Here is a 72,089-nt window from a genome sequence, read left to right as displayed (position 1 = left end):
AAACAGAGTAGAATTACCTGCATTGTGAAAAATCAAAGAATGCCAGGGAAAAAAAAGAAAACACAGATGAGATAAAGAGATCAACATTAACCCTCTTCTGGGAAGGCTTGCTAGGATATTAATAACCTGCTTGAGCTTTTGATTTTCGTGACTGCCTCCGAAATGAACAATCTGTTCGCTGTGGGATGAGGATTTGCCAAATCAAGTTCCCCAATTCACCCTGGATAAGCAGCTCCACGAGCCTCCAAGGCTTTCTGCTGCTAGGTTGCGCTTTGCTGGGGGAGGGTCCTGATGGACACTGTTGTTGCTTGAGCTGTTTGCAAGTTTTGGATAAGAAAGGGGGTGCCAAGGAAGTGAGACCTATCATGACGGCTGGGCCTCTGGGAGGCACCGTGAGGCTTCTAGACAGATGTCAACTGTGTCTTCATGGCATTTATTTCTCAGGGCTGGTTCTCAAAGATAGTTTTCAATATTTGACATGGGAAGGAGATAGCTAGAAAATGCAGCATGCCAGCCAGCCATCTTTGTTAGACTAGCGGGCAGCTGTGATCTCTTCAAGGTGACCTTCAGATGCAGCTTTATGGAAACGTAGAGAAATTCCAGGGTGCCTGGCAGCACCCGTTCCTGTGTATGCACAGCATGTCGCGGGCAATTACTGAGCGTGGGGAAAGGGATTGCATTATTAATATATGAATTATTAATTATTATAATTGCATTTGTCATTTATTGAGCACAAGCCATGCACTAGAAGCTTAGCAGACCTTAAGAGTCCCTGCCCAGTGGGGGGTGACTGAGGTAATTACATTTGAAATAGCTGCGATCTTGGGCTCACAGTAGAACTGGTAGCATCGCCTCCGTTCAGGGTGTAACTCTTGTTCTTTTGCTCTCCCTAGATCCATATATTCTCATTTGGTTTTTCTAATTTGTTTATGTAAAGATGGGGGACGCGGCTATTTGTCAAGATGAAAGATGCTGCATCAGGTTATTTTAATTAGTATTTATTACATCTTCCTACCTGCGATAAGAAACCAAGTGAGAAAATGCTCCTGTAACAAAACACAGGCAATTCTTTTTTTTTCTGACCAGCCTTCTCTTGGATGAGGGCTGATGGTCAGAAGGCGAGTCCACACAAAGGTGAAGGGACCAATTTTGCCGCCTTGGGAAACCTCTTCTGGGCTCACCTGAGCCACAAGCATTGTATTTGCATGGTACAGGCAGCTCATCTTAATAGTTTATTGTTAACATTTAATACGTAGAGTTTTAGACTTCAGGCTGAAAGCCATTTAAGAAATTATCTTGTCAAAACTTCTTATTTTGCAGATTTGAAAATTGGGATGCTAGATGTCATGCAGTGTGCCTGAGGTTATACATTTAAGGCAAAACTGGAACCACAGTGGAGGCTGGTCAGTCCCAAGTTGGGGATCCCACTGCTTGCCCGTCCCTTGTTTTGCTTTCTTTGGAGAAGCACCTAGTATAGAATCAGACTCATGAATCTGGGAAGAGAAAAGCCAAGTTCAAGTCATGAGGCTTGTTGTAAGAGTTTCCTAAGCAGAACTTCATTGGGGCTTCCCTGGTGGCTCAGATGGTAAAGAATTCGCCTGCAATGCAGGAGACCTGGGTTCAATCCCTGGGTCAGGAAAATCCCCTGAAGAAGAGAATGACAACCCATTCAAGTATTCGTGCCTGGAGAATCCCATGGACAGAGAAGCCTGGTGGGCTACAGCCTACAGGGTTGCAAAGAATTGGACAAGACTGAGTGAGTCATGTACGGATGTGAGAGTTGGACTATAAAGAAAGCAGAGTGCTGAAGAATTGATGCTTTTGAACTATGGTGTTGGAGAAGACTCTTGAGAGTCCCTTGGACTGCAAGGAGATCCAACCCGTCCATCCTAAAGGAGATCAGTCCTGGGTGTTCATTGGAAGGACTGATGTTGAAGCTGAAACTCCAGTACTTTGGCCACCTGATGCAAAGAGCTGACTCATTGGAAAAGACCCTGATGCTGGGAAAGATTGCAGGCAGGAAGAGAAGGGGATGACAGAGGATGAGGTGGTTGGATGGCATCACCAACTCAATGGATATTGGTTTGGGTGAACTCTGGGAGTTGGTGATGGACAGGGAGGCCTGGCGTGCTGCGATTCACGGGCTCGCAAAGAGTCGGACATGACTAGTGACCGAACTGGAAATGGAGTGAATAACACTAGGGATTCTTATTGCTAGATCTTTATCAGTGATTTTTTTTTTTGCTTTCACTGTGTTCACCAAGCAAATCTCCAATGCATTTATTGCATATACTGATCCTCCACCAGGGGGCACCTGGTGCCATTGCCTTTCTGGGGTACCTTAGCTCCATATCCAAGAGTGGGTCCAGGGAAGAGCTTGTGAAGGTTTGAAAGTCTGTGCCTCACCCAAGTGAAATCTATCCAGACAGAAGAGCAGGTTTCACACCCATTGTGTCAGGAAGATGGTCAGAGACTCTGGTTGGCAGGTTCAACAGTGTGACTCCCTCTAGACTGCAACTTTGGCAGTGTTCCGAAAGGCTCAGGGAAGCACATGGAATCCTGCCATATTTTAGTCTGAATTTGTGCAAATCACTTTGAGGCCCCCAAATACAGCCTCGCAGGATGTATTTGTCTTTTCATCCAGATGCAGCTGGGGACGGATGTCTGTGTGTTTCACCTCCTTCCTAGGCTGTCTGTAGACTGGCATGGAAGAAGGACAGCAAAATGATAATCTTCACCTGAGGGATGTTCTTTTTCTGCAAATTAGAGCAATGTAGACACTACGTGTTCCTATTAGTCTTGTTCAGCACTCTGCTGGGAATGGTGGACAGCCTCCTGGGTGAACATTAACTTATTTCCTCTTCCTAAAGGAATGTAGTGGGCTATTTTCATAAAACATATGCAGCCTTCAGTAGGTGAGTTATTTATTTTCAATGAAAATTATGACATGGGAATATAACCTATAGCAGGGCTTTACTGTTCATTTCTGGGAACACTCTGCATATGTCTCTAGACTCTTCATCTTCCAGGCAAAGAATAGTCAAGAAATCTCTACATCAAACTGCTCATGTAACCTGGAAATGTTGGTATTGGTAGTGCAGATCCAGCTTCAAGCCTGCAGTTTCTTTACACATGAGTGCTACTTTCTTACCAATTAGACTTTACAATCTTAGTTTGCCTGAACACCAGGCTCATGTCTGCCATGTTGAATGTCTGTTTCTTTATGCAACTGTGACTTATCACCAATGTCAGCTAAGACTCTCTGTTCACAGTTGTATAAATGACCATGTTCCCATCTATTTCTGTAAGTGCTTTGGCATTCAGACGGCATATATGTTTTATTGAATTTTCCCATATTATGGCTTTTTCCACCAGGGATTAAGAGGCTAATTCAGAGTCATGTGATTACAGGAAGATGTGTGAGGAAGGCAAGAGGGATATGATTCTATCAGGTCCGCTGGGCCCAGACCAAGAATCCATATGTTTCCATTTTCCTAATAGGCAGAGAAAATAAAAAACAAAGAGGCCTAGAGACCTGCACCTGCATAAGCAGCCCAGCAGAAGTAATCTATAAACACATGAAAAGCAGCTCTTGAACAATTCCATCTACATTTTATTGAAAGAAACCTTTGGAAAGGAGAGAGGAAAGGTACAATTTACAAGAACCGTGGTATAAATCCTGCCACGGTGCCAACTGCTAAAAGCATTGGAGCCTGGGAAGGAGGGAGAGATCCATTCATTCATTGCCCCTAGAAAATAGGCATTCAGACCAGCCACACACCTCATGCGTCCCGAGGGATTTACACATCTGACTGACTGATCGCGCGAATCACCTTGGATTGATTGCTTCTGTATAGAATGTTCCTTTATAGCGTGTATGCCTTCTCATTGCAGAGTTAGCTCAATTCCATTCTGCCGGAGCCTCTTTGGGACACTTTGCATGAGAGATGCGGGAGAAGGGAATATTTTGTTTGTTGGTTTCTCTAGTACATTTCAAGACTGATTTACTCTTAAGCTGGGTGCAGAGGGAAAGTCCGTCATCCCCAGCTCAAGTGAATCCCAAATCAGTGGCCTCCTCCCCGTTTCTTCAAAGGACCCTGCATTTTCCTCTTTCCAGTATTGTTGCATCCATACTAAGTCATTTCAGTCGTGTCTGAGTCTTTGAGATCCTATGGACTATAGCCCACCAGGCTCCTCTGTCCATGGGATCCTCCAAACAAGAATACCGGAGTGGGTTGCCTCCAGGGGATCTTCCTGACCCAGGGATCGAACCCCTGTCTCCTGTGGCTCCCGCATTGCAGGGGGATTTTTTACCGCTGAGCCACGGAGGAAGCCCCGTGGTATTGTTATCACCATTTAAACAAATCTCTCCTTGGGCACATACGTATCTTTTTTTTCTTTCCTCGCCTCTTCCTGCTTTTTTTATTTCCATGGGAAAATAATTTCGTTCTTTGGATCTATCATTCAGCAGTGGCTGGTCTTTATGATGTGTTCAGGGCAGCTGAGTTGTATGTTTTTCTCTCTGTATCTCCTTTGCTTGGCTCTTCCTGAAACATCGGGTTTCTCTCCGAGGGTTGTCCATCTGTCTCTGCCTCTTAAGGGTTTTGATAACCCTTGCAGTCATTTTGCTTCTTGTCGTCCTCACTCCCGGTGAACGTGTTCAGGCCAACGAAGACCCCTCTGGAAAACCTTTCAGATCTTCTGAACCGGCCACGAGGGGCTGAAGATTTGAGAGAGACAAGAGTCTGAGATTGCTCCAGTGTCTGGCTGGCAGGAACCCATGGCCTCCCGGCGCCAGCTCGCTCGCCGGGATGTGTTGGTGCCGGCGCCGAGCACCAGGGGGCGCTGCCGGCTCGCGCACGGAAGGGAGGGCGCCCCGCGGCTCCGGGAGGCGGCCGCGGCACCCGGCTCCAGGTCAGGCCCCCAGTCTCAACCCGCCAACTGCGCAGCCAGCCCCACTCTCCGTGTCTGCGATACCCAGGGGCCGCCACTCCTGGGGCTCAGACTCTTAACCCGCATGGACCTGTCAGGGACCCTCTGGGATCGTGGAGGACATGGGCCGGAGCAGGCGGGAAGCGTTTTGATAAACGTGGGTCCGGCCGCCACACTTGCAGAACGAACGCCTCGAGCTCAGCTCGTTCACTGGCCCATTCGTGTGGACTGCTTCCTCCTTCTGCCGTGACTTATTCTGACCATAAGATGTAGTTACAGTTTTCATGACTAAATAAGTGAACTAATGAACCTAAGATCTGCTCTGTGGGAGGCAGCCCTGAGGAGTGAAACCTGAGCTGGACTGACACTGAAGACTAGGGTTGGAGGCTTGTCTCTAAATGAAGAGCCTTGGGTAGATTGCTTACCTCCTTGACTCTCTGATCCTCAGTTTTTTTCTCTATGAAATGGGAACAATGATGCTGCAGTGAGAACAAGTCAGGACTCAAAGAACTTGAACCCCCTTCCCTTCCTTCACTGTTTTCATGGCACCATTCTCCTGATTTTCCCCCAGCCCCACCCCCAGGCTTTTAAAAAGCCTTGTGTGTGGATCTCGCCTTTTCTATAGTTTCTATATTGGTGTCTCCTAGGTTCAGTTCCACAGCCTTGAATCTTTTGCTGTGCTTGTTTAAATAATCCTGTGTGCTTTCTTGGGGCAACATGGCCCAACAGGTTTCGTCCCCCCCTCCCCCCCCCCCGAGGTTTCCTGACCCCCAGATCGACAGCCAGTCCTTGTCCAGGGCTCCAGAGTGGAGCTCAGCGCCCACAGTTTCCACGCAGACCAGCCCAGGGTGTTGTGCAGGCCCCTAACTGACTTCATGGGGCTTCTCTCGTGGCTCAGTCCATAAAGAATCTGCCTACAGTGCAGGCAGAGTTGAGACCCAGGTTCAATCCCTGGGTTGGGAGATCCCCTGGAGAATGGAATGGCAACCTACTCCACTATTCTTGCCTGGAGAATCCCATGGACAGAGGAGCCTGGCGGGTTACAGCCCCTGGGGTCACACTGAGTTGGACACGACTGAGCGACTAACATTTCCCTTTTTCACCTGACTCGATGGCCACTTCCATCTCTGACTCTTCTCCCTGCTCCTGAATTTCCAGCCTGACAAATGACCCCAATTTCTGCCAAGCTTCTAAGGCAGACTTGGGAATCAGCACTCACCATGGTCAAAGGGTCACTGAGAGCATTGCTTTTCCTAACCATCCCTCCACCTGCGTCCCTTCTCCATCACTCAACGGTCACCCAGCATGTGGCTTCTCATCCCTCCCACCTGCTTCCCGCCTCCAGCCTCTTCCTGCCCAGCCACATCTCCTCCCTCTCCTCTGTGGCAGAAAGACCTTCCCCAAATGTGCGTGTGGGTGTGTCATCCCTCGGCTTCAAATCCTGCCGTGATTTTCCCAACAAAAGCTAGGCTCTTTGCTTGGGGCACAAGCCCTGTGACCCCAAACCCCTATGGGTATTGTGTCTCCACCCCTGGTCCTCACCCCCACTCCCTGATTCCCAGGGTGGAGACACTGATGCTCACAGCCACCCCCTCAATGCTCTGTGCTCACTTCCCTCACTGTCCAGAATCACGGCCAGGACTGGGGCTCAGGGTCACCACCACGAAGCTTCCTCAGCCGACCCCCTCCCAGTCTGGGCTTGGAAGGGGTCTGTCAGGTAGGTGTTCATCACAGCATATTCTAAATTTCCCTGCTCAGCATGGAGTTCCATGGGGCAGGGGCACCCATGTGTTTCATTCCTGTGACCCAGAGCAGTGCCCGGCACACACTGGGTGCTCAGAGGGCATCAGGACAAATGGCTGATGGGGAGGGACACTGCCAATGTGAAACGCAGCACAGGCGGAAGCATGTTGTTGTTACGTGGAGCACCTGACGTGGGGGAGAGAAAGATGAATTAGACACAGAACTGGCCTTCGTGAACACGCATTTTGAAAACTGTCACAGAGTGCAGTGAACCGTTGGCGCGGCTCTTATGCAGGTTCTCAGATCCTTTTGAAGAGCCGTGTCATGTTGCTCGCATCCTCATTTACCTCTGCTCAAGTCGTTTTCATGCTGGGAAGCCGCCAAGGGGCCATCTGTTTCTCAGGGATCAGCCTGGGTCTCCAAGGACGTGAGGGCCTCGCTGACCTGAAACAGCCCGATTGCCAGTGCAGTGGGCAGGGCCTTCATCGAGAGAAGAGAGAACAGAAGGGGGAAGAGGGTTCTTAACTCCCAGGAGACTCTGAACCTGGGGATGGAGGAGATGTGGAGAAGACCTGCCTGCAGGGGCCTTTTCTATTCACTCTGGACTCAGGAGGAAAGAGGTGCTGGGAGTCTCGGTTGGGGGGTGGGGCGTGCTACAAGGTGGCTACAGGCCCACTGCCCTCTGGGATCTCAGCTATATGGGGGCTGGGTTGTTCTCACTAAAGGGATGTGATGCAAGGTCATCTTGCAAAAGGGTTGGTGGTTGAATTACCTCCACCCGAAGCCCAGGGACTCGGCATTTGTAGACAACTTCCTGGGACCTCCTGCCCACCACCTGCTGATTGTAGGGAACCTCCTCTCGCCTCACTCCCTGGGTGCTTAACATCTCCATCACATCCCATTAGAACTGTTTGGAGTTGATTTTCTGGCAATGTCTCCCAAGTGACACAGTATCATCTATAGTTCAAGACTTTTCTTTATGCTCAGGTTCTTTTAATCACAGTCAAGGGTCCCCTAGTTCACCAGGATCAATATCCTGACGGGATGCAATCCATCAGCGTGGGCAGCCTGCCAAGGGGAGGGCTCTAAGCGTCGTGGGGGCCAGGGTGGGCATGGCTGGACTTGCCAGTGGCCTGTGTAGCCTCCCCCGGCCTTGGTCAGCATGGCCCATTAGGCTAGAGGGAAGCTAAGGGTGGTTGCAATAATGATGTCTGGTTCCCAGGGCCCACAGTAGCTCAACTTTCTCTGTGCTCCTGCTGGGTGTGAGGTGCTTCTCCTCTGAGTGCTGTGTGCTTGAAGGGCTCTGCGCTCCTGGGTCATCTGGTATCCCCCCCACCAGTCAGCGAATCCCCCAGAGTGTCCGTTTCCATCTCTCTCCAGCAGTTATACGAAGCTTATGCACCAGAGTTTCATCTGCTTTCCTTGAGGGAATAATTCCACACGCATACACGGTTGATGGTTTCAGAAAGTCTGCAGCATCGTATGATAGATGCTATGTAGGGCAGAGAGCATTCCCTGGTTGGGTATTTTGCTTTTCAAAAAAAAAAGAACACTTTTTTACTCTCTTTTTAAAAATTAAATAAATTGAATAGCCCCGAGAAATTGCTGACTCATTCCTAAACTGGCCTTTCCAGTCTCTTGCCTTGATGTTCCTCTAAACTCTGGGTCTTCTGCAGTTTCAGGTCTCTTTCTAAAAGTGCTTTCCTCTTTTTCATGCCTCATTATGATCTAGCAAAAATCTAGCAAAAAAAAAAAAAAACTTTTGGGAGTGTTCCTTTTAACTTTACCCCAGTCGATCTAACTTGAAATTAGACTGACCTAGGTTAGAATCAGAGAACTCTTCTTTTTACTGGATGTGTGATCTTGAGACACTCATTAACTTCCCTGAGAGTCAAGTTCTTCACACTGTAAATGAAGGGGGCAAAGTGGAGTTGAGATTATTTCACTGGGTGGTTGTGAGTTTGAATGTGACATTGCACATCATATGCTTAGCAGAAAGCTCAGCACATTGCGAAGACACGTCTTCTTAATATCTACATGATATATGAATAAAAACAGTCACAGTGGACAGGCCCCTAGAGGCGTCTACTGACCATTCTGGCATTGGGTGGACATTATTTAAGGGGAGAGAGATTCTAAAGGAGAAGTTGGGAGCCCCAACTCTGCCCCTTACTTTCCTCCCGGTCTGGAAAGTTACATCACATCCTCAGACTATTTCCTCACCTAGAAAACGGCGGTTCATACGGATTCAATGAGGTAGTGCCCACAGGAGCAGGTGATTCTGTGCTTGGCGCTTCCAAGGCTCTTCATTTCAACCACTAAAGGAGAGCTGTGACCCCAAGTGCTCATTCCTTCTCTTTACTCTCTTCATGTCCTCTTTTTCTTCTGGAATGAGGGTGACTGACAGCAGCATGTAGGCCTTACCACAGTCCTGGGAGGTGAGGGAGGTGAGGAAAGCGCCCTTGGCGCATATGCAATAACTTCCTGGGGTCATCTCCACCACATCCTGTGATCCCGAGACACCCCAACTGCTGGATTTCGGCAGATGAGTCTTAAGAGCTGTAAAACACTTTGAGAGTAGGTAGGGGAAGAGAAGGTCTGAAGAAGATGCTTTAGAAGGGCCCAACTTTTTCTGCAGAAGATGGTTGGCTTAGGTAAACTGGTTGCACACCAGGGTCCTGGTGAAATGTGGCCTGCTTGACTTGAACTCCCTGGAGAAATAGGCTCTCTTGGGTGGAAGTCAGGTAAAAGATTCTCTCTTCTGTGTTCATGCTCTGGACTGCCACCGCCTCTCCAGCTTGGCTGAGGAAAGACCAGACTTCTTCCCAGAGAAGAAACAAACAACTGACCATGTTGAATGCATCAGCCTTTCCGCAGGAGTTTCCATTTGAACATTTGAAAGCAGCCTCAAGTTAGAGGAATGACTTCCTGATGAGTGAACTGTAGACAGAGAAGGAGGTATTATTTCAGCCAGGTAAATGATCCTAACACCACACCAGCAATTCTAAAGGTCATTTTTGTAGACATACAATACATTTCACTATTCCAGCTTCAACTAAATTCTTGGTAATGGTAAGTATCAGTATTTCATGAATCCAGGACAGACATTTTGGAGAAAGTAAAAAAGAAAGTAAAAAAGTTAAAAAAAAAAGCAAAAAGAGATAACTTAGAAAAAGACATGAATTTGGGCTGGAAACGCATGGACTCACTCTGCAGGGAGATTCAGTGAAAAATCCCAATCCATGACTTCAGACAGGTGAGCCCTTTCCCACAGAGCTAAGGAGCACAGATCAAGGTGCGGGGGGATTATGCTCATCTTTCCCCACTTCCTCCCACATTATTTATTTGTTCTTAAAATCAAGGCAAAATTGACCCATACCATTGTATTAGTTTCAGTGTACAACATAATAATCGATACTTGTATATATTGTGAAATGATCGTCACCATCAGTCTAGTTAACATCTGTCACCAATACACAGTTGCGAAAAATATTTTTTTTTTTTCTTGTGATGAGGTCATCTGAGATCGACTCTCTTGGCACCTTTTTTCTATTTACTATTTTTTTAATTGGAGTATAAACTTGGTGACCTTGAACTATGTAATACAGTGTGGACTGACTGTGGTGTGCTGTATGTGACGTTCTCCTGACTGTTTTCTAACTGGAAACTTGGACCTCTTGACGTTTTCCCTCTCCCTCTCCCTCTACGTTTACCCCTACCTCTCTTTTGAGGATCCTTTTTCTTTCATTGCAGTAGCACTGTTTATAATATCATATAAGCTGCATGTGTGCACCATTACATTTCAGCTTCTGTACACCCAACCTCACGCTCACCACCAAAAGTTTAGTTTCTATTGGTCACCATTCAGTTGATCCCTTTCCTCATTTTTCCCTCCCCCTCCCCCCCACACCCCTTCCCCTCTGGTAACCACGACTCTGATCTCTGCATCTATGAATTGTGTTTTGTTTTGATCATTCATTAATTTGATTTATTTATTTACCAATATTATGCATATGAGAAAAATCATATGGTAATTGTCTCTCTCTGTCTGACTTATTTCACTTAGTGTAAAATGCACACCAGATCCACCATGTTGTTGCAAGGAGCAAGATTTCATCTTTTTTTATGACTAATAATACCCTGTTGTATGTATAACCTATATCTTCTATGAGCACTTAGATTATTTCCATATTTTGGCTGTTGTTAATAGTGCTGAAATGAACACAAAGGGATGTATATCTTTTTGAATTAGCATTTTCATATTCTTCAGGTCACTAGGCAGAAGGGGAATTGCTGGGTCATATGGTAGTCCTAGCCTTAATTTTTTGAGGAGCCTCCACACTGTTTTCCACAGTAGTTTCACCAACTCTTTTGGAGGAAATTTTCAATACAATAATGAGCAGTAGTGATATAAAAGTATTCAAAAGATCTCACTATTTGTAAATGCAAGGCAAATAGATATTAGATACATCTGTGAATATTTAGTAAACTGTTACAGAAAATGTTAATTCTAAGGAAAATATGTAGTATAACATAATGAAGATTGGCAAAGAAAAAAGTCTCCCCCCCTTACTTACAACTCTGCACAGAATTTGTCTTGTCCCATCTACCACTTTGATCTTTTGATATCTGCCATATCACCATCTGCCATCTGCAGGCAGTACTGCAGTTATAGTGTGTGTGTTAGTTGCTAAGTTGTGTCTGACTCTTTGTGACCTCATGGACTGTAGCCCACCAGGCTCCTCTATCTATGGAGGTTCTCCAGACAAGAATACTGGAGTGGGTTGCCATCCCCTTCTCCAGGGGATCTTCCCGACCCAGGGATTGAACCCAGGTCTCCTGCTTTGCAGGTGGATTCTTTACCATCTGCACCACCAGGGAAGCTCCACAGTTACAGTAGTTGCCCAGTTTAGATTCCTACCAGTAGCGTGTGAGCATTCCCTTTTCTCCTCATGCTCACCAACACTTGTAATCTATTGTCTTTTTGATAACAGCCCTTCCAATTGGTGTGAGGTAATACCTCATCTAGGTTTGGATTTGCTTTTCCCTAATAATTAGAGGTGTTGACCATCTTCTCATGCACTTTCTGGCCATCTGTATGTCTCTTTTAAAAAAAAATATCTATTCAGATCCTCTGCCCATTTTTAGGGCTTCCCTGCTGGCTCAGACAGTAAAGAATCTGTCTGCAATGTGGGAGACCTGGGTCCACTCCCCAGGTTGGGAAGACCCCCTGAAGAACAGAATGGCTTACCCACTCCAGTATTCTAGTTGTTCTCATGAAGTTGAGTTGTATGAGTTCTTTTGGATATTACCTAGAGGGTCCTTTGTCAAAGTATAGTTCAGTTTAGTGCTCCAAGGATTACCATGAAGGAAGTCATGGGGTTAGGAATAGAAAGGAAGTAAGAAACAGTTCAGCTGATAAAATTGATGGAAATGGATGGTAGAATGACAAGGCAAGCAAATATTGAAGATGGAGGATGGGGCCATGATCCAAGAGATGAAGGAAGCCTCTCGAAGCTGAAAAAGTCAAGGAAATGGGTTGTCTCCTAGAGCCTCCAGAAATAGATGCAGCCTCTCTGATGATCTTCATTCTAGCCCAGTGAGATGCATTTCAGATTTCTGATCTCCAGAAGTGTGAGATAATAAATCTGTTTTAATTTAAAGCACTACCTTCGTGGTAACTTGTTATGCACACTTTCGTGAGTTCACCGTTTTGCTCAAGGCCATCCCTGAAAATTTTGACATCAGTTATTTACATGCATCTCCCTGTAAAGTCTTAACTGCTTTCATTGAAAAATGGGGCAGGAGTTTAGATGCTTTAGGCTTTAATGAAACATAACTAAAACAATCCCACAGGTAATATTTCTCTGCTCATTTAGAAGGCACTAGAGGATCCTAGGATGTCCCTGGATCCCCATCAGGAATGTTGATAGCCAGTGGGCAAGCCTTCCAGCTCACAGAAGTTTCTATTTGAAGAGATGCCAGATGCGCATGCAATTCACAAATTCAACCTTCCACGCAAGAGTTGCTAACACATAGAGAAAGTGTGCATTGGGTCTCTTTCCGTGGAATGTAAACTCTGAGCAGTCGAGACACTAATCTTCTGAGTCTCTCAGGCTATGCTACTAAGTGGCAGATACAGCTTCGTGAATTGGTTCATCAAACTATCCAGAAGATCACAGCTTCCAAATGCAGGCCTCTGAAAGCGCTTCTCTTCAACCTTTATTTCTTGATTCACAGAGAAGGGGAGGCATTAATTGGGGCTGGTTGTTGGGTCACCCCCACTCACCACCCTATGCTCATGTGCTTCCATGGGGCCAAAAGAGCAGCTGTAAAATCAGCAGCCGCCTGCAGTACGTGGGCAGCCTGGGTTTTTATTATAAATACACACTTCCTCCTGTGTTAGTGCATTATCTGGCTGACCTGTTAATTAGTCCTCTGGTCCCGGTAAAGTTTTTTTACTTACAGGCCAGAATCGCTATTAGCACTGTCACAAAAATAGTCACTTGTTTTTGCCCATGATGTTTTGCTGTGAAAGAAACAGCCTAGGTTTTTTTTTTTTTTTTTGCCATATCTTCTTAAGGGAAAGGAAGAGAAAAAGTGCATACACGAAGAGTGTAGTGCTGGGTGTCAGCTGTGGGCCATGTCTTGGAAAACTTGATTAGGTCCAGTGGATAAGTGACTCTCTCACGAAGTGACTCTCTCACGAAGTGACTGTAAAAACTTCTGTTCGAGCTTCCCTCAGGGGACTTGCTGGCAGAGAGAATGGAGTTTCTCAACAGTAATACATTTTGAGGTTATTATGCGAGGAGAGGAGAAATACTGGGATTCGAGAGGCTGTTTTTATGACAGGCCAAAGCGCTAAAAAATAACTAAACTCATGCAAACTCCAGACGCAAAAGACATTTCAAAGTCTGTTGAAATTTGGTTGACAGCAGAACGACTGACTGACTTAGGTTGTATCCAGAGACAGAGATATGAAAGGATGTCCATTCACACCCAGAACAGAGGTGGTGCAGGTACAACCTTCTCTCTAAGAGAATTCCCCACATTTTGGAGAAAGGTTTGTCACGTTTTTTTCCTCCTCTGCTTCCTCATTTTTAAGGATGTGGCTAATTGTCAAAATTAGTGAGTCACAGTGTTGCTGGGAGGTCAGAGTGTGGCTTCGTTGGGTGTTTCTTTGAGCAAGGGGAACGCTAAGTGAGCGGAAGCTCCTTCCATGAAGGCAGGGCAGACAGACTCACTGGGCGCCGTATAAAGTATCTGATTGGAGGATGGACGCGCGTGTCCGTTCACAGGGCAGGAAAACGCAAACGCAAACGCTTCAGAGCCGGAAGTATAGAGGGTTGCGTCCCATCCTGTTGAAGGACATCTGAGGAGACGCTCTCCAGGCTTTCTACCTGGCTGTGGAGTTGGGTCATTGAATGGTTTGACCTTTTCTGAGTCAGGATGTAAGGCTGGTTAGTTTTATTGACCTGTTCATTAGCTATTGTTGAGGACTTCATTAGCGTTGAACAAGTCATGGCTCTGCTCAACAAGAAAGATGAAAACACTTGAGGAGCGTCTCTGTTCTTCTTTGACACCAGGTACTCAAACTCTTTGTGGCTTTCCATTCTTTATACGTTCGTTCCCTCCTCCATTCATTCCCACGTGCTTCTATGCGTTCATTCAACAAATATTTAATTTTCTCCTGCAAATCTTGGGTCACTGTGGACCTCAATTGCTGAGTTGTTTAAGCACTTCAGACCTGGGCTTGCTGCTGGATTAGGTACAAGAGCTCAGGCCGCGAGCAGGAAGGAGACCTTAGGAAAGGCATGGGATTGTTGGACTGGTCTCTGTTAAAAAGGCACAGGGCTTCAGATGGGATTTCAATTAGCTGAGTTGTCAGTGACACTATGCATTGAACCTTATCCCAAGCACTTTGGTTGAACAAAAAAGTTATTGTGACCTAATGAATGGAAACAAGATGTTTCACCCTCTACTGGGGACATGATTAAATGGTCATCAAGATTAATAAGGCATGGAAAGGGGCAGGGCATGAGGCCCTTCTCAGCTGGGGAGTTAAAAATATATTCCTTCAGCTTGGTATATTTCATTTTAATTAATTTTTTTTTGGGGGGGGCCCTCACTGTGCAGCATGTGGGATCTTAGTTCCCCAATCAGGGACTGAACCTGTGCCCCCTGCACACAAGCATGGACTCTTAACCACTGGACCACCAGGGAGATCCCAGCTTGGTATATTTTAATTTTTCATTGCACTTGTTACCTGATCGTATTCTAATTTCTTTACTTACCTTTTTTGGATGGGGGCATGTGTAATGAAAGTATAGGTATATATGTAATATGTTAGGGACTGGGTAATATTGAAAGCAGTTAACACTTCTGAACTCTATACTTAAAAATGGTTAAATGGTAAATTTTATGTGTACAGTTCATTGCTTCTAGCCACAATTTAAAGATATTGAAGGAGATGACCCCGTATTTCAACTAGGTGACAAACTCGTGATGAGACTCTCATCCATCCACCTCTCCATCTGTCTGTCTACCCACCCATCTACCTGTCTATCCATTTTTTCTACCCATCGATTTTAGAATTAGAATCCAGAACAAAGGGAATTTTCGTGAATACCTTTATTAATACATTTGTTTGAGGTAAAATTAGACCTTTACTGAGTGTGAGCAAGTTTGATTTGGTAGTTGTTTTGATAAGGTTTTTTTTTTTACTTTATTTTCCACATTGGTTATTTGGAAGACATTTTTGCACAAATTGGAGCTAAGTCTTTAGCTCCATGTTTACAATAAAAATATATTTAAAGCAGGCATTAACATATTGAAAAATATCTCTTTTACAACTATTTAAAGAATATAGTATAAATTTGGAGTATTAATTTGATGATGTGCAAGAGGAGACTCAAACATGAGATCGTGACTTAGAGGGGAAATCTCTTGGTCATCCCAAGGACCTACCTTTTTATTTAATAACTTAGCTGAAAATTGAGGGAGATTTCTTCAAACCTGTAAGAATTTTCCAGATATTTCTTACACAGGAAGAGCACTTCCAAGCATGGTAATGATGGTTTGAGGTTTAATTTCCATGCTTTAATCAATAGAAAATGCTTACTAGGTAGCCCCTACTGGCAACAGGGAAAGTATGAGACACTGCTTGTTCATTCTCCTAGTCTGCAGTTATCAAGTTTAGCAAAGCAACCCAGTAAGCTGCTTATATCTGTCCTCCTTAGCCTGAAGCCTTATCTTTTTGGCCATGAAAGCAAGCCTGAGGGAGCCGCTGGCCATGCTAGTTGCCCATAGTTAAGCCTGTTTGTTCAGTAACATTTGGTTCTGGATAAATGGCAGTGCCTCCTCTTATTGGACCCAGGGTCTTATTCCCTGGACCCTGCCTGGTTGCTCACTGGCATGTCTCCACCTGGGAGACAGGTTCCTGGGGTGCAGAGCAAGGAATCAGACACCAAACGTGAAAGACTGAATCAGACCTGGAGGAAGAGTCCCAGAAAACATCCTCTCCCCCAGCGTCACTGCACCTTTTCTGGGAGGCTGTGTGGGCTGGGTGGTCATGAATCCTGGGATCCTGGAGTCAGACTTCCTGGGTTTGAATCCTAGCTCCTCCAGTTTCTACTTGTGCATCCCCGGGCAAGCGAGTTAGACATATTGATTCTGCCCTTGCTGTGTGGAAGTCAATGCAAAGATTTCTAAATGAGGCTGGACTCTCCAGGATTGCCAGAGTTTTGAAGATGTAGGCAGAGTCTTCTCTAGGTCTATAACAGTCTCAGCTCATCCCTTATTTCTTAAACAGTAACCCAGCAATGCCAGTACCACAAACCCATCCACCACACTCTTCCTTATTTTTGTTGGGGGAATGGAGAAACAATGGGGAGATCAGGATGCGGGGGATGCGAAGTTCCAGTTCTGGCTTCAGAGAGGAAGTGAAGTGAAGTGAAGTTGCTCAGTCGTGTCCGACTCTTTGCGACCCCATGGACTGTAGCCCACCAGGCTCCTCTGTCCATGGGATTCTCCAGGCAAGAATACTGGAGTGGGTTGCCGTGTCCTTCTCGAGGGGATCTTCCCGACTCAGGGATTGAACCCAGGTCTCCTGCACTGCAGGCAGACGCTTTAACCTCTGAGCCACCAGGGAAGTGTGCAGAATATTCTAAGAGGGTGACAATGAATGCACACCCCAGCACCTCAGCCATTAGAGAATGGAAGACCCTGGGGTCTTTAGAGCAAGCCCAAAGGAAACTTCTCAGGAGCATGGGTGCACCTCCCAGTAAACACGAGCAATGTCAGTAGGCCAGAGGTCTTTTTGTTTGTTTGTTTTATGATGGAAGTTATTTCCCCAGGGCCAGGCCCTGAGTGAGCTTGACATTCTGTCTTCTTACCAGAGTCACTGCCACTGGCTGTCAGTCTGTGTCCCCCACAAAGGGGGAGCTGATCCCTGAGCTGTGTGCCTTGCTGCAAGACTGAGTCTGCTGGGAGGAAGGGGGATATCCCCCCACTCACAGAAGCATCTTCTGCTCTCCCAGCCTCGCTCCCTGGACCAGATCCTGAGCACCGGTCCAATTTTGGGTGGTGCCTCCATACAGGCCAGCGGCGGGGGTGGGGGTGGGTGGGGGGGCGCAGGGTCTGGCCCTGCCCTCCATTTCTGTTGCCTTTATTCCTCTTTGTGGCCTTAAATCTTCTTGATTCTCCTTTGCTGAAGAGTTTGAAAGTATCATGCCTACTATGGAAAGTATCCTACATGCAAGGGATTGGACATATGACCTCTGCTGGGAAGAGAGTATTTTAAGAGAATTGTCCAAGAGAAGGCCATTCTCAACAGACAGAAATAAACAGGGATGGAGGGTCATCAGTCATCCTGGGGAGGGTTTTCTAGGGGTGAGGAAGGATCAGGTCTGCCTTTTCTGCATTTGTAAAAAACCACTCGATTGTTTATAGAAGGCCAGGTCTGGCTCCTAGACTTGAAAGGGTGTGTTCTCTGTATAAATGTGCACATATTTAGGATGAGAAGAATTATCTAGCAAAGGCCAACATAGTCAGTAACTTCCTTGAGACTTTTGGTCTTTTCTTTCCCCCACTCCTGCTGGTCTCCGTCTCTCTCCCCTCTCTTCTTTCCTGTGAGTCCCTGCGGGAATATCGCATGCAGGGTGAGCACTGTCTTCCATTCTTGGTGAAATGGAAGGTCCCTTTATTCACATGATAGATAGATGTGTGTGCATACTAAGTTGCTTCACTCGTGTCTGACTGACTCTTTGTGACCCCATGGATTGTAACCTGCCAGGCTCCTCTGTCCATGGGATTCTCCAGCAAGAGTATTGCAGTGGGTTGCCGTTCCCTTCTCCAGGGGATCTTTCCAACCCAGGGGTTGAACCCAGGTCTCCCACATTGTAGGCGGATTTTTTTTTTTTTTTTTTTTACCAGTTAAGTCACCAGGGAAGCCCAGATAGACGTGATCAAGAAAGAACTAGAGTTTCATGTTCTCCAGGAGAATGGTGAAACCCTATTTTCTTCAGTTCCTGTGAGTGAAGAAATTAATGTTAATGAATGGAATTCTGAATTTCAGACCATACTTTTATTTTTTTTAATATATATGTATTAAAAATGTATTGTCTACTTGCCTACTAGCATAGCTGCTAAAGAATCCACCTGCAATGCAGGAGACCTGAGTTCGATCCCTGGGTTGGGAAGATCCCCTGGACAAGGGAATGGTTACCCACTCTAGTATTCTGGCCTGGAGAATTCCATGGACTGTATAGCCTGTGGGGTGGTGCTCAAAAGTTGGACATGACTGAGTGACTTTCACTTTCACTTTGAGTCCTCCTTGTCTTCCACAGAAGTGATGCCAAACATACAATGGGGAGACAGAACATCTTGTAGATTATTCCTGAGGTTAACGAAGCCTAGTGTCTCAAAAACCTATGGTTAAAAGAGGCATTTTTAAGAGTAAACTCTAGATTTACACTATCAAGGTTCAACTCGCACACTTCCTCCTTAGGGCTCTACATTCTATTCCAAGCCAGTTCATTTAGTTTCCCCATCTGTAAAGCTGAGGATCGTAGTAGTATCTAGTTTAGAGGGTTGCCAATAGGATGAAACAAAATACACCATAAAAAGCACAGCCCCTGAAATTTAATGAGTTCTCTCTGTGCTAGACTTTTATTATTTAGTTATTGTTAATATTTTACAACTATTATTCTAAGGAATATAAAATCATTATTAAGATATTTAAAGTGTTACTGTTATCATCAGTACAGCTTAATGGTGAAGAGTACAGATTATAGCTGCCTGAGTGCAGACCATACTTCTAAACTGCTGAGAACATCACCTTTGTTCTTTTAGCTAACAGACTATACAGGCTATAGTTCTTTCAGCTAACAGGCTATACAGTTCGATGACTCTAAAGGTAAATATTTAGCATCCTTGAATTTGTGAGTTTTAATGGAGGGGACTGTGAAAATCTCTGCTTTCTCTCTTATTTGTGCTAAGATTGAATTTGGTTATTTTCTTAACTCCGAGTCCCTTACATACTGTTATTCTAGATCACAGGTTGGACAAGAGAATTGCCAACATGCCAAGTGTTATAAAATATATCTCTATCCTAACCGAAACATTCTAGGGATGCGTAGATAAAGGATTTGGGAGAAATACCCTGTGCTGTTTCAGGCTTGTCAGGCAGATCCATGTTCTGTGTAACAGTTGGATGACAGTGTCCCTGGAGAGGTGTCATGGTTGCCGAGCTTCCCCCAAGAGTGACATTGGAAGAGAAGCCAGGGCTGGCTCCTGATCAAAATGGCCATCCAGCCAGCAACCGCTGAAATCTGCTCCTGGAGGGGGACTTCCTGCCTGACCCAGAGGGTCTGCAGGGAGCGTGTGCCTCAGCTCTGGCTGTGTTTACTTAGGCTTCCTGCACTGTGAGTCATAAACATGGTTAACTGCCTGGCTGGCCAGTTAGTGCCAACCCAGCAGAAATAAAACAGAGTAGCTTGAACTGTCACCAAGAGAAGAAAGCTTTCTAATTCTATCAGTTTGATCGAGCTGTTTGAAGCAGAGAATGGATCAGACAGGAGCCCCCCCCCCCCCCCCCCCCCAGCCGACCCTGCACCCCTGGCTGCATCTCCGTGCAGAGAGAGAGCATTTGGCTCATAAAGGCCAGTGCCCGTCACTGGGGGCCAGTCAGCTCCCACTCACGGTTGCAACTGAATTTTTAACGCTCAGCAGAGGTGGAAAAATCATGATGTTTCCTCTTCATAATAGAGCAATGACACCACAGAGTGTGTGTGTTTACGTGTCCAAGAGTTCTAGAAGGAGGGAGCGAATACACACATGACATCCAGAGGTTGGAAAGCAGGGAAGCCAGATGGAAAGAGGGAAGCTTAATGGCTATTTAATTGTTTTTAAATAAACCATAAAATCATATTGACCAAGGGCCTACTGGGCATTGTCCATGTGTGAACATCTCCACGTGAAGTTGTTTCCCAAACGATAGATTCGTTTGCTGAGACTCACGCACCAGGGTTGTCAGAGGCTGGCGGGCTCCACACGAGCATGCGATTTCAGATCCGTCCTCGTTCAATGCTTCTGTAACTGTGTCTAACAACAGCTGTCTGGGGTTTCTACCCAGAGCCCTGGTGTGTTTCATGCTTTGTACTCTGAGATTCCCTGGGTCCCTAGCAGAAGGGGAGTGGCTGGTCACCAGTGGGTGATATACTACTCCTGCCGTTAGCACCGGCAACCTCGAGCTACATGGGAAAGAATTTTCCAAGACACCAGGGTAAGGAATGGGCTACGTCTACTTCTCATCTTGGCAGCAAGAGTGTTTCTGAAATAGTTTGTGTTGCACAAAAGTGTAGTTTATGGAGAGCAGTTTGTTGATTCAGCTATAAAACTGTAACCCACAATATGTTTGTCTAGGGGAATGAGTTCTGTTTGTTTTCTATTGATGACTATACTTTACAGAGTTGAAACCCAGCTTCTCCTAAAGAGAGTCCTTTGGTTTCTCCGCATTTCAGGGACTGAGGAAGTGGTTGCTGCAAAGTCTAATTTTAGTTTGGAGTGTACTAGCTTGTAAGATCAGCTGCTAATGGACACCTATGACTTAGGAATGAGAACCAAGGTTGGGTATTACCCTTGGGTAAACAGTGGTTCGCAAAGTAGCATGTTCTAATCTCTGGAAACTGTAAACACTGTCTGGTTTGAGGGGGGAGGAAAAAAGAGGATCTTTGTAGATATGATTAATTAAAAAATCTTGAGATGATCACATTATCCTGGGTTATCTGAGTGAGCCCTAAATGCAGTCAGAGGTGTCCTTGTATGAGCGAGGCAAACAGAAAAGGAGATGGCCATGTGACTGGAGCGACTGGAGTGATGTGGTCACAGACCAGGCAATGCCAGCAGCTGGAAGAGGCGAAGCATGGATTCTCATCCAGAGTCTTTGGAGTGAGCCTGGCCTTGCCAGCCCCTTGATTTTGGCTCAGTGATGTTGGTTTCAGGATACTATCCTCCAGAATTGCGAGAAAATAAATTTCTATTGTTTTAAGCCACGAAGCTTTCAGTAATTTGCTACAACAGCCCCAGGAAACTAATACACATTCTTTTCATTAATTGTATTTATGTGAGATATATCTGTATCTAGTTACATATCAGTATAAAATAAATATTTATAAAAGATAGATTGTGTGTGTGTGTGTGTTGTGTATATGACTGTTACTTATAGGGAAGGCACATCGTAAGGTCTATAGAGCTGTTCTTCCTTTTTTTTTTTTTTAGTTCTACCACTTTATTGCTACCAACCCATCTCCCTCTGCCTTTGTGCACACATGCTCAGTCATGTAACCCCATGGACTGCAGCCCACCAGCCTCCTCTGTCCATGGACTTTTCCAGGCAAGAATACTGGAGTAGGTTGCCATTTCCTTCTCCAGAGAGCTGTTCTTCTTAAGAGCTTAAAGTCTGGTCCCTCAGTTAAGCGCAAGAGTCAAACTGCCTTAGGTTCAAATCTATGACTTATTAGCTCTGTGATCTTAGACAAGTTAAATAACATCTTTGGAACGTAGACACTTCTTTGAGGATTAAGTGCACTAATCCATGTGAAAGCACAGTGCCTGCCTGAAGGTCCTCTGACATGTCAGCCCCAAGGCGATGGCCATCTAGGCTGCTCCGGCTTCAATCAGGGTAGAACCTGACAACTTCCATATTTATGGAATGAACTAAGTGCTTTAAGAAGGAAAGGGAAAGAAATCACTTTGGGCTGAGGGATTTACAGGAGCATTGAAAACGGGGGGGCAGTCAGGTCTAGGACTCGGAGGATGAACAGGTTTTTGGTAGACAAAGATGGGAGGTGAAGACCGAGGAGACAATCTAGGTAAACGAGACTGTGAAAAAAAAAGCTGCGGGAAGAAAAACCCGTGGTGGGGTTTCCAAGATTTGGTAGGAGGGCTTGAGGGACACTGGAGATCAGGCAGGTGAGACAGGTCAGGACCTGGTAGAGAAGGGTTCTGGAAGACTCCTCAGAATATTTGTTGCTCTACCCAGCTACAGCATGGTCAATTAAGTCACAGGTAATTAGACCTCCTGCCAGGAGCCTAAGCAAATTCTTGGCACAGGATGCTTAGGAGAGTGGGAGGAAGAAAACAGTCCTCTACTTGTGAAGTGTCGGGTGAAGGGATGGCCAGACACTCACCACTCGTCTGGATGAAGGATTGCTCTGGGCCTGGCAATTCATGGCCAGGTTTTACAGTAATTGGAGTGGCGCCTTCTTTATCTACAAGGGAATCATTTTGCTCTGCCTTCAACCATAGCTTTGGAATCTGTGCTATTTAGTGCATTAAAGTATGCCCATTAAATAAGTAAGTTATGCTAACTGGCCTGGAACAAACACGGAGGATAAATGGGCTTTTCACAAAACAAATAGCAAACCCAGTGTCTCTCACATAGCTTGCTGAGAGTTGGAATTCTCACTGCAGTCAATCTTCTGGGATTTAGGTGCCTGTACATGCAGAAGTCAAGGAGGGAAGGTTTAATGCATTGAAGCATTTTGAAAGGCAAGCAGGGCATAAGAAACAGCTTTTCTAGGCTGATAGGACTGAGGCTGGACAAGTAGCAGTCTATGAGTGGACATGTGCTTTTGCCCAGGGTTGGGCTGTTATGATGAAGGGAAGTGTACTTTTATAAGTATTTCATTAGAGAGGGTAAAACCCCAAAGAAGCTTCCACTTGACAAGGCATCCATCCTTGCCTGCCTGATCACATGTTGGGATTAGTGTGCTTTCTAACCAATGGGTAAGGCTCCCCAAGTTGGGCTGAGGTCTCCGAGATGTGGTAGGGAAGGCAGATGAAGCCAGCCTCCAGCGTTCTTACACAGGGATTTGAAAAGGAAGGATTTATCTCAAGCGTCAGTGGATTCAAAATTCTAAGCACAGCATCAGTGGGGTGTCCAGTGAGATGTTTGAGTAGGAGGTAATTTCACTTTTTCTCTTGCTCGGCTAAAGGCAGGTGATAAAAACAAAAGGCTTTATTTATAGCGGAGGTGGGATATTTGGAAGAGGAGGGAAGTAGAAATACTTTCAGTGAAAGATTAGGATGAATCAGTGACAGAGGATGGCAGGGAAGCACTGCGGGGGAGAGAGTTACAGACAGAAGGAAATTCAGATGTTTCCAGCTCCTTCTCTGTGTTCTCTTAGCTGTTCATCTCCATTTGTTATTTGCCCCTTTCCTGTTCTGAGTCTTTCATTTTTGTGGGTTTCCTGCTGATATCAGGATTGCTACTTCTGGAACAAATCTAGGTAGTTTATGATATAATATTATCTGAAGAACCCAACGTTTTTCAGTTTTTAGGAGGCCCCTAAACTTTCAGGTTAGTTTTGTAAAAAATCTTATTTTAAAATATACAGTTAATACTTGCAACAACATGGATGAAATTCAAAATAACCATGCTGAGTGGAAGAAGCCAGTCAATAAGATCACATACTGTATCACTCCATTTATACAGAACTCAAGAAAATGCAGAGTAATCAATAATAACAGAGCAGATCAGTGGACGCCTGAGAACAGAGAAGCTTTGATGAGGGTGGGGTAACAAAGGGACGTGGGGAAACCTTGGGAGATGATGAGTATGTTCACTATATTGATTGTGGTGGTGGTACTATGGAGATATATGTGTATATATATATGTATATAGATATACACTAACTCCCCTATGTATGCAAATGTGCATTTGCATGTCTGATCACATAAGTCAGTTCACCTGTCTGGCGAACATTGTCATGTGTGCATCCTCTACAAGTGATTGTGCTTTCATAAACTTCGTGAAAAGTACTGTATAGAGCAGAGTATGTATGGAGTACAGTACTGCATGGAGTACAGAATACAGTATGTATAGAGTGCAGTACCATGTGGAGTACAGAATACAGTATGTATAGAGTGCAGTACCGTATGAAGTCCAGAATACAGTATGTATAGAGTGCAGTACCGTATGGAGTCCAGTACATACAGAGTATAGTACTGTATGGAGTACAGAATGTATAGAGTACAGTGCTATGTGTAGTACAGAATGTATAGAGTACAGTGCTATGTGTAGTACAGAATGTATAGAGTACAGTGCTATGTGTAGTACAGAATGTATAGAGTACAGTACTGTATGGAGTACAGAATGTATAGAGTCCAGTGCTGCATGGAGTGCAGTATGCATAGAGTACAGTAGGGGAGGTTATCTTTATTTCAAGCCCACGATGTCCAGAAGCAAGTGTAAAAGCAGTGGTGATGTACGGTATTGTACTATATAGCCAATTGTGTAAATTGGGTATCTAAGCTAACTTTATTGGACTTAGGAACACATTGGATTCATGAACGTGAACTCATTTGCAAGTAGAGGAATTATTGTATACACACACGCACACACATATATATGTATAAAACTTACCAAACTGTACACCTTAAATATGTACAATTTTACATGTCAATTGTAACTCAGTAAAACTGTTGAGAAAACCAACCTTAGCTTTTAAACATCAGCCGGTTAAACTTGTGTAAAGATGCGTGCAGGGAAAAAGGCAGGTGTCATAACATGGTGCGTGCAGTGCTGGGACAGAGCCACTGTGTGGGAGGGGGACTTGAACGCAGCCTGGTGGGGACGTAGGGCCAGGATATGCCTCCCAGGTGCCTGTGGTTTAGAACGGTCTCCCTCTTCCTGCTGACTTCCATTGTTCCTGGTCAGGTCCAGCTTCTGCAAAGAAGGAAAAAACTCACAAGCAAGACAGCAGTGTTCATTGGCCCGGAGCCAGTGACCCTTCAGCCCGTTCCCTTCTATTTGGTTGGTTCACATTCACACCCCACATACTCCAGATGCAGCAACCAGCCTGAGACTGCCAAGTAGTCCCTAAAGTAGTCCCTGAGTCTCTGTGGCTCTTACTGTTAAGAAATAGGGGAAAACGAAAGCCAATCTCTGAAGTTCTTAATCCAACTGTAATAGACCTTGGTAGAAAAATATGGGCATAGACATTTAATATTCTGAATTTTTTTTTTCATTTATTCCTAAAGTACTTGTTGAGCGTATACTTTTTTTTTTTTTTAATTTTTTATTAGTTGGAGGCTAATTACTTTACATCATTACAGTAGTTTTTGTTATACATTGATATGAATTAGCCATGGATTTACATGTATTCCCCATCCCAGTCCCCCCTCCCACCTCCCTCTCCACCCGATCCCTCTGGGTCTTCCCAGTGCACCAGGCCCGAGCACTTGTCTCATGCACCCAACCTAGGCTGGTGATCTGTTTCACCCTAGATAATATACATGTTTCAATGCTGTTCTCCTGAAACATCCCACTCTCACCTTCTCCCAGAGTCCACAAGTCTGTTCCATACATCTGAGTCTCTTTTTCTGTTTTGCATATAGGGTTATCGTTACCATCTTTCTAAAGTCCATATATATGTGTTAGTATACTGTAATGGTCTTTATCTTTCTGGCTTACTTCGCTCTGTACAATGGGCTCCAGTTTCATCCATCTCATTAGAACTGATTCAAATGAATTCTTTTTAATGGCTGAGAGCGTATACTTTTAACTGGTAATAAGCAGCATGCTTATAATTGGTAATAAGATGAAAATCATCTCTCATAGCACTTGCTGTTTCAGGCCACAGAGATGACAAATCACCAGGCGATTACGCTGTGGGCTCTGTGTATGTACAGCAAGCTCTTCGAGAATGGAGAAGACCCCCCCAGATTGAAGTGAAGGGGAAGCTTCCTAGTGGAAGGAGGAGAGGCTGGAATTTCTTTTTAGGAACGTATGGAGGACGGTCTTTTCCAGGGAAGGCAATGGAGTCCCCTAAAGACACTGAAGATTCTGGAATAAAGACGAGAAGTTCAGCAGCCCCTGAAGTTGTGGTGAGGTCCTTAGGAGGACAGGACCCTAAACAAGAGCCCATTACAGGCACTGGATTCGATGACAGAAAGAGGAGATGACCTTAGCACACTCAGGCCTGGCTGCGCTGCACTCGCTGGAGTGGTGACAGTCCCAGTGGCCAGGGGTCTGAGGTCCCAGTGGATGTAAATGCCTAGGTAACCCAAAGGAGCCACGAATGAACAGACTTTCCCTTCTCAAACGTGGAATTGTGAAGACGACTCAGGGAAAACAAGAGGCGTGGCCAAGACAGGACATGAACTCATAACACAGACCCAGGGGGAAAAAGTCACAGCTCAGCCCGTGTTAAGATTTGTGCTGGGGCTGTGCACTCTCCAGGGTCCCTCCTGGAGGTGTAACTACAGTTTACAGCAGTGACTGTCCGGTGGACTCAGGAGCCGTAGCTGGGAGATGACGTGACTCTCCTGCAGTCTGGATGCTCATGTGTCTTCCTGTAAATATCCAGGGTTTCAGCCTGAACTGGGCAGCCCAGGTAGGCTCCTCGGCCACCCCTGAGGACATGGGTGTTTTACAGTTTTCCACAAGCTGCTGTTTCTCTTATCAGGATGGTCACTCTCTGGCTAATGAAAAACATCTCTCTGGCCCAAACATGACCTTGAGGTTTATCTAAATCGTTTGTTGCTCAGCAGAACAACATATATCAGAAGTGAAATATATGCCAAAAGACACTTCTAATGCACCATTTATCTTTGCTGTAATTGATTCTCATGCAGGACAAATACCCGGTGGGGATTCACAGAGGGCTTAACACACTCTGCCATTATGATGACATCATCTCACATAAAGCAGCCCTTCTGGATGCCTGATAGATGACAAGGTCTTTTTTCTTTTTTAAGTGCTACTCACAGCACCACGTTTAACTATGGGATTACAAGGAGCAACTGTTCTGATCGTACTTCCCGGCCTTTATTTTCAGCCGGCACTGTCAAGCTCATCCCACACTCCAATCAAAATAAAATTATTTCAAAATCCATACCCAATTGATGACTCTTGTCAAAAGAAACTGTGTAACAATACATATCTATCGACTTTCGGTTTGGGTCGGTGTTGAGATTTATCGTCTCTAGGCAAATATTGAGCTGGGTGAAGTTTCGGTCAGTTAGGTCCTTCTCAGTCGATAAATCTAAGAGTTAGACTTGGGGAGGAGTCAACGCCCATGATCTAGCATTTGTGTAAACTGATGGTTTTAAAATCCATGAAGGGGATAGAGAACCACAGAACCTAGTTCAAAAACTGCTGAGACCCACGGGTTTCAAAGAAACGACTTAAAGATGTGCAATAAAAACTAGAGACAGTGCAGCCCAAGCATGCCCCTGAATACCGCAGGGTAAGCGTGAGAGACCGCCTTGCTTTGAAGAATGGTCTGGGATGAAAAGGTCTCCATCTCTGAGAACCATTACATGCAGTTATACATCATGATAATATTAATTACATAATCATTGCAAATGGCCCTTCAGGATGTTATCCTCTGACCCCCAGGGCCGCTGCATGGAAGGCAGTGGAGTAGTAATTGGTGGTTTCTCTAGATCCGTTAAGTGGAGGGGTGGGCCGCTGAACCCTGCTGTCCAAACTGATGTCTTAAAGTGAGCAGGGGGCCTTGGGAGGTGCTATCAAGGCTATTATACCAGCTGGTCTTCCTGTATTCATTGTGAACTGCAAGACCATCACTCAGCAAAGCCTATTTGTTCTTTGAAATGTCAGCACACCGTTTTAAGTCCTAATGTTGCATTAAACTATTCTTTTCAAGTTACAAAGACAGAAGGGGAAAAGAAGCATACTGTTGGGACATGTAGAGAGTCTCAGCAGAGCAAAATATATCCTTTACTAGTCAGGATAGGCTGGGCTGTACTGTGGTAACAACTAAACCTGTGTGTGTAAGGAGCTTCCTTCAACGGTTCATTTCTCATTCACACCGCAGTCTGCGATCTGAATGGCTTTCCTTTGTGGGCTCCTCCACACGGGGACTCAGGGATAAACACTCCTAATTTGTGTTCTCACCATACCATGTTATTGCTGCCTCTGCATCTATTTTGTTTGGCCAGTCAGACTGCAGGGACCTTAAAGTGACTCCAGTCCCCTCACACAAGCCCATGCCTTAGTCTGCAGCCTTCAGTGTCACAGGCAAACATAAGTTTCTTGGTATGTCTTTGTGATGAGCAGTCTCCCTCCCCTCCTGACATCTGTGTGCCTTATTCTTACCACACCCATGCTCTTTTAGTTTGAATTGACCAATCCGGCCCCAACCTGAAAATCCCAACCCACTCTGCCCATGCACCCTAATAAAGACGTGTGCTCCAAGTCCTGCCTCCCTGCTCTCTTTGCACTCTGCCTTGACCTCCCTGTGTGAGCCCTTGGAACGTGCAAGTAGTAAACTTCTGTTTCAATTTCTCCTGTGGTCTGTTGTTGAAACTTGACTCACCATCCAGCGCCCCGTGTTCCACTTAACACACGCTAATTTAATAAAGTCATAACATACCATTTTAAGCAGATGGTCTTCAAGTTAGTCACGAAGGGAAAGTGAACTGGAGGTTCAGATGGAATGTTCTTAATGGCCAGAACTGGAAGTGACTCTGTATCACTTCTGTCCATCTTACACTGGGAAGAACTTGGTCTGATGAGGTGGTTTAACTTCAAGCGAGCCTGTGACTTGTAGGCCTTTTGAGTGCCCAAGAAGTATTGGTTTTGTGGACGCACAGTACTGTCTTGTCCCTGCTAGTCTTTGTAAAGAGAAACTGACCTCCGATGGTGCAGGTGGTGTAGGGGATGCTGCCAATGCATTCATCCTTGGTCCACCTCTGAGCTTCCCCCGAAGCTACATAGGCAGTTCCCATGCACGCTGACAGCTCCCTCCCGCAGACACCCACGTCTCTCTTCTTCTCCGTCGGAGGACTCTCAGTCCGGGGACTGTCAGAGCTCAGGGTAGACCCCACGCACCTGGAATTTGATGATCCCCGATTAGAAATGGATGGATACACACCCCAGCTTTCTTGGCCTTCCCGAGGACAGTTTCTGGAAGAGACGCAGGCTGTAACATTCTCGTGGGGCCGAGCCTCAGTGCTGACCGTGGTGGCTCATGCACTCATAGTCTTCTATCGTTTGTTTCTCTCTTCTATGTCTCACTGTCTCCACTAGCTTTTTTTTTTTTTTTTCAAGTTTCTTTTTTTTTTTCCCATTTATTTTTATTAGTTGGAGTCTAATTACTTTACATCATTACAGTAGTTTTTGTCATACATTGAAATGAATTAGCCATGGATTTACATGTATTTCCCCATCTCGGTCCCCCCTCCCACCTCCCTCTCCACCCGATCCCTCTGGGTCTTCCCAGTGCACCAGGCCCGAGCACTTGTCTCATGCACCCAACCTGGGCTGGTGATCTGTTTCACCCTAGATAATATACATGTTTCAATGCTGTTCTCTTGAAACGTCCCACCCTCGCCTTCTCCCAGAGTCCACAAGTCTGTTCTATACATCTGAGTCTCTTTTTCTGTTATGCATATAGGGTTATCGTTACCATCTTTCTAAAGTCCATATATATGTGTTAGTATACTGTAATGGTCTTTATCTTTCTGGCTTACTTTGCTCTGTATAATGGGCTCCAGTTTCATCCATCTCATTAGAACTGATTCAAATGAATTCTTTTTAATGGCTGAGTAATATTCCATGGTGTATATGTACCATAGCTTCCTCATCCATTCGTCTGCTGATGGGCATCTGGGTTGCTTCCATGTCCTGGCTATTATAAACAGTGCTGCGATGAACCTTGGGGTGCACGTGTCTCTTTCAGATCTGGTTTCCTTGGTGTGTATGCCCAGAAGTGGGATTGCTGGGTCATATGGCAGTTCTATTTCCAGCTTTTTAAGAAATCTCCACACTGTTTTCCATAGTGGCTGTACTAATTTGCATTCCCACCAACAGTGTAAGAGGGTTCCCTTTTCTCCACACCCTCTCCAGCATTTATTGCTTGTAGACTTTTGGATAGCAGCCATCCTGACTGGCGTATAATGGTACCTCATTGTGGTTTTGATTTGCATTTCTCTGATAATGAGTGATGTTGAGCATCTTTTCATGTGTTTGTTAGCCATCTGTATGTCTTCCTTGGAGAAATGTCTGTTGAGTTCTTTGGCCCATTTTTTGATTGGGTCATTTATTTTTCTGGAGTTGAGCTGGAGGAGTTGCTTGTATATTTTTGAGATTAATCCTTTGTCTGTTGCTTCATTTGCTATTATTTTCTCCCAATCTGAGGGCTGTCTTTTCACCTTGCATATAGTTTCCTTTGTTGTGCAAAAGCTTTTAAGTTTCATTAGGTCCCATTTGTTTATTTTTGCTTTTATTTCTAAAATTCTGGGATGTGGGTCATAGAGGATCCTGCTGTGATTAATGTCGGAGAGTGTTTTGCCTATGTTCTCCTCTAGGAGTTTTATAGTTTCTGGTCTTACATTTAGATCTTTAATCCATTTTGAGTTTATTTTTGTGTATGGTGTTAGAAAGTGTTCTAGTTTCATTCTTTTACAGGTGGTTGACCAGTTTTCCCAGCATCACTTGTTAAAGAGGTTGTCTTTTTTCCATTGTATATCCTTGCCTCCTTTGTCGAAGATAAGGTGACCATAGGTTCGTGGATTTATCTCTGAGCTTTCTATTCTGTTCCATTGATCTATATTTCTGTCTTTGTGCCAGTACCATACTGTCTTGATGACTGTGGCTTTGTAGTAGAGTCTGAAGTCAGGCAGATTGATTCCTCCAGTTCCATTCTTCTTTCTCAGGATTACTTTGGCTATTCGAGGTTTTTTGTATTTCCATACAAATTGTGAAATTATTTGTTCTATTTCTGTGAAAAATACCCTTGGTAGTTTGATAGGGATTGCATTGAATCTGTAGATTTCCTTAGGTAATATGGTCATTTTGACAATATTAATTCTTCTAATCCATGAACACACTATATTTCTCCATCTGTTTGTGTCCTCTTTGATTTCTTTCATCAGTGTTTTATAGTTTTCTATGTATAGGTCTTTTGTTTCTTTAGGTAGATATACTCCTAAGTATTTTATTCTTTTTGTTGCAATGGTGAATGGTATTGTTTCCTTAATTTCTCTTTCTGTTTTCTCATTGTTAGTGTATAGGAATGCAAGAGATTTCTGTGTGTTAATTTTATATCCTGCAACTTTACTGTATTCATTGATTAGCTCTAGTAATTTTCTGGTAGAGTCTTTAGGGTTTTCTATGTAGAGGATCATGTCATCTGCAAACAGAGAGAGTTTCACTTCTTCTTTTCCTATCTGGATTCCTTTTACTTCTTTTTCTGCCCTGATTGCTGTGGCCAAAACTTCCAAAACTATCAAAAATCCTTAACAAAATTCTAGCAAACAGAATCCAACAACATATTAAAAAAATCATACATCATGACCAAGTGGGATTTATCCCAGGAGTGCAAGGATTCTTTAATATCCGCAAGTCAATCAATGTAATACACCACATTAACAAATTGAAAGATAAAAACCATATGATTATCTCAATAGATGCAGAAAAAACCTTTGACAAAATTCAACATCCATTTATGATTAAAACTCTCCAGAAAGCAGGAATAGAAGGAACATACCTCAACATAATAAAAGCTATATATGACAAACCCACAGCAAGCATCACCCTCAATGGTGAAAAATTGAAAGCATTTCCCCTGAAATCAGGAACAGGACAAGGGTGCCCACTCTCACCACTCCTATTCAACATAGTTTTGGAAGTTTTGTCCACTAGCTTTTATTCTTCCCGGGCTCATTCCCAGTAACGCATTTACTCTCAAAGTCCTTTGTCCCTACTCCTGCTTCCATGAGAATAATCCAAACGAGGAATCGATGGGCAAAGCTTAAAAGCCAGCTGGAAAAGTAGAATCCCACAGCAGAAGAGATTCCTAGGTGGGTTCACGCAGGTCTGTCTTTGCTTCGAGGGGAGTGTGACTCAGGAAGGAGGGACTTGAGTGGGGAGGCTGGGGTGGAAAGGTCAGGAGAGTTACTCAGTCAGATGATGCAGACTGGATGGGAGCTTGAAGTACTTGTTACTGATACCCCTTAATTAAAGGCTTCAGATGCCGGGGGCTGGTAAGTTTTGATAAGTGTGGCTTATCTAGGCTTTTCCAAAATGCAAACATTTTGCTCAAAATTCTTCACCAATAAGGTAAAAGTTCGAACTCTAGATTCCTCAAGATGGCATACAAGTTCCTTTATCACCCAACCTTGACCTACATGTCCTTCTCTCTCAGCATCCAATTACACCACCTGTTTGGTTCCCTAACATTTCAGGATGACTCTCTTCTCCTCCTGGGATGTTCAGACTCTTCTTTAAGACACAGCTCAACCTAATGTCTTCTGTAAAGCTGTCCCCAACTTCCCCCACACAATTTTCATTATTTATTCATCCAGCAAGTATTTTAAAAATGCCTGCCAAGTGCCAGGCACTGATTGAAGTACTGAGGATACAGTAGGGGAAGAACTGACAAATCCCTGCTCTTATGAGGTTTACCTTGCAGTGTGGGGAGTTAGAAATAAACACCTGTCTCTTCTCCAGACTTTAAGCCCCTCACAGGCAATGGGCGTACCTTTTCCTCTCTTTATTCCCTGTGTCTGGCAGAGGGTTCAATGCCTCTGCTTAGTGACTGTGTTCCTAGCACTGGGAGATGATTGCTGAGATGGCAAAGTGGTGGCAACAGATGTACTTAGTGGGAGATCATATTTATACCTTGCTGTCTGGATTTCCTTTAAATCAGGCTGCTTGTTTCATATTTTTGTTTATTTCTTAGAAAAGGCCGTTAATGTGTTTACAGTGATTTTATTAAGGAGACTTAGAAAAAAATAATTTAAAAGAATGACTCCGTCCAACACCGTGCACAGACTTCATGCCACCAAATTGCACATTTTAAAACAGGTGAGATGGTCAGTGTTATGTAAAAGGGAAAAAAGTGAAACTAGACACCCACTCTGTACCAGGCCTCAGGTACTCCTGCGGTTACGGGAAGACACTGACAAATAAGATGTGGTCTCTGTCCTCGAGGGACCTGGGGTGTCTAGCAGGAAAAGACTTGTGAGCTGAAGGGAAGGTCAAGAGTTGTTACTGATGTTGGGGGAGAGCCTCTCCACCCTGACATTCAGATCATGCCACTTTGGTCACAAGTGACGCCCCATGAGTTGGAGGCATCATGAGGGCTCAGAGCACCACGGTGGAATGAATCAGCCTTTTAGGGGTAACTTTGTATGTTCAGAGATGCCAAGTAACGGAAACACCGTAAGCCATTACTTTATCGGAGTGGAATTCCAAGTTATCCTTTCAACGGTAAACCGAAGAGCCCAAGCCAGCACATTCCCACGCGGTAACGCCTCTTGGTAGTAACGCACATTTCAAAGCAATTGAACGCTACCCTGGCAGGCACAGGTGAATTGCACTTGTCGGGGATATTTAGAAATGGGGCAGCTATGTTTGAGAAAATCCTCAGATTGAGAGAGAGAGGATATGGGCAGCAGTGGAGTAGTCACACTGACTCTTGACGAAAGGCTGTCATCCCCCTGGGTCTTAGAGCCTGCCAGCTGCATCTTAGCAACAGGTAGCAACCGGGAGCATTGCAGTGGGCGCGGAGTCACTCTCCATCAGAGGGGGGGGGGGGATGAGTGCATGGGGGTCGTGTGGGGTGGTGTGAGCAGGTCTCCTGGGAGTTGATACGTGGGGTGCAAGAAGAGAAAACCGGATGTGGACAGAGGCCCTGGGGGAGAAGTGCTTTGCCCGGGGGCGAGGTGGCTGAGAAAGCGGGCATTTTTGAAATTATAGGTGATGGCTTTAAGAGAAGACCGATGTGTCATATTGCCCGAGTTGTGCTTTTTTTTTCCTCCTCCTAATCCAAGGGATTCTCACAGTGCTCTTTTGATTGGCCTAATGATGAGTCTATTTTTGTTTGTTTGTTTACAGTAAGAGGAGAATATTGGTGAAGGACTTCAGCAGGCTGGTACTTCCTGTGTGAAAGAATGAGAAGGGTTCTGAGAGTGTGCTTCTGTACCTGTCTTCCTTTTGGATGACACTGACAGGTCCCCCTTGAGGGTGGTTTTGCTGTGGGTACCGACTCTTACAGTTTGAAAGGAGGGGAACTCTCCTTGACAACGCGTTTAACTGAAGTCAGTTTAATCGACATCCTTTGAACTCACATCAAAGGGGCAGACTTGTTCCTTTGAAGTCCTCTGTTGTCTCCCCAAATTAGCCATGTGATGGCTTAGGGCAGGTCCCTTCACTTGCCAGGGCCTCAGTTTCCAGGTCTGTAAAATGGACCAGTTGGGGCAGCTGATTTCTTGGGCATCTCTGGGTCTGTCCTACCTTTCAGCGATTAGTTTTATACAGAGAATCTCATATACCCAATTACACACCCAACTGGTGACTTGTGTCTGTAATTACGTTAATAAAGCCCCAGAGGCCAAGATAAACAGCGAGAACACCAACTGTGAGATCACCTGGAACCAGGGAGATAATGATATGTTGTAGGGATGTGTTTTGTATACACATATCTTCTCTGGAAATTTGTTCAAGTCCAAAGAGGGTGTATGAAGCTCCAATTTGCTGCTAATGTTGCTAAGTATGAGAAACACAAGAATACTAGACGTCTTTAGTTTTGAAACAAATACTTCTGTTTTTATAATCTTTTCCACTCTCTTTTTCAGTAATTTTTCATTCTATACTTATTACTTCAACAAGTGTGTATTGAGTACCTTCCACATGTCAGGCCCTGGTCTAGGTCCTGGGAATAGTGTGGTGAACCAGACAGACACCCTTGATCCCATGGAGCTTACATCATAGTGGAGGAGGGAATTGTAAAACAAGCAAGGTCACTTCCAATATTCATAATAACCACCATGACAATAAAACTGGAATAAAGGTGGCACAGTGGTAAAGAATCCGCCAACACACGGCAGTCCAGCAGTGCCCGAGACTCAGGTTCAATGCCTGGGTCAGGAAGATCCCATAGAGGAGGAAATGGCAATCCACTCCAGTATTCTTGCCTGAAGAATCACATGGACAGAGGAGCCTGGTGGGCTATAGTACGTGGAGTTGCAAAGAGCTGGACACTGAGCTGACTGAGCACCAAGCTCAAAATGAAGTGAAAAAGAATGGCTGGGATGAAGGTAGTAAGCAATAAACACGCAGATCAAAGAAGGCCTCTCTGAGGAGGTGACGTTCGCGCTGAATCCTAAATGGGAAAAATCTGTCCAGGCAAAGGGCATGGCAAGATTCAGAGTCCTGAGAACCAAGCGGGAAGCAGATGGTGAGCTTATCTCATGGAAGGAGAGACGGAGACCCACTCGTGTTTTCAGTGATTCCTTGCTCATTGTCCTTCTCCTGAGCCCTGTCAAGTACGAAGGGGTAAAGGTATTTGATCATCAACAAAAATGCGTGCAGAGTTCATTATATACTAGGCTCTCTTCTCTGGAATACAGCTGAAAACAAAACAGACACAGTCCCTGTTAGTTTGGAGCTTATGTTGCTCATATTCAAGGGCAACGTACTCTGTGCACATGAGTTTCTTTTAGGCTTGTCCAGTGAAAGTTGATGGGGGATGTGAACCATTCGGGTGGAACATTTGGGCTCGGCTCCCCTCTGTCCCTGACTGGCTGTGTGGTGTGCGGTTAGTTGGGAAGTCTCTCTGGGGCTCGATTTCCACATCTAAAGCTGGGGGTGCTGGATTTAGACCCACTTTTTAACACGGATTGGCCTGTGACTTGAGGTGGGGAGGACGTTTTTCTTCCTCTTTTTTTTAAAACTAATTTTTGTTGGAGTATAGTTGATTGGCAATGTTCTGTTAGTTTCTGCTGTATGGTAAAGTGATTGTTTTGCATACACTTATATCCACTTTTTTAATTTAAAGATTCCGTTCCCATGTAGGTCATTCCAGAATATTGAATAGAGTTCCCTGTGCCATACAGTAGGTTCATATATATTTTATATATAGTAGTGTGCACATATCAATCTCAATCTTCCAATTTATCCCTCCCGCAACTTCTTCCCCCTCAGTAATCATGTTTGTTTTCTACATCTGTGACTATTCCTAGTTTGTAAGTAGGTTCATTTGTACCATTGTTTTTAGATTCCACGTATAGGTGATATATCACGGTGTTGGTCTTTCTCTGTCTGGCTTACTTCACTCAGCATGACCATCTTTAGGTCCACTCATGTTGCTGCAGATGGCATTATTTCATTCTTCTTTACGGCTACTATCCTAGTGTATATATGTACCGCATCTTCGCTATCCATTTCTTCATGGATAGACACTTAGGTTGCTTCCAAGTCTCGGCTATTTTGAAGTAGTGCTGCACCATGTATCTTTTTTGAATTATGGTTTTCTCCGGATGCATGCCCAGGAGTAGCATTGCTGGATCGTACGGTAACTAATTTTAGTGTTTTGAGGAACCTCCATGCTCTTCTCCACCAACAGTGTAGGAAGGTTCCCTGGCAGGAAGTTTTTAGCTGACTGGGAAGTACTGCAGGTTTCTGTCTCGCGGATGGGAGGCTGCCCAGAACACCTTCCTTTGTGTTACCCTACACATTGCCATTTCCTGTGCCGTTCTGCTTGGGTAGGTCATGTGCTTTTTATAGTAGGACTAAGCAATGTTTTCCTCAATCTCTCTATCAGGATGCTTGGTTACTGCATAAAAGGGCCAGCCACAGGCATTCAGACGGTTGAGATGTGTGGAGACAAGTCTCCCTAAACAGAAACCTTAAGTTTAATGAGTGGAATTAAAAATGCAAATGATGTGCAGGATGGTGGGGTAATTACATGATTAGACGCAGCTACATCAGACAGGGGCTCCCATGGCCTGTTTGTGGATCCATGTCCTGTTTATGTCTAGGCAGCTCGCTGGAGGCCTCCCCTCGCCTTGGGCTTGCCATGTGGCTGGGGGGGTGGGAGGGCTGCACTCACCACCTACCTCCTTCCCAGGGGGCCGAGGGGACTAATGAGGGACTGGGAGATTGACTGATGAAAGGTGCTGTAAAAGTACAAAGTCTTATTACGCGGTTATGAAACCGCATTTCGGCATCGGTTACCCACCAACACCCGAGTGAAACTCGACAGCCTCTCAGCCCATTTGTCAAGAGCCGGCAGGTCCCCTCTCAGCACAGGTGAATCAACAGTAAATAGAAATTGAATGTGTATCCCAGGTATTTTAATAAAGTCGATAAAACACAGTTGCGCCGGCCTCTTTGGCTGTTGCCAACGCTCACTCATAAACAGAAACCCCCATGGGGATAGTCCCTGACTGGGGTGGGTGCACGCGAGGTGCGAGCTCAGAGCCCGAGCTGGCTATTTCATTTGGAGGAAAGTGCTTGGTGGATGCACTTGGGTTACCATGGCGACCGAGGGACAATGCTCTTGGGCGTGCAGACCCCATGTTTGCAGCATTACGCTTCAGAAGGGGGATTTAAGATGCAGAACAAAACATAATAAAGGAGCGTCAATCCTAATAAGACTAGGGACTGAAAGAAAGCCAGGGACTTCTGTTTAGACACCACAGCATTCTCGCCTTGTGGGTCTGGGAACCGGTCCAAGACTGAAGCTTGTTCATTATACCTCCCAGGCCGCCGGCATTCAGAAGGGCTCTCTGCATTGAAATTGCAACTTTTTCTCACCTGGCTGCAAAGAGAACCCACTGAGTTTAGAACAGTACACGAACGAAGAGATTTTTTTCTCATTTAAAAAACATCCTTTTGTACCTGGTCGATAAGATAGAAGGAAAAAAAAAAAAAAGCCCAGCTTGAATATTGAGCAAGTTGCCAAAATTGAGCCTGGAACAACCCCATGGTGTCTTTATTGGGTAACATGAATATCATTCTTGGATATAGCCTCATTAATCAAAGCCGCAAATGCTCTAAGAGTTCTGACGGAAAGGACGTAGCAAAAGGCGGCTTTCATCATTTACATAATTAAAAAAAATTCCTGGATCCTCTTCCCTTGTTTGATGCCCCTGGGTTATGGACAGCTGACACCTGCTTTTTGGGTGCATGTTGTTTCTTCCTACAACTTCTCTTTTGTTTCCAAGGAGGGGCCCCACCTTGTCTTGTGGTCCCCCACAAGAAGAAAAAGATCAGGCAGAATGAAACGAAGGAATTCAAACAGAAAGTCTGTTAATCAAGAAGGCCTATGGCAAGAGAAAGAGGCTGGGAGTCAAGACTGCTGGCCCTCTGTGGCCACTGACCGTGTGTGTGTGGCTTTGCTTAACTCCTGGACCTTGGACCCTTGTCCTGCCCCTCAGTGAGTCTGAGCAGACTTCTCACCTGCAAGCTTTCTGGGGATGAGCACTGTTTTTTGTTTTTTTTTTTTTTAAGCTCATCTCCGTGATTCACACCATGATATAACCATTTCTGGAATGCCTGAATTCCTAAGATTCTGTCCCATTCTGTAAGACTCTTGGCCTGGAGGTGATGGACAGAAGTCACTTTGTAGCATCCTTTCGGGCTGGAAAGGGATTTGGGAGCAAGTAGCCAGTGCTGGAGAGTCTGTTTGCCCCTCCAGACCCCATTCTCCACCCTTCTCTCCCCTGGTTGGTACCTAAGGAGACTCCTTGGCTATGTCCCTGGCTCCCTTGCCATCTAATTAGGGCCGGGGAGGCCAGTGAATGGCATTTCCCATGGACCTGCATCACTTGAAGCTGCTTCAGAGGCTCTTCAGGGCAGAAGCGCATGGGGACAGCTTAAGTTTGACCTTAGAACCTTAAAACCAATATCTGATTAGTGAATTCCATTTTGGAATATCCTGCCTTCATTCCTGGATCATGTAAACAAATTACTGACAGAACATGGTCAGGGGGACATTTGGTATGTTTAGAAGTAGATTTCAAATTATCCCCTCCAGCGGGAGTCCCAGTTTTCTGACTAGGAAGCCATCCTTATCGTGAATTTGTTGATTGAGAAAAACTATAAAGTGGTGTGTTTGTGTACTCAGCCGTATCCAACTTTTTTCGACCTCATGGACTGTAGCCCTCCCTCCAGGTTCTTCTGTCCGTGGGATTCTCTAGGTAAGCATACTGGCGCGGGTTGCCATTTGTTCCTCCAGGACATCTTCTCGACCCAGGGTCTGAACCCATGCAAGAGATTCAGGACTGTCAATTTTTTTTACTAGGAAGCCTTCCCCATCGTAAATTTGCAGACTGAGAAAACCTACAAAGTGGTAGGTTGCATTGTTGTTCATGATTGTTTGTTCCTTCTCCTAAGAGGCTTGTAAATCCTTGCCCGTCCTGTATCCTGCAGGAGATGTGACCTCACTCCATGGTGGGGCTTCAGATGCAAATGCATGGTGTGACCAGGTCTCTTAAGTGTGTCCCCCGCCCGTTCAGGCCATGTCCCAGAACGAGGAGGCATGCAAAGCAGAGCAGAACCCAGTCTCAGCCAACCTGCAGTCTCCAGGACATCTGGGTAAGAAATAAGTATTGGCTGTTACAAGCCACTGACATTTAAGCAACAATACACAAATTATATCTTAACCATCATAACATCCATAGGGGTTTGAAAACTAGTGGGACTTAGCAGTTGGATTGATGAATGGATGGATAACCAGGCAAGTCAGTCACACTTTGTCTTTTCAAGTCCGTGGCCCACATTTGATAACCGCTCTGAACAAGCAGATTTCTTGCTGTAACAGTAGTCCTTGACCACATTTGGTTTCTGATGCCCTAGTCTTGGAATCTCCAATCTAGAACAATGATTCTCCTTCGGATTTGTGGCAATTTGGAAAAGAGAACAGAATTTTGAAACAGTGGATGTGGGTTGAAGTCTTGGCTGCCTCACCTATTTCCTTGTGAACTTGGGAATGGCTTTCAGCTTTTCCGACCGCATATGTTCACTTACCACTCTTACGTACAGGGCACATTTGAATGAAATAAGTTTGGCACATTGAATGGAATAAGCCATGTAGATCTTCTTTTTAATGCAAGTTGAAGGTGCTATTCTTGGAGTAACTAACCCAAGGAGGAAAGAGACTCTGACACCCTCACTGCTCCTCCTGCCTCCCCACCCCCCGATCCTTCTTCTGCTGTAGCCCCCAGCCCATCAGCTGTGTGCTCTTATTTCAATGGGAGTTTGAAAGATGGTACTGAGAAAATCCGAAGTCCTCCTCAAATGGGCAGTGGCCACGGCAGCTCTGGCTGGAGCTGGCAGGCCTTTTGCTGGAGATGAGCACTGATTCTGAAACCTGAAATCTAAAGGAAATACCCAACCTTGTATGATCTCTTGACAACTTAAGGCCCTAACTGGTTGATTAGTGGTGGCGCTCTCCTTCCCTGCCCGCCAACAACACTTCTAATGGTTCCCACTCCTCAGACTTGGTCTCTCAGTACCCAGTGCAATGGAACTTATAGCCACTGAGTTAATTAGGACCGAGGGGAGCACCACACCCTAGCTGCTTAAATTATAGCCACTGTGCCTTCTCTCCAGTGGGAGGAAGTATATACTGCCACCCCGGCCTCCTGTGTCAAGAGGAAGATGGAGTTGGGGGATTCAGAGTTCCTGTCCTGACATCAGCCTTCTGGGGTCAAGAAGTGGGCCTCATGGGGCTCAGATAGCAGGGGTGGGGGGAGTTCTGCCATGTGGAAGTAACTTTAATGACGTCAGGGGGTGAGGAGTGTGGGGGGGGTGTAGTTGGGAGGTGGCTTTAAAATGACAAGCAGGAGGCAATGCTGAGCCTTCACCCCCGTTCACCTCATTCCTCCCCAGTACCTCCCTGCAGTTCCCACTTTCTACCTTTACAACCCAGTCTGTGAAATGTGGGCAAGACCACCCCAAGGATGAGGAGCTTCGGCCACAGGCCCGCACTGTGCTAAGCCTTTGCCATATCAAGGATGAACCACAAGAAATTGCCCCATTTGCTCATTTCTGACCTGCAAAAACAGCAGTTTCAGACTTCAGTCTACCACGTTTCCTTTCTCAGCCATCTGATGATTATAGCTCTATCTTTCAGATGAGGGAACTGAGGTGAGGTCATTTGCTTTAAGTCAAGAGTGAGAGATAGAGTGACGATGTATGTTGGGGGGGTCCTGGCTGCAGGCTCAGCTCAGAAGTGTCACACTGCACCCCAAGACCCACTTACTTTGGTCCATAAGCGATCGTAACAGCTTCAGAGGTTACTAACTAGAGACTACCACAATACTGATGACTGTTGTATGTCTTGTTCTTGTTTTCTCTCTTTCTCTAGATAAATATAGAAATTTCGGTGTGGGGGATTTTTTGTAAACATTATTTTCCTTATTCATTAATTCTCTATTTTATTCCAGAGTTAATTTAACATGGTTTTTGTGTGTGTGCGCTTAGTCGCTCAGTCGTGTCCAACTCTCTGTGACCACATGGACTGTAGCCCACCAGGCTCCTCTGTCCATGGGATTCTCCAGGCAAGAACACTGGAGTGGGTTGCCACGCCCTCCTCCAGGGGATCTTCCTGACCCAGGGATCGAACCCAGGTCTCCCACATTGCAGGCAGATTCTTTATCATCTGAACCACCCGGGAATATGACAGCTCAAATGAAAAGTGGGGGTAAGAAAGAAAATACAAACCATAAGAACATTTGGATTTTTTCCCAGCTTTCTGAGATATAATTGACATATAACATTGTATACAACATGTTGATTTGATCCTTTTAAACACTGCAAAATGATTACCAGCATAGTGTGAGCTAACACCTCCATCACCAGCACATCATCACCATTTATTTTTTGTGGTGAGGAAATTTAAGATTTGCTTTCTTAGCAACATTCAAACACATAACAGTGCATTCTGGAATTTTTAAAATTTAACATGGCATTGAGAGTATTTGCCCATTAAATATTCCACGGCATCAATTTTGAATGGAGTCCTTTTTATGGAAGGAAAACATAGGCAGAAAAGTGCACAGATTAAAACCCAGTGACTCCATGCAGTGTCATTTTTAATGGCTCCACTTAGTCTTTTTCCAAATGTTCAGTATTATCAACAAAATAGCAACGAAGAAATGTGTCCAGGACTATTTTCAGCAACACCAGAGACCACGGAGGAATGCATAGGTCTGAATTCCACACTATCCTGAAAAAGAACACATCTTCTTAGGGGGTTGGGGGGCAGGGGGACTCAAGCTGCTGCACCGACAGTTTGGACACAATGCAAAGCCGAGACTCGTCGCTTCTTATCTGTGTGGCGTCCCCCTCTCCCCGCCCTTTCGCGCCGACAGCCTCCGGCCCCGCCACAGTGTCCTCCGAGGGGCGTGCGGTGGGGACAGCGCGGCCCTGAAGCAGGAGGTGACTGATGGTGAGGGAAACCGCCAGGCTTTCCTTTCATTGCGTTTGACCCTAAGTTTTCTGAAACGAAGATGCTTCATTCACATTCCTCTCTTTCTGAATTGTCGGAAAGTGTAGTGAAAAGGCAACGGGATTCAAAAGATCGTCAGAGCCGATAACTATACCACCCACCAGATGGCGCTGTTGCTCCATCGGAAAGGGCGGGCGGCGGGGCTCCTGAGTTACTGGCCAGAGACCGGAGCCCAGACACGGGACAGGGAAACGGCGAGAGCGGGCCGTGGTCTGTGTGTTCTGTCGCCCTGACAGCCTCGCTCTCTCTCTGACTTCTTCACCCCGCCTCACAGCTTCTCCTTGGGTATCTTTGGGATGCCCCACATCTTTCCAGGTGTCTTGCTTTCTCTTCCCGGTGGATTTTTTCCCTCTCATAATTTAACCAGCTGTAATAAAGAGTGATGTGCCTATATTCTTATTTGTGTGTTTAATAAGGTTTTAGGTATACTTATGGAATTGAAAAGTAGAAACACTGATCTTTTTGTGTTCCTTTATTTTCCTCTATAAACAGAAACCCACAAAACCAAGTTTTCCCCCCTCTGGATTGAGGACTCTGGTTGCTTGCTATTTTTATATCAATTTTTTTGAAGCTCAGTGGACCTGAGAAGAAAATTGATGAGACAGACACCTGATAGCCATTTAGGTTCTTGATCTTTGAGTCCTTTATGTGTGTGTGTGTTAGTCACTCAGAAGTGTCCGACTCTTAGCAACCCCACGGGCGGTAGCCCGCCAGGCTTCTCTGTCCATGGGGATTTTCTAGGCAAGAGCACTGGAGTGGGTTCCCATTTCCTACTCCAGGGGATCTTCCCAACCTAGGGATCGAACCTGGGTCTCCTCACTGCAGATGGATTTTTTACTGTGAGCCACCAGGGATGTAAGCAAATCTGCATGAGGGGTAGAAGTGAGGCAGCAGAATTATTCGATCATGGCTGCGAGACGTCCAGCCAAGTCTGCGGTCCTCACAGTTTCAGGGAGGAACCCTGAGGGGGCGCACCCTGAGTGTAAGGACTTGGCCGAGGCGGCCTGGATGAGGAGGCAGGCGCTGGGGTTTGATGCCAGGGCTCGGAGCCTCCCAGCTCTGGCCTTCGGCTGCTCCAGTAACAACCCAGGAGGCTATACTGGGAGGTCTGGGAGTTCCTCACCCCCTGACTCCTGCCTCAGACTGGAGCAATGTAAGAGAAAATGTAGGTTCTGAAGGAGTTTACAAACTAGGGAATCCTGATTTTCTGACATAGCCTTAAGTTCTGCTGCCGACCCATCCATGCCTCTTCCTTCCTTCTCAGGAGCAGGAGTGCGAGTGGATCTCCTGTGTGGATCAGAGAGGGCGAGGAAGCTGGAACACCCACCTCTCCAAAGAAAATTTGGGCTTGCTCCTCTGGCCCATTAATGTTCCTCACCTAGGAGAATTCCAGGCCACAGTTCCTTTCTGAGGCTGTGGAGAGAATCCAGATTCAGGCCTTTGTTGGACTGAAGACAGAGCAGTTTTCTATGAAAACAAAACTATAGCATCGCCTCCCCCCACTTCCCATTCCACGAGCAGTCACTGGGTGCTAGGTTTCTGTCAGGAAAATGGAAGAGTGGAATCAACTCCTATGGCCCAGAGGGTTGTCCACGGAGCAGGAGTTGGGAGAGGAGACCTAAGCTACTAAGTAGTGGACCCCTGTCTTGCAGGAAGGGGGACCCCTTCCAGGGCCAGAAGCTGGGCCCTTGTCTAACACTGGGAAATGAATTGTCAGAGGAGACACACGTGCTGACAAAGCAGGAGATTTTATTGGGAAAGGGTGCCCAGGCAGAGAGCAGGAGGCTGAGGGAACCCAGGAGAACTGCTCTGTCACATGGCTTGCAGTCTTGGGTTTTATGGTGATAGGATTAGTTTCTGGGTTGTCTTTAGCCAATCATTCTGACTCAGAGTCCTTCCTGGTGGTGCACGCCTTGTTCAGCCAAGATGGATGCCAGAGAGAAGGATTCTGGGAGGAGGATGGACATGTTGGTCAAAGGTCTCCTTTTGACCTTTCCCGAACTCTTCCACTTGGTGGTGGCTTATTAGTTCCGTGTTCCTTACCAGGACCTCCTGCCGTAAAACAACTCCTGCAAATGGTTACTGTGGTGCCTGGCCAGGGTGGGCGGTTTCAGTCAGTGTGCTTCCCCTAACACCTGGATGAGAAAGCCCCTTCCCGGGGTGCAGCCCCGTGAGATGTTTCTGCCATGGTGTAATGTAGACAGGTCCTCCCCCCTCCGGCTCAGCACTTTGAACTTGAAGTGTTAGCTCATTGAAATGAAAGTCCTTAATCTCAGTTCAAAGTATTTTGGGCAATTGCGGCAGGCAAGGGAGATCTTTACAGGGCATCTGACAGGATGCCATGGAGGTAGCTGTGACTGTTACATCACAATTCTCTTCAGTAATGATGGTGATGATGCTGATAATGATGACAAACCTGTTTCTACCCAGTAATTCCCATCCATCCTAGAAAATTTGGAAAACACAGAAAAGCAGGAAGGAAATAAATTACAACTCTTTTCAGCTGAACACCTTCAATTTATTCCTCCAAAACAGAGAACAGCAAGAAGGCAATTAACTAAAGGCTATTAACATAACAAAAACGCCCCCAGCCTCTCGCTCTAGCTCCAGAGGCAGCGCAGACTGGCTTGGAGTCTCTCACTCAGGCTTGTGGGGTCGATTTTCCCCCATCAATGACATTTTCTGAGATTTGAAAAATGATTCCTTTACTGGCAAACTTTGTGGATGAGGAGAGAGAAGCCCAGGGGCACAACGATAGAAATATCACAGTATCTACCACAGCCCTAGGTGTTTTTGTTTCGTTACATTCTATTTGTTTCCAAAAATAAAGTTTTCTTGCTTTGCTGTACTTGGTAAAGTACAATCACATCCAAAGGGAGGGGGGAAAAAAATCTCTTTTTATAGGCAGTTTCATGAGTTGTTGCATAAACGTTCTCCTAATCTATCTTCACAAAGAGGTGACCTTTCTCTGGGATGGCCTGAGATGCAGGCAGAGAAGGAAGGGTGGGTGTGATGCTGGACTGGGTGCTGGAGTCAGGAGCCACCTGGATGGGGTGGCCTCAGGGTAGCAGGCTGGCCATACAGTGATAAGTGAGGGCATCCTATTCTCTTCGTTGGTCCTAAAAGTTTCTCAGCAGTTGTGGAAAATGGCACAAGTTCTTTCAAGGTAACTTTCAAAATATGTAAATCAAATTGATTAACCAAGGGCTTATAGGAGCTGTAATTCCCGCTGCCCAGAGATGACTGCTCATAATATTTTAGTGACTCTATAGCATCTTTTTCATATAGAATAATAAAAACTTCTCCTCTGTTCTAAAATCAGCCTCTTAACTTTAGAATATGTTATAAGCATTTTCCCATGGGGTTAAATATGTCTTTACATCATCATTTCTTTAATTCCCATTGTTGGATATTTAGATGTGCCTTTTTCTCGGTTTTTGTTAATTATTTAGAATGTTGCCGTTAACATGCGTGCCTGTGTGCTAAGTCACTTCAGTTGCGACCCTGTGGACTGTAGCCTGCCAGGCTCCTCTGTCCATGGGATTCTCCAGGTAAGAATACTGGAGGGGGTTGCCATTCCCTCCTCCAGGGGATCTTCCCGACCCTTGGATCCAACCTGCCACTAAGGCCACCTGGGAAGTTAACATACTGGGTATATGCCTTGGCACACACCTGTAATTATTTCCCTAGGTAAATTCTTGTAAGTAAAAGGGTATGCTTTTTAGTTGGTAGATGTTGCTATAATTCGCTCCAGAAAATTTGCATCAACTCCTCTCATTGCTTCCCAGGTGGCACCAGTGGTAAAAAACCCACCTGCCAATGCAGGCGATGTAAGAGATGAGGATTCGATCCTCGGGTCGGGAAGATCCCCTGCAGGAGGACATGGCAACCCACTGTAGTATTCTTGCCTGGAAAATCTCACGGACAGAGGAGCCTGGCCGGCTACAGCCCATGGGATCCCAAAGATTCAGATATGACTGAAACAACTTAGCATGCATGCACGCCTCATTGCATGAAACAGCCCCTTTCCCCACATCCTTGCCAGTACTAGGAATTACACATTTATTAGTATTTGTCAGTCACTGGTAGACAAAAAGAGTATCTCATTGGTTCAGTTTTGATTTCTATATTATAAAATTACATCTGTTTCTAAGTAATTTCTGAGACGTTTTCAATTCCTCCCCCACACCATCCCCATTGTCAACATTTATTGAACTTTCAGTTCAGTTCAGTTCAGTCGCTCAGTCACATCCGACTCTTTGCGACCCCATGGACTGCAGCATGCCAGGCTTCCCTGTCCATCACCAACTCCCTGAGCTTGCTCAAACTCATGTCCACCAAGTCAGTGATGCCATCCAACCATCTCATCCTCTGTCTTTTGAACTTCATTGAACTTTACTTTAGTCTATTGAGCTTTACTTTGTGCCAAGTACTTGCATATATTGCTTCAGTTATTTCTTACAGGAGTCCTTATGCAAATTGTCCTATGTCATAGAGGGAGCAAAAGACAAGTCTGAAAATTGAACCCACACTTGTTTGCTGCTAAAGTCCTGACCCATATTCTTTTTTATTTTTTCAACCTGCATCCAATTTCCTTGGTGGTTTGATTCTTATTATTAACCACCTTGTCTGCCTGCCTCCTACCTAGAGCTCACCAAACCTGAGCTTTTGTCTTGTCTTGGGTTCAAATAACAATGCAGCCTGAAAGGGAGAGAGCTGAATGACAGGCCAGTGCAGACAGGTAGCAAAAATGAGACGTGGTGAGTATGTTTTTCTCTTGGTTCCTTCTCAAGCACAGACCTTGGCCTGATTAGCAAAGTGAAGCCTGTGTGTGTGTGTGTAGTTAGGGTCAGGCTGATTTTTTTTGTGACTTGCTGCTGCAGAATAAGATGGATGGGGTGATGAGTAAGCCTAGGATGAGAAATACTTCATGTATTTCCTAATACTTTATATATTTGATTCTATTTTAAATGATATTTAAAGTTAAAAACATTTTTGTCAGTATTTAGAAATACAGTGATTTTTGCATTTTTCTCTTCAGCAACGTGCTATATTTTCTGTTCTAATTATTTAATAAATTATTTTAATAAATACATTTTAATAATTATTAGATTTAAATATAATTTAAAATTAATACATTTTAATAATTTAGCGATTAGCTCTTTTAGAGTTTCTGTTTAGGCCATGATGTCAACTTTGAATAGTGACAATTGAATTTCTTCCTTTCCTGCTGTCATATCATTTATTCTTTTTTTTGCCTTAGTACTCTGGCTAGGACTTCCAATACAATGTTGAATAACTATGGCAATTTTTCACATTTCACCCTGGAGCATGGAGCTTAATTGTAGATGTTTTGTGGATACAATTTGTCAGTTAAAAAGTCCGTCTGTATTCCTAGTTTGCCTCTATTTTTTTAAAGTCATGAGTGGGTGTTAATTTTATAGAAAATTTTCTGACCTCACTTAGCTGGTTTTGTGCCTTGTCTCCTTGGATTTGTTAATGTTACTGTATTGCATTGTTTTCTATACATACATTTTCTTTCATTTTCCCATCCTTTTGAAGGTTGGTATTAAGCTCATTTTGCAGATAAGGAATTGAGATACAGAGGTTAACTCATTTTCCCCAGGGTACAGAGCTGTAAGTAGTAGGGTTAGATTTTGGGTCCAGCCCTGAGTTACCCCAAACTTCATGCTCTTTATAACTCTCTGAAATACATGTCCTTTAGCAGAGGGCAAGTAGTGTCATCTTAGGGCTTTGAGAAGATGCTTCTGCAGGATGGATGTAGGTTCAGGGGGCCCTCAAAGGCTTCATTACTATTAGACTGACAGTGGCTCTTTCTCTTCGTGAGTAAGGAAGAGAAAAAAGGATTTGAAAATGTTAAAAAGAAAATAGAAAAAGAAATGTCAAGTGAAAGAAGAAAACAAAAGGTCATCTGCACTGTGCTCAGGGCATCTTCCTAGGCTGCTAATAAGTAAATGTGAGTGTAATAAGTGACTCCAGGTGTCTGGTGCCCTGAGGCTGATGTGACTGGATGTGTTTGCCTTTGTATTCCGTGTGTTTGCATGGAACCAGGTAACTCAGTATATGCCTTCACTCTTTCAGGATAGTGAACGGTCTCTGGTGCATTGAAGCCACAAGAAAGACTCATTTGAGGTAGTTTGGGGATGGACATTGGACAATCAAGTGATACCTGGCCCCCGGTGAGTTCCCCATCACAGAAGACCATCAAGGACACAGGTGGATCCCTCGCTGGGGAACGGGTGGCTTGAAGGGCATTGAATGGGACACTGGACTGGTTACCTCTCAGGTCCTTCCAGTGTTAAGGTTTTCTGCTTCCTGTGCCTCATCCCTTGGTCCCTTAGTCCATCCCAGGACAGGGAATCGGAAGGGACGAGCTGACCACACAGAATGACACACCAGAATCTTCTTCCCTCTCCACTGGGGTCTATTCTCTGTGACCTGATGATTTTCCAACAGCTGCTTGAAGACCCTACACACCTCAGATTTCCCAGTAAGCAAAATAAATATATAAATAAATAAATAATCCATCAACAGCTCCTGGCCTCCTGACTCGACCTTGAAATGTGTTGCAAATACACTGACACGTGGGTGCTTGTGTTTCATAGCAAACAGCATTAACTGCAGTCCACAGCTGGGCTCGGCAGGGCTGGCCTCCTCGTTAAGGTGCTTTAAGACCTTCCTCAGGTCCCTGACCCCACGACACACTCAGAATAATTAGTCCAGAAATGGGGGAGGCAGAGCAGGGGGAGAAGGGACCCACCTTCTCCTTCCTTCCTTTCAACTTGAACATAATGACAATGACCTCTCTCCCCAGGAGGGATCTCAAACATACCAGATGCTGTTTTCTTATTCATCTTTATCTATGGCAAATGAGCATTGGATTTTCACTGAGAAAAGCTGCCAGGAGCAGAGATCACATATCTAAGACCAAGGACAAGATGGCCAGGTAGGAAAGGGGCTCTAAACCTTGGTTGCACATTAGAATCTCCTGGGAGAACTTAAAAAAAATACATGGGTATTACCCCAGATGGCTTATTCTTGAACATATTTAAAATTTCTGATAACTGAATTAAGTATAACTTTAAAAATTTAAGTTAATCCAGAATCCCTGGATGGAGGCTTGATCATTCATATAATTCAAAAACTCTCCAAGGTTTTTGTAAGCTTGGTTGCAACCAGGGTTGAGAGCCACTAATATTTACATCCTGCAGATGGACTAAGCCCCAGCCTTCCCAGCACTGACTAGTAAGCATCACAGCAAAATAAAGGTAATATCATATTTACCCCGACTTACATGCCCTAGGTCCTTATCATTTAAGGTTTTTATCTCTGTCCACTAAGGAGAAGAGAGACCAATACTTTCTGATTGCATACTGTATGCCAAACACTATGTACATATTAGCTCATGTTGGTTTTCATAGCAATCCTATGAAGAAGATTAGTCTAACTTTATTCTTGGAAAAAAAAATTCAAAGCTTTGTAACTTGCTAAAGTCATGGAATGGGGTGGGGGAGAGATGTGACTTTGAAGCCAGGTTGGAATCCATTGAAGCAAAACTGTAAATGTGTCCTGTTGGCCATTCCATGTGAAAGCAGTCTGTCTCTGAGCTTCTTGTCTAATGGCGATGGGAAAGAAAACATTCGTCAAATCAAGTGCCACATATCATGAACCAGGACAGCCTAACACCAACCGAGGATGACAATTCTAGGAAAGAAATCACACCTGATGGGATGGCTTCACTCGGGGCTTCTGCCTGCTGAGTTTATGGTAGTTGGTGGTTATTCTCTAGGACAGTGGTCCGCAACCCCCAGGCCATGGAGCAGTTCTGGTCGGTGGCCTGTTAGGAATTGAGCCGCAGAGCAGGAGGTGAGTGGTGGACGAGTGAGCAAAGCTTCATCTGTATTTATAGCCACTCTCCATTGCTGGCATTACCACCTGAGCTCTGCCTTCTGTCACATCAGCAATGGCATAATAGATATAATCACTTGAATCATCCTGAAACCATCGCCCCTCCACCGTGGTGCGTGGAAAAATTGTCTTCCACAAGACTGGTCCCTGGTGCCAAAATGGTTGGGAACCACTGCTTTAGGATCTGTCTGGCTTTTGCAGGGGCCAGACTGCTGAATTAAATGAAGATAGGGTTGGAACCACAGCTTCTGCATCCTTTAGACCAGTACTTTCCACTGTGTATATAATGTGAGCCACATATGCAATTTAAAAATGTTTAATAGCCACATTAAAAAAAGCAAAAAAGCAGTGAATTGATTTTAGCAATATATTTTATTTAACTCAGTCTATTAGCAATATTTTCATATGTAATAAACATAAAACACTATTAATGAGATATTTTACAATCTTTTTTTTGGAGTACCAAGTGAATTTTATATTTATATTACATTCCAACTTGGATGTTAACATTTCATCAGAAATATTTAATCTATATTTAAGTTTCATAAAATTTACAACTGAAAAAGTAGATTCGCATACTCGAGTTGTCCCAAACATACTGAAAAGATTTCCAATAACTAACTCGGGTATGTTTAAAATTTTTTATTAATTAAAATAAAAAATTCAACTGCTCAGTTTCACTGATATATTTCAAATCCTCAGTAACCACGTGTGGTTAATGCTACCAACTGGACAGTGTAATCTGAGGCCTTTGAAAGAGGCCCTGTTTTTATTGATTTGTGTTTTATAATTTTATTTATGTATTTATTTTGGCTGTGCTGGGTCTTCGTTGCTGCAAGGGCTTTTCTTTAGTTGTGGTGAGCAGGGACTACGGGGCCGCTCTCTAACTGAGGTGTGGTAGTTTCTCGTAGACCCTGTCTCGATTGTGGTGAATTCTCTAGTAGAGCAGAGGCGTTTCAGTAGCTGTGGTTCCTGGGCTCTAGCGCACAGACTCAATAGTTGTGGTGCATGGACTTTGTTGCTCCACGGCATGTGGGATCTTCCTGGACCAGGGATGGAGCCCGCATCTCCTGCATTGGCAGGTAGATTCTTTACCACTGAGCCATGAGCGAAGCTTTGATTTTATTTTTTATTATGTTGTCTGGGAGGTAGCAGGTAGCGTTTTCACACTTTTATAGCTCTTACTCTACAGTCCAAAGATGCAATGTAGGGGTTGTGCTAACCATGAGTATGTCTATTCTGATATACTTTCAGGGGTTGAGGAGATGACCACCAGAGGGGTCTGCAGACTCAGTGAACCCATTGTGAATTAGACTTTGGCTAAGACTCCATTCAGTATTTTGGTCATCTAATGTGAACAGCTGACTCATTGGAAAAGTCCCTGATGCTGGGAAAGATTGACAGCAGAAGAAGAGAGAGTCAGAGGATGAGATGGCTGGATGGCATCATAGATGCAATGAACATGATCTTGGGCAAACTTTGGAAGGTGGTGAGGGACAGGGAGACCTGGGTGCTGTAGTTCATGGGGTCACAAAGAGTTGGACCTAACTGGGAGGCTGAACAACAAAAGACTCCATTCATCGTCTGTTAACAACTCCCATGCATGAGTGCATGCTTCAGTCGTGTCCGACTCTTTGTGACCCTGTGGACTGTAGCCTACCAGGCTCTTCTGTCCATGGGATTTCCCAGGCAAGAGTACTGGAGTGGGTTGCCGTTACCTCCTCCAGGGAATCTTCCTGACCCAGGGATCGAACCCACATCTCTGTGTCTCCTTCATTGGCAGGTGGATTCTTTACCACTATCGCCACCTGGGAAGCCCTGGATCCTGTGTCTAACAGTCCTCAAAATGTTTGGGTAGCCTTTCTCCCTAGTTTGGTTATGTGAACAGATGTTCAAAGATCCTTTTGGAGAAGAACTATGGGAATCAGAAGAGTGAATACTTCCTTTGGTTTTGTAGAGTCCTGTTTCCTGGGGATCTGGTCTCTTCTTTAGTTAATCGGTTCTGAGTTGTAAAAATGGGCCAGGGTTTATGATATTGGAATAACCGCCTCCAGTCTCCTGGGCATCCATGTATAATTTCCTTAGTTGGCACAAACTGAGCAGCACCCTTGTTGGCCGCCCACCTATTTTACCTTTAGGTGCTTCATGTTTTATGAGCCAACTGTGTAAACTCTATGCCTGTCGACCCTGTCCCTCTGCCTCCCTCCAGCCTTGCCTGTCATTATAGTAACTGAATCCACCTAGCTCTTAATGGTTAAGATTTGCCAACTTGCCTCTGTGTTTTGGAGTCTTTCCATCCCACTATATCAGCGAGCCTAGTTCTGTAATGGTCTTTCCCACTGTCAGCCTTGGCCTAGGAGGAGAGCCACCCCAGAGATGTCGGTGCCGCTTTCTCCAGCACATTCTTTAGAGTCTTCCCTTGGAACATAATCACCTTGTAGATTTTCTGACTTTTTTTGGTTTATCCACTCTAGCATCTCCACTTTTCTGAGAGTTTTAACTCATTTTTCCACCATCAACCATGGGCATTTCTGGCATTTCAATCTCATTCAACACGAGCATTGTTTTTTCCACTCTTGTGGCAGCTGTCTAGTTGTGGGCTTATACTATCTTTTAGGGGTCTTGCCAAGGTGTTAAATCTTTTATCCCAGGAGAGGGTTTTCAAGTCAACAAACTCTGATTTATCTGAACTTCTATTCCAACCTCCTTGTTTAAGCACCCCCAGAAGACGATTCCGAGCGTATTCTCCCAGCTCTTGCTGGTACGTGTCTTGAAACTCTGTGAAGGTATAGTTCCTTTTTTTCCCCTTGTCAGCTTGTCTCCAGCTGGGTTATGTTATGACTTAACTAAGCCTATTTATAAGTGACCAGGAAGGGAGGTGAGGGTGGATCTTGAGTGGGAGACTTGTGGCCTTGCAGTAGAGAAGACTCTTATAATCTCCAGTCAATGTTGGGATGCAGCTTTCTCTCTGAAAGTGAAAGTTAGTTGCTTAGTCGTGTCCAGTTGTTTGTGACCCTGTAGACTGTAACCTGCGAGGCTCCTCTGTCCATGGAATGCTCCGGGCAAAAATACTGGAGTGGGTTGCCATTTCCTGCTCCAGGGGATCTTTCTGACCCGGGGAACAAACCTGGGTCTCCTCCATTGGAGGCAGATTCTTTACCATCTGAGCCACCAGGGAATGCTTAATAGGGAGGCTAGGCCATTTCTGCAGGCTCAGAAAGCTCAGGGGAATGTGTAGATACAAAATTCGGGGATGGGGATTAACCCAGCTGTTCCTATTTCTTATATCAGGGTCTCATTTTATTTTAACCAAACTTTGGGATCAGCTATTCTGATAATTATATCTGTCTATCTACCTATATATGTTTTTAAAGATTTTTTTCACTGTGGACCATTTTTTAAGTCTTTATTGAATTTTTTTACAGTATTTTTTTCTGTTTTTTCATGTTTTGGTTTCTTGGCCATGAGGCATGTGGATCACCACTCCCTTGCCCAGGGTTTGAGCCCGCACCGCCGCCTTTGGTTGGAAGTCCCAACCACTCGGCCAGATTGGAGGCCCCTGGCAATTATATCTTGGTCCTGGTCTTCAGCTTTCTCTGAAAGCTTTCTCCCCACACTGCAGGAAGTGAGAGCTTCATTCTGTGCTACCAAGAAGGTCTTCTGGCTTTTGTACCTAACTTGCAGCTGGGATTAATCCCCTCAGCTTTTTCTTGTATTTTTTTTCAGAGTATCAGTGAAGTGTGAAAGTGAAAGAGTTAGTCACTCAGTGTCTGAGTCCTTGTGATCCCATGGACTGTAGCCTGCCCTCCGGGATCCTCCATCCATGGGATTTTCCAGCAAGAATGCTGGAGTGGTTGCCATTCCCTTCCCCAATCAGTGAAGCTTAATAACAGCCAACATTGGTTTTGTAATTACCGTGTTCAGTAGCTTAGTTGTGTTTGACTCTTTTGACCTCATGGACTGTAGCCCGCCAGTCTCCTCTACCCATGAAATTTTCCAGGCAAGAATACTGAAGTAGAGTGCTGTCTCCTCCTCCAGGGGATCTCCCTGGCCCAGGGATCGAACCCCAGTCTCTTGCATCTCTTGCCCTGGCAGGCAGATTCTTTATCACTAGCACCACCTGGGAAGCCCCTTGTAATTACTACGGCCACCATATTTCTCAAACACTTGATACCCTGCAATAGTTAATGAATTCCCTTTCTCTGGTATTCATCCCAATGAAACAGCCAGTGGTTGTTTTTTGACTGGACTTGACTGCTATGTTGTGCCTGGGGCTAGAAGTGCTCCAGATTCCATCAGTGAGTGATGGGGTCTCTGTCAGCCAGATGGAAAGTGATGAAGTGAAACCCCTATCTATTGCCCTGCTTTCTTTTGACACTTGTGCTACTGATTGTTGCAGGCTGGGTTCCCTGGGATGCAGACTCTGAGATGGAGTTTAGCACGTAGGAGGTTTCTTAAGGAAAACTGTTGGGAAGGGAAGGAAAGGAAGCGGAAGGACAGAGGAAGAAACCAAGGTTGAATGCAGGTCAAAGAGCAGCCTCAGCTGAATCCTGGTGACCTCTGGAGTTAAAAGGCTCTTCAGATTTATCTAGAACTGGTGCAAGATGACTGGGCCTTTATACACCTGCATGGTCCAGACATGGGATGAAAACTATCAGAAGAAACCTGTGTTTGGAATCTGTCTGCCAACAGCACTTAGAAGTGCTGGGTCAGCAGCTCCTTCGCGGAAAGACCGCCTGTGTGATGCAACCGAGTGTCCAGATGTCTAACCCAGAGATTCTTTTTATAAATTGAGGTATAATTGACATGTAACATTATATTAATTTCAGGTATACAACATCATGACTTGGTATTTGTATGCATAATCACCATAATAAGTTTAGTTGACATCTGTCACCACCATAGTTAAAACATTTTTTTTCCTTGGGATGAGAACAGATTATTAAGCTTTTAAAAATGAAGAGCTATTATATGCCTTCTTACACGCAGTTCTTTAAAATTATTTATTTATTTATTTATTTATTTGGCTGTCCCCGATCTTCATTGTGGTGTACAGGATCTTTAGTTGCAGCATGTGGGATTTAGTTCCCTGACCAGGGATCGAACCTGTATTGGGAACGAAGAGTCTTAGCCACTGGACCGCCAGAGGCCCCGCCTTCCTACGTGTACTTCTGTTGGAATTAAGTGGCTCCTAGAACTAGAATTGATTGTGTTTCGCTGCTTCCTACTAAACTGTGAATTCTCGGAGGGAAGGGACTTGTCTTATGTTATATATTCTGTATCCGAGGCCCAGAGTAAATGGCTGAAGGTCCAGGATTAGACACACAGCAGGTATTTGAGACCTGTCTGTTGTTGCACCATGAATGAGGTTTTATGATCGACCACTTTGGGTGAGCAGGTAGACTTTTGGGAGTGAAGTTGTTTGTCATGAGAGTTCAAGTCTATAACTAGAGTACCCTTCCCTATTGGTGATCCTGGTAAATTAACTCACCTAATGTCAATGAGCATTTGCTAAGCATGAGGCATGATTCTAGATGTTCTGAGAGACGTGGTGATAAACAAGATATTATTCTTGCCCTCAGTGGGGTGACAACTCCAAGTGGATTGGAGATGTATCAAACATTGAGATTCATCAGTAGATTTGGATCTCTTGGTTGGGCATTTTTGGCTGATCCTTACCATTCTGAATGAATTTAGGCCAGGTAGGTGCAATAGCTTAGGCCAAGGTCAGTAGAAGATTTATGTTTAGCTGAGAAATGGAAGAGGCTAGAACATCATCTATTTCACCCAGCATAGGCTTCTTTATTACCTGGACAAGAAGAGTCCATGCAGTTTGAGCTCGCGTAGTAATGCCTTTGATGGTATTAAATAGCAATTCACTGCGGTTGTCATCGTGTTGTCTCATACGGGCTTCCCAAGAGGTGCTAGTGTAAAGAACTGCCTGCCTGTGCAGGAGACATAAAAGATGCTGGTTCAGACCCTGGGTTGGGAAGATCCCCTGGAGAAGGGCATGGCAACCCATGAATGCCCAGAATACTGGAGGTATTCTTTTTTTTTTTGGCCATAGGGCGTGGCTTGTGGGAGCTTGGTTCCCCAACCATGGATCGAACCCTTGCGCCCTGCAGTGAAAGCCAGGCATCTTAACCACTGGACTGCCAGGCAAGTCCCCCATTCAGTATTCTTGCCTGGAGAATCCACGGACAGAGGAGCATGGTGGGCATAGGTCCAGAGGGTACAGAGAGTTGGACATGAGTGAAGTGACTGCACAGCACAAGGAGGGGAGGAATGTGACTGAATCTGTGTTTTCACAAGATCAATCCACAGGGTTATAGGGAATGGATGAGGGGTGCATCCCCTAGTTGATTCAGCTCCCTGAATTTGTCCCCAAAGGAGTAAAACTTCTGAACCTCATACAATAATCAGATTGCTGCTTTTTTTCCCTCGGAGTTAAGGAATAGTTGATGTTCCTTCAATTAAGGCGTTTCAGCATTTCCATACTAATTTTGCTTCTCCTCTTCCTGACCTCCTTACCCAGCAGTCTCCCCCAGACCACATTTTCTCCAGCATCAGATCACACAAGTGGTGGAAGGGACATGGGGGGAGGCCAGGGAGCATCACCAACACCATCTGAGCTGCTCCGAGCTTTTGCAGCCTCAGCGCTTCTGGGTCCCTGGTGCCCTCCATGAACCGTGCTGAGAAATGCTGCTCCCGTGGTTGCATTTTCCTGACAGATCCTGGGATGAGTCATCCTAACTCCTGGCTGGAAAAGAGCTGCAGTCACGAACAGGAAGTGAAGCTTTCTGTTGCTTTTATCCACGAAAACTGGCTTCCCTAGTGGCTCAACTGGTAAAGAACCTGTCTGCTAGTGCAGGAGATGCAAGAGACACAGGTTCAATCCCTGGGTTGGGAAGATGCCCTGGAGAAGGAAATGGCAACCCACTCCAGTATTCTTGCCTTGGAGAGTCCCATGGACAGAGGAGCCTGGCGGGCTACAGTCCATGGAGTCTCAAAAAGTTGGACATGACTGAGCATTGCACACCACAACAACAACGAAAACTGAAGACAGGGAGGTGAAAGGGACCTAGAGAAACCAGGTACTCAGTGGGAAAATACTCGGCCATGTCTGCATCTCCTTCCCCTGAGGAGAGAATGCTTTGTTGGCCTAAGAGTTCCGTTGGATTAAGAGCTTCGACAATATGTAATTAATGGTGAGTTTCTTTGTAACAGATAATTGTCAAAACATCTTGAAGCCCATTTAGAGAGACAACTTTGAAGGGAGACTTGGCTGTCCACACACACATCCCACACTGTCATTAAGCCCTCCTGGCATGACAGCAGCTACAGTTCATTATCCTGGGTGGTGGCTGGTGAGGCGGGGACCTCTATTCTTTGCATTTTCTTTGGGAAAAAAGTGTCTTTTAAATGTTCGTTTGCCACACAACACAGGCAACTAAATGGAAGGGGATGTGGTCTGGTTATTGGTGAAGGAACCCAGATGAGGAGGGGCTGTGCTCAATTTCTGACAGCCCAGTGATTTATTAAAAAAAGACAGCCCCCACCCCCACCAACAATTGGATACTTCCACTGGCCTGAGGAGTATAAGAATTTCTCAGTGGACTTTTAGGTAAGTAAAATTAAGTCACCTTTACCTATAGATGGAAATACCCAAGCATGCGTTTTAAAAACTTTATGATTTATTTTTATGAATGAAAGCAGGCCTGGTCTTTTCATCCTGGTCAATGTCAGACACTAGTTGCTGATCCAGCATCTCTTCTGCCCTTCTTTCTTACTAAAGAATCCTATTTTGTTTTGTTGTTGTTCAGTCACTAAGTCATGTCCAACTCTTTGTGACCCCATAGACTGCAGCATGACAGGCTTCTCTGTCCTTCACTATCTCTTGGAGTTTGCTGAAACTCATGTCCATTGAGTTGGTGATAGCATCCAACCATCTCATCCTCTGTTGCCCCCTTCTCTTCCTGCCCTCAATCCTTCCCAGAATTAGGGTCTTTTCCAATGGATCAGCTCCTCAAATTAGGTGGCCAAAGTATTGGAGCTGCAGCTTCAGCATCAGTCTTTCTAATGAATATTCAGAATTTATTTCCCTTAGGATTGACTGGATTTGATCTCCTTGCAGTTCAAGGGACTTTCAAGAATCTTCTCTAGCACCACAGTTTGAAAGCATCAATTCTTCAGCCCTGTTTTGTTTAGGGCAATCAAATGCTTTGTTAAAAATCGCCCCCTTCCTGGCACAGATTCTTTTACTCAGGGGATGGCTAAATGACTCAGTCTTGGACCATGAGCTGTTAAAACAGCCTACTGTGTAGATTTTTATAACACACACACACACATACACACACACACACACACACACATATATATCTTGATAAAAGGAAGTGGAGTTAGCTGGCACTTACATATTTTTCTTCATTTTTTCCTCCGTTCTCCTTCCTGCAGATACACAGATGAGATACCCAGGGTAAGGCAGCCAGCAGGTAGTACTCTGCTAGTGTTATTTCTGCATTGTCCTTTGGCTTCTTTCAGAAGGCTCATCTCATGTGCTCAACTCCCAGAATGCACTGCTGTGTGCTGTGCTTCTAGAATAATGTACACACAGCTGCCCACTCAACAGCTGTAATCCAAGACAGAGATACCAATGTGGGCAAGTGGCTCGGATGCTCTGTGAAGTTCTATTCCTGCAAGATGGTATGTGAGGCCAGAATACCTTTCTCATGATCTAATGGACTTGGGGAAATGCTTCCTTTTGGTGATTCACACTGGACATTTATATACTCACAGCTTTGAGAAATCTGGCATGAGTGAAACCTATTTCCTTTTGATTTAAAAGTATATCCTGTCTTTTTTTTTTTTAACCATGGAGTTTTCCTGTCCTCCTCTCATCCTCAAGGAATACCTGTCCCTGGAACAAAGCTTGGCTTTTGCCCTTGGATATATAAATATATATCAAAAGAAAAACAAGGTACAAATAAATAGCAAAAGTGCTATTTTGCACTTTGCACTTGCATAATCAACTGCAAGTCAAGAAAACATCTATTTTCACATTGGAGGTGGGTTGGGTAATTAAGGTATATATGAATTCATGCCCACCCAGGCAGCAATCATATCTTCAGGCACTGTTTAGGTAGGGGCAGTGTTCCAGTGATCAATTTCAGAGGAACAAACAACTCTAAAACTAAGTGGCATTAAACAGCATTTATTATACTCAGGATTTTGTGTGTCAGGAATTGGGATGGGGCTTAGTGAGACTATCTCATCACTGTTCTGTTGATGGTCAGGTAGCTCAAATGGCCAGAGATGGCTGGAAACAGTTTGCATGCATGCATGTGAAGTCGCTTCAGTCCTATCTGACTCTTTTTGACACTGTGGACTGTAGCCCATCAGGCTCATCAGTCCTTGGGATTCTCCAGGGAAGAATGCCAAGCCCTCCTCCGGGGGTCTTCCTGGCCCAGGGATCGAACCTGAGTCTCTTATGTCTCCTGCATTGGCAGGTGGGTTCTTTACCACCAGTACCACCTAGGAAGCCCTTGGGGTGGTTTATCTGGGGCCAGATATCTGAGGCTGCAATCTCAGCTGTTAGTTGGGTTTCTCAGTTTTTCTCTGTGTCATGTCTGGTGGGGCTGAAATATCCAAGAGGGCCTCTTCACCTCCACTTCTGGGGCCTGGATTGGAATGGCCAGAGAACCTTGGACTGGCTGGCCATGGTTCTCTCTCCATAAAGCTCACCTCACTTGGGCTACCTCACATGATGGTAGTCTCAGAGTGGTCAGACTTGCCTGTCTTTGGCTTCTCACAAACTGAGTGTTCTAAGAATCATGGCGAATAAGACAAGATTTCTACAACCTCGCCTTAAAAGTTCTAAAACATGACTCTGATGTTATTGGACTTACAAGTCATGGCCAGCTCAAGTTCTGGGGAATGGGAAATGCAGTCCACCTTTTTGATGGGAGGAGAAGCAAAGAATTTGTGGTCATCTTTAATCCACCACAGGCATCTTACTGGTTGGTTCTCTTAAGGATCAGACTCTTCACTGAAATGTCCATTGGATCCCATCTGGCCTCAGGTTTGTCTTAAGCAATGCATGGAAAAGTTCTTTTAGCACAGGATGCCATTTGGAGGACATAAAAAATTAATTGAGATGACCAACCCATCTAGACACAGAGTACAAAACAGTAATTGAAATGCCTGTAAACACAACAAACAAAATTACCATTGCATGTAGCTTTGGTGTTAATGCCCTTTATCGTGTATGAAGGATGAACTGTTGAAACCTTTCTCCAGACTCAAAGAGGATCATGGGAAATGGTCCTCTCTGGTTCTCCTCTCCTTTCACCAACCATCCTGTTCTGATGCCTGCTACTTTCCTGTGATCCTCATTAGTTTGTGTTAGAGATTTATCACATTCAGGGTTTTAAAATTTTTTAAATGTTATTGGAGTGTAGATGATTTATGATGTTGTATTAGTTTCAGGTGTACAACAAAGTGATTCAGTTATACATATGTGTATATTCATCCTTTTTCAGATTCTTTTCTCATCAGGAGCTTGGGATGAACATATACACACAACTGTGTATAAGATAGATAACCAACAAGGATCTACTGTATAGCACAGGGAGCTTAACTCAATATTCTGTGATAACCTGCATTTAGAGGTTTTATATAAACTACTGAGAATGCTCAGTTTTTTCCTAAAATTGCTCTAAGATTATCTATCTATCCTCTATCCATCTATCTATCTGATATTGAGGGAAAGAATATAAAAGGTTACAGAGAACATATAACCAACACCCATATTCTCGCATTCAAGACTTTACAAATATCAACATGCTAATCTATTTTCTGCAAGGGTTTTTTAAAAAAGAAATAAAACATTACAGAGAAAGTTGAAGTATCTGTTGATCAAATTTCCCTCCCCCACATCCCAGAAGCAACCACTATCATGAATTTAGTGAGTAGGCTGATATTTTAAGTATAGTGTTTTCATCAACTATTTTACAGCTGCATTTCCCCCTGTTTCTAATTTACTGCTGTGCAGATCTGCAGATGAAATTTAAGGAAGCTGACCCTCTCAGAATTCTTCACCACTTCATTATTTGTGACTGGCTTCTCTTGCTATTCTTGCCTGGGGAATCCCACGGATGGAGGAGCCTGGTAGGCTACAGTCCATGGGGTGGCAAAAGAGTTTCGGACAGGACTGAGCAACTTCACTTTTACTTTCTCTTTCTATAGCATGCAAGTGAGGGAATTATTATCCAGACTTTGGTGGGAAAGAACTATTTCTAGGAAGAGGCACTCTATAAATACTGTCCCCTCCCCTGACCCCTGGTCTGAGCAAAAACAATGTTATATTCATTCTATATTGTCCAACACTTTCACCATGAATGTTATCATCTAAGACTCAGTGGTTGTGTATTTCAAGGCTGTCACACCTGTAACTTTGGGGCTATAGGTATGTTGACACCACAGCATTTTGCCAGACAAAATGTGTCAGCACTGGCCTGGCCAGCACTCCTGGTATCAATGTCACTTTGTTTCTATAGATGCAAAGTACTGGCATGCAGTTCAACACCCTTTGTGCTACAGACTGAATGTTGTGTCCCTCCAGCCCCTAATTCCTATGTTGAAATCTAACCCCCAACATCATGGTATTTGGAAGAAGGGACTTTGAGATGTGATTAGGTCATGAGGGTAGAGTCCTCCTGAGTGGGATTAGTGCTTTTTATAAAAGAGAACCCTGGAAACTCCCTCATGTGAGGACACAGTGAGAAGACAGCTGTCTATAAACCAACCAGGAAGCGGGGCTTTACTGGACACTGAATGTGCTGGTGCCTTGATTTTGGACTTGCCAGACTCCAGAACTGTGAGAAATCAATTTCTGTTGTTTGCAAGCCACCCAGTCTATGGGATTCTGTTATAGCAACTCTAATCGATGAATACACTGTCGTAGTAATTCTCAACTCTACCAGGTGCATAACTGGTAGAGTTACAACTGGTAGATAACTGGTAGATAACTCCTCCTTTTAAAAATGCTTATAATGCCCCTCATCCTATATCCTTTATAGATAACCCTCCTATTGTGCTGTGCTTAGCTGCTCAGTCATGTCTGACTCTTTGTGACCCATGGACTGTAGCCCGCCAGGCTCCTCTGTCCGTGGGGATTCTCCAGGCAAGAATATTGAAGTGGGTTTTCATGCCTTCCTCCAAGGGATCTTCCCAACCCAGGGATTGCACCCAGGTCTCCTGCATTGCAGGCAGATTCTTCACTGTCTGAACCCCCAGGGAAGCCCATTATCCTGGAGTGGGTGGCCCATCCCTTCTCCAGGGGATCTTCCTGACCCAGGAATCGAACCGGGGTCTCCTGCATTTCAGGCAGAGTCTTTACCAGCTGAGCCACCAGGGAAGTCCAGCCTACCTACATGAATCATTAAAAGTTAATATAATGATCCAGCTATAGTACAAAAGGAAATAATATTTTCCAGTGTGTAAATGCTTGGATGTAATAATTAGAATAGTCAGGTGATTGACAAGCCCCTACTTGTCAATCATCATGCGTACAACAGCCACAAGTGTAGACTTGATCATGGTCATAAGCAGGGTAATTTTCAGAAATAATGACCAACTTTTGCTAGAGTTTCATACAAAACAAACTGCAGATCCCTCGAAAAGCTAAACATAGAATTACTGTTTGACCCAGCAATCCCACTCCTAGACACATATCCAAGAGAATGGAAAACAGGAACTCAACAAAATACCTGTGCAAGAATGTTCGTAGCAGTGCTATTTACAACAGCAAATGGACGCAACACATATATCTATCAGTGGATGAACAGATAAGCAAAATATGGAGTACATGTACAATGGAATATTATTCAGCCATAAAAAGGAACGAAGTAGTGATGCTTGCTACAACATGAATGAACCTTGAAAACAGAAACCAAAACATGAAACAAAAAGTGTACATATTGTATGATTCCATTTACATGGGACAGAACATTCAGAACAGGTAAATTCTTCAAGACAAAAGGCAGAATGCTGGTTGCCAGGGATTGGAGGTAGCTGAGTAAGGGTTAGGAAGGGGCTGCTTAATAGGGACAGGGTTCTCTTCTGGGCAAATGAAATGTTTTGAAACTAGATAGGGGTGGTGATGCAAAACAATGTGAACATATATTTCCGCCTTTAGTGCACTGAATTATACACTTTAAGGTAGCATAAATTGTTAATGTCTGTTATGTGAATTTCACTGCAGTGAATAACAAGCAAAGTACACTCTTCCCTTGATTTACGTTAAGTGTATTTTCAGAGTTCAGTGACTATTAAAACCGTGCAAATAATGCTGGGTGTTTGTATGTAAATCCAAGTTAGGATCCAGGCTCAGATAAATCGTAAGTAGGTTTTTCTCCTCCAGAACTGTCTGGTGGGGCAGTCAAATGTTTGGCGGAACAGCCGCATCCATTGCAGAAGGTCTGGAGCCTCCACGCTGGGATCCAGCATGCGCCGCACAGCAGAGGCCAGAGGCCCAGGGCCGAGCGACAGTACCTTTCCTTCGTCTTTGTCCGTCCAGTGGCTGCTGTGGTCTGGGCCCCCGGCGCCTCTATGCTGCCTGTGGTCCTGCTCGAGGAATCCCCATGAGAGCCGTGGGACAGCGTTAAACGCCTTATACCCTCTCCTCATTTAAAAGATAAAGCCTCAAAAGGGAGGGGTTATGTGTATACCTATGGCTGATTCATGTGGAAGTTTGACAGAGAACAACAAAATTCTGTAAAGCAATTATCCTTCAGTTAAACAATAAATAAATTAAAAAAAAAAAAGACAAAGCCACTACTTCATTTCCACAGTGACAATCCTGATGCTGTTCGCAGGCCCTTGGCTTTGGGATCTTGTGGCATTTTGTTTTTGTTTTCCAAAGCACTAGTGCCAAAGCCAGGGGACTTAAATATGCTATTTCTTTGATTCCATCTTTCCTTAGTGGTGGGGGAACATGCTACCACTAAAGCCATATGGCCTGGTCAGGCTGCCTAGTGTCATAGAAACCATGGTATCTTTACATTTCCTGCTTCATCTCCCCAAAGGCAACTTTTCGGCCAGCCTTGCTCTGGTGTCAGCTGCAAGGCAGCCTCTGACGGCCTGGCTCTGGGAATACCTCCCTGTTTAACCCACAGGCCCTTGGAGAAGAATCTCCAGAATGGAGGTGCTTGGAGAGAGAATGGCCGGGAGTCTGGAGGGTGTGACTGGTTAGCTCAGGCATACCTTCAGGAATACGCTCTTGTTTGGTTCCTTTCAATCAAAAAAGGTACCCGCACCCCAGTGTTCATTGCAGCTATATTTACAGTAGCCAGCACACAGAAACAACTTAGCTGTCCATCAACAGAGAAACGGATAAGGAAGATGTGGCACTCATATACGATGGAATATTACTCAACCAGAGAAAGAATGGTATTGGGTTATGTGTAGAGACACGGATGGTCCTAGAGTCTCTTATATAGAGTGAAGTAGCTCAGGAAGAGAAAAATATCTTATCAATGCATACATATGGAATCTAGAAAAATGGCACAGATGAACCTATTTTGTTGTTGCTCGGTAGCTACTGCCAAGTCACTTAAGTCGTATCTGACTCTGTGCGACCCCATCCCTGGGATTCTCCAGGCAAGAACACTGGAGTGGGTTGCCATTTCCTTCTCCAATGCATAAAAGTGAAAAGTGAAAGTGAAGTCTCTCAGTCATGGCTGACTCTTCGCGACCCCATGGACTGCAGCCTAACAGGCTCCTCCGTCCATGAGATTTTCCAGGCAAGAGTGCTGGAGTGGGGTGCCATTGTCTTCTCTGGTTTGGTAGCTAAACTGTACTCACTTCTTGACTGCATCAACTGCAGCACGCCGGACTCCTTTGTCCCTCACTATCTCTCAGAGTTTGCTCACATTCGTATCTATTGAGTTAGTGATGCTGTCTTACCATCCTCTGTTGCCCTCTTCTCCTGCCCTCACTCTTTTCCAGCTTCAGGGTCTTTTCCAATGAGTCGGCTCTTCGCATCAGGTGGCCAAAGTATTGGCGTTTCAACATCAGTCCTTCCAATGAATATTCATGGTTGATTTCTTTTAGGATTGACTAGTTTGATCTCCTTGCTGTCCACGGAACTCTCAAGAGTCTTCTCCAGCGCCACAATTCCAAAGCATCAGTTCTTCAGTGCTCAGTCTTCTTTATGGTCTGATTCTTATAGCCATCTTTGACTACTGAAAAAAACCATAGCTTTGACTATATGAACCTTTGTTGGCAAAGTGATGTCTCTGCTTTTGAATACGCTGTCTAGGTTTGTCATAGCTTCAAAATGATGTCTCTGCTTTTGAATACGCTGTCTAGGTTTGTCATAGCTTTCCTTCCAAGGAGCAGTTTGCAGGAAAGAAATAAAGATGCAGGTGAGAGAATGGACATGTGGACACAGTGGGGAAAGGGGAGAGTGGGATGCACTGGGAGAGTAGCCCTGGCATATGTACACTACCATGTGTAAGAGAGACAGCTCGTGGGAAGCTGCTGCCTAACACAGGGAGCTCAGCCTGGTGCTCTGTGATGACCTGGTGGGGGGGATGGGGAGTAGGGAGTGGGAAGGAGGCTCTAGAGGGGAGGGATATATGTATCATGTGGCTGATTAACTCTGTTGTACAGCAGAGACTTAACACAACTTTGTAAAGCAACAATACCCCAGTAAAAGATGAAAGACCCGCACTGCACCTCCAGCTGCACATCTGAGGGGCCCTGGGAAGGGTTAGGCTTGGAGGGGCTGGGCACAGGAGTGCCTCTTAAGGACACTAGTCTTGTCTTGTTTCCCTGGGGCCAGGCCAGGGGGCCCCCCGGGTTGTGGAGAGGATTCAGGCAGGAGGGAGGGTGGGGAGAGAGGACTACAACTCGGTCCCAAGCCTGCCACTCGGAGAGTGAGAGGGAGGAACCTGGAAAGACCACAGCCAACATCTGGGAGTGATTTCCTCTGTCTGTCAAAACCAATGCATGTCTCTCATGGTTTCACCCTGCGCCCAGCTCTGTGCCTCTTGCCATCATTGTCTTCAGATGTTTACCAGGAGCTCTAGGCCAGCCACGTGGCAGCAGCCTTATTTGTTTTTATTTATTTCATATGAATTTGAGCTGTTTTGTACATAAAAAGAACCAAATGAACATGAACTGCTAACTACTTGTAACCCACAGCGTGCACATCCAAGCTTTGTTGGTCTGCACACTTCCTTGGTGGGAACAGACCATGTAGGGCACTGCTTCATTTGCTTTCATCTTTTCATGTGTACCTGGCTCACACTCTGCCCAGGTAGGACTCTTTCATGAGAAAACATCACAGGCCCCCTGGTCATCCCTCTATTGCCTGATGTCTAGGAGGTCCCAAATTTCCTTTTATGTAAATAATAATTTTCTAACCTTTCCTATCATACTTTTTAGGTCTATTCCTCCCAAAGAATTGCCAAGTTAAAGGGCTGCTCTATTTACATGCCCCAAAATTATTCCAGAAGGATGGGCCCGTTATTCCCTGCCCTCTGGGAACCAGGATACCTCTCTGTCATCGTTCAATCATTCATCCAGTACAAGTGTTTGCTGAGCATCACATCGAAGCTGGGGGAACAGTGGCAGACTAGAGGTGTGCCCTGGTCCTTGGCCCTGCGATTCTCCCACTCTCTGCAGTGGTTTCTTGAACTCTGGCCCCAGTTCACCACATTGGAATCCCCTGGGGTGGGTACTTATCAAAAACGCAGTTTCCTGGCACTCACCCCCACTACTGAATCAGAGTCCCTAGATCCAGAGATTGGCACTTCCCTGATGTGCATTTCATGTGAGCACCGCTGAGCTGATGGAGATGAGCGAAAATTCCCTTCTGCTGAGAAACAAACACGAAGGGCCCAGGATGGAACGTGGGAGACAGGGTTGATGGATCGGCTGGAGCAGGGAGATGACAGAACTGTGCAGGCCTTCTTGCCAGAATGTCGCCTCCTGCAGGACCCAGACAAAGCCTCTGAGAGCCAAGGGCAGGCTGTGACGAATGAGCCAACGGGTCGATGGTTTTACGCTGCAGCCGGGTAGGTCCCTCCCACGGGTGGAGCCGCCTGGGCCACAGAGCAGGATTAGAGCATTTTCTGGTGTCGAGATCACTGTTTCAAATTAGTGGAGTGAAGCCAAGCGGCGCTGGGGAGGGGGAACATGTGGCTCTGCGCAGAGAGAGTTGTGTGGGGTGTGAGCGGCCACCCATTCTCTGTGCCCCTCTCCACCGTCGCACATAGCGGACTGGCCAGTCGGTCCAGGAGGACAGCCGTGTGGGTCGAGATCAAGAGATGGCGAGAGAGGCAGCAGCTGAGGAGTTATCGGGCTGCTCTGCCAAGTCAGGGGAAATGTCCAGAATTCACCATGTAAACTGGGGCAGAGGGCTCTGACCGGCTGTGCGGGAGTGGCTTGGACATGCTGCCGAGCAGGATGGGCAGGGCTAACGTGAGCTGTGGCTCTGGGACAAAGGAGATATAAACCTGCCAGTGTCCAGCGTGGGGCCCACGAATTGTCCCAGGCTCTGACAGCCAGTGAGAGCTGGGCCATAAAGAAGGCTGATGCTTTCAAACCGTGGTGCTGGAGAAGACTCTTGAGAGCCCATTGCACAGCAAGGAGATCAAACCAGTCAATCCTAAAGGAAATTAACCCTGAATATTCATTGGAAGGACTGATGCTGAAGCTGAAACTCCAATACTTTGGCCACCTGATGAGAAGAGTCGACTCATTGGAAAAGACCCTGACACTGGGAAAGATAAAGGCAGGAGGAGAAGGGGATGACAGAGGATGAGATGGTTGGATGGCATCACTGACTCAATGGACATGAATTTGAGCAAACTTTGGGAGATGATGAAGGACAGGGAAGCCTGGGGTGCTGCAGTCCATGGGTCGGACAAAGAGTCGGACGTGACTGAGCTACTGAACAGCAAGTGACAGCCAGTGGCCCAAACTGATAGGTGCCCAAACTTAGCTTTCTCCAGATAAGGCTGACCCCCTAAATGACTTGCCAACTTGGAGCCCTGGTGTTTCCCATGGTGCACAGCTTCTGAACTGACCAGACACATGTGTCCATGATTCTTTGGGAGTTTTTTTTTTTTTTTTTGGATGCTGCCATTGAGGGGTGAGCCTGATCTCCCTGGTAGACCCAGTTTTTGTTTATTTGAAACTGTCTCCTTGAGGTGATACAGGTTTGTGTCCCCAAACCAAAAGCAGGTGGGGCCTTATTGCATTGCTCTCAATAGATTCCAGCATTCCTTCTGCATGGCTAGCATGCAGCAAGCTGTGTTTCTGATTTTGCCCAGATTAGCAGTAAGTCCAGCATCCATTTTCATTAAAGCCTGAGTCACCACACATGGTACAGTTTGAGTTCCAGTTTGGAGATGCTCCATGTCTGCCTGTATTGCTTCATTCAGGACAATGAACATCAATTATTATTTTCTGGCCCGACCCCATGGTCCGATCATGTAAGGGCAAAGTAGTCGACCCAGCACAGGCTGTGGTCTTTAGATGTCAAAGTGACTTCTGGGGGCACAGAGAGGAAGGCCTCCAGGCATATAATTCCCTGGAGCCTTTCCACTGAACACTGAAATCTGCTCACATCATCTCATCAGGGGCATCTCACATTTTCCAGCTACTTGGGGTGGTGGTGGGGATGAGCCCAGCTATAGAAAGAGCATGCCAGCACACAGGGAAGTATCTGTGACCTCATTCATATGAACTCAGACTGCTCACCATCTGTGCTGGGAAATAGAGGGTGTGTGTGTGTGTATGCATGCACGCGCACAAGTGTATGTTTCCTCAAAGAGCACAACTGCAGTGTTCGGTTGAAAAGTAGAGTTCACAAAATCCACTGGGGCAGAACATCTCATGATCAGTAGTGATGCAGTATTTGGTGTCTGCTTGAAAAGAATCATTAATTGTAAGTCATCAAAAAGAGAACAGAGGGGAGAGCAGACACTTCCCACCCTGGAATCGCTCACTGTTGTCTTTCACAGGAACACAGTTTCTCACGCAGAAAAATCTGTTTTCAGTTGGACTGAGAAACGGCCCCTTGAGTCATACATGTCTGTCTATGTGTGAGGCTTTTCACAGTTGACAAAGCATTTTTGCTGTTTTCTCATTTGATCCTGCCCACGGCGGTGGGGCGGCTCACCCAAGACGGCACAGCTACAGAATGGCACGGTGGAGCTGGCCTCCGGCGAGGAGTCCGGGTTCAGCTCGGGGGAGGGCGACTGGCGTTCTCAGATGGCGGTGGCTGTGGAGAGGCTGCTGAACTTGATAAAGGAGACACCCGTAGTTCACGTCTTGCCTTGCGCTTGGCTCTAGGGAAACCTTCAGCCTCATCTTCCCTGCTGGGCTGCGGGTGGTGACCGGGACCTATCTCAGCCAGCAAAAATGGTCAAATGAGCTTTCTTCTTCTCCTTTTTTTTTTTTTTAAATTGAGAAACAATTTAAATAACTAGATTAAATAAGTAATTTTTAATGTAAAGATTTATTTGTTTATTTTTGGCCTGCTGGGTCTTTGTTGCTGTGCATGGGCTTTCTCCGGTTGTGGCGAGCAGGGGCTGCTCTAGTTGCGGTGCACGGGCTTCTCGTTTCCGTGGCTTCTCTTGTGGAGCATGGGCTGCAGGGCACATGGGCTAAGTAAGTGCAGCTCCTGGGCTCTAGAGCGCAGGTTCAGTAGTTGTGCTGCTGCGGCTAAGTCGCTCCAGTCGTGCCCGACTCTGTGCCACCCCGTAGACGGCAGCCCGCCAGGCTCCCCCGTCCCTGGGACTCTCCAGGCAAGGACACTGGGGTGGGTTGCCATTTCCTTGTGGAGCAGATGGGCTTAGTTGCCTCGAGGCAGGTGGGTTCTTCCCAGAACAGGGGTGAACCGGTGTCCCCTGCCTTGCAAGACAGATTCTTAACTACCTGGACCACCAGGGAAGCCCCGAGCTTTCTTATTCTGTAGACAAAGGAACTGTGCAAGTATCAAAACAACAGAAAAGGGAGTCCTGGAATAGTTTTTAGATGCAACCACTCATCTGACTCACTACACTCAGCGTGAGTCTGTTTCGCCTCCCCCAAAGGTGGGTCCCTTGGACAGCAAGGAGATCAAATCAGTCAATCCTAAAGGACAACAACCCTGAATAATCATGGTAAGAACTAATGCTGAATCTGAGGGTCTAATACTTTGGCCACCTGAAGCGAAGAGCCGACTCATTGGGAAAGACCCTGATGTTGGGAAAGATTGAGGGCAGGAGGAAGAAGGGGGCAACAAAGGATGAGATGGTTGGATGGTATCACTGACTCAATGGACACGAGTTTGAGAAAACTCTGGGAAATAGTGAAGGACAGGGAAGCCCGTCGTGCTGCAGTCCACGGGGTCACAAAGAGTTGAACACGACCTAGCAAAGGTGGGTCGTAGCCGCAACACTTATTAGACCCCCACAAGCAGGAACGACCTCTGCTGAGCAGCCAAAACCAAGGATCAACAGATTTGCTTCAGTGAGGATCTTTCATGGTTTCTGTGTGGTTATTGCCATCTCTGGGACACAAGGGTCATCCTCAGAATCACAAAAGTTAATAATATTAATATTAATATGAAGTAAGGGCCTTTGTAGACTCAATGTCTCCCCCGTATTTCCCCAAATTTCCATGTGTGAAACTGAGTTGATTTAATAAAAGAGACCAAAGACTGGGTCACCTTTTTTCTTCTTGCCTGGCTGAATTGACCACAGTGCACCTCAGAGGCAACTAGCCATACAAGATGGAGAACTCTCGACTGCACGAGCAAGCCGAGCTTCAGAGCATCGACTTCCCCACTGTTACCTCTGACTGGGAGCTCCTCCACGGGCGAGAGGCGCAGCCCCCCTTCACACACAATCAGCACCAGCTGTAGTCCAATTAAACTCAACAGTGAACAGGTGTTCACTGTAATGACTTCCACACAAAAGCACACTTCCATTTAGTACTCTTTACATCCGACACACTCGCAGCCCCACTGAAATGGAGTAGTAGGAAACGCGATGGAATTCAGTGGAGGAAAAACAGCAGCCCACGAAGTCACCCGTAATCAGCATCAGAAGCCCCAATTAGCCTCAACATTTCACAGGTGTCCACAGGAGGGTTTTTTTTTTTGCAGAGCCTACTCGAGTCAATTGTCTCTTAAGAAGTTCTTTGAAAACATTTTGAAGTTTTTCAAATTCAGGCAGCTCACTCATATTACCATCCCAGTACTGTTATTACCTCTATTTCATGGCTTTCAGGAGTCTACCCTGCTAGACATGCATGGGCAGAAATATTAATTACATTCATGTAAACCCTAAAAATGTGTTTGGCCCATTGCATCCCCATCCCCACCCCACCCCCCAAATTTTTTTTTTCTTTTTTACATCTGGTGCCTTTGCGATATTTGAAATAGAGAAATCTGGAGAGCACTTCCTGGGGTAAGACGCCTGGAAGGCTTACTGTGTGCGTGTGTGCTCAGTTGCTCACGAGACCCCAAGGACTGTAGCCCCCCAGGCTCCTCTGCCCATGGGATTAGCCCAGGAAGAATTTTGCAGTGAGTTGCCGCTTCCTCCTCCAGGAGGAATCGAAACTTCATCTCCCATATCTCCTCCATTAGCAGGTGGATTCTTTACCACTGAACCACCTGGGAGAAGTTGTCATTCCTACTGTATTTCAATCAATTAT

The 72,089-nt window shown here is 45.3% G+C and overlaps 1 long non-coding RNA gene across 1 annotated transcript; it reads left to right on the top strand.

The window, feature by feature from the left end:
- The first annotated feature begins 14,020 nt into the window (after positions 1 to 14,020).
- Positions 14,021 to 49,407, top strand: LOC110131580 (uncharacterized). Its single transcript, XR_002312223.2, has 3 exons — positions 14,021 to 14,261; positions 48,549 to 48,646; positions 49,282 to 49,407. It is a non-coding gene; the product is annotated as an uncharacterized lncRNA (long non-coding RNA).
- The last annotated feature ends 22,682 nt before the right edge of the window (positions 49,408 to 72,089 follow it).

Source organism: Odocoileus virginianus, chromosome 30 (genome assembly GCF_023699985.2).
Source record: "Odocoileus virginianus isolate 20LAN1187 ecotype Illinois chromosome 30, Ovbor_1.2, whole genome shotgun sequence".
Lineage (NCBI taxonomy): Eukaryota > Metazoa > Chordata > Mammalia > Artiodactyla > Cervidae > Odocoileus > Odocoileus virginianus.
The sequence above is the reverse complement of the archived record's forward strand: the minus strand, read 5'-3'. Positions and strand labels throughout refer to the sequence as shown.